Source organism: Schistocerca cancellata, chromosome 6, assembly GCF_023864275.1.
Source record: "Schistocerca cancellata isolate TAMUIC-IGC-003103 chromosome 6, iqSchCanc2.1, whole genome shotgun sequence".
Lineage (NCBI taxonomy): Eukaryota > Metazoa > Arthropoda > Insecta > Orthoptera > Acrididae > Schistocerca > Schistocerca cancellata.
Window position 1 is genome coordinate 673,648,216 of NC_064631.1, and position 72,089 is coordinate 673,720,304.

General features: G+C 40.5%; 1 protein-coding gene across 1 annotated transcript; it reads right to left on the reverse strand.

The window, feature by feature from the left end:
- Nucleotides 1-3,710: 3,710 nt before the first annotated feature.
- LOC126191325 (putative ribosome-binding factor A, mitochondrial) lies at nucleotides 3,711-59,607 on the reverse strand. Its single transcript, XM_049932155.1, has 6 exons — nucleotides 59,182-59,607; nucleotides 47,916-48,102; nucleotides 37,798-37,966; nucleotides 21,088-21,227; nucleotides 9,495-9,614; nucleotides 3,711-4,421 (listed from the first exon to the last, which is right to left on the reverse strand). Exons 1-6 carry the CDS (start codon nucleotides 59,337-59,339, stop codon nucleotides 4,104-4,106), a joined length of 1,092 nt encoding a protein of 363 aa, XP_049788112.1. The 5' UTR covers nucleotides 59,340-59,607; the 3' UTR covers nucleotides 3,711-4,103.
- Between the last annotated feature and the right edge of the window lie 12,482 nt (nucleotides 59,608-72,089).

The following is a 72,089-nucleotide window of genomic DNA, read 5'->3' on the forward strand; positions in this document are numbered from 1 at the left end:
GTTCCTTTCCTGAGTTATGTCAATCCAATTTTTTTACAAGAGATCCCATTTTCAGCAGCTCACACCAAATTTGGTATCCGTGTATAACTGCACGAATACAGAAGCATGAATTTGAACTCACATGCTTAGTAATACTGGTTTAAAAACTTCTGAAATAATGGCAGAAATTTGATTATAGCATTTAGTTTAGCTGCACCTCTTCAATTTGTTCAAAAGAAACTCACTGCTTACTCACAATGACATACCCTCTAGACCTATGCTACATGTTGTTCGCTGTTACCCATCAATGTAAATATTCTAGGAGAACAGAGCATGAGTGTTCTTTCTGGGTTAATAGAGTTTGGAAAGAAAGAAAAAAAAGGACACTTCATAATTGTTTTCTTTATGAACAGTATCATAAAGTGCCACAAATATTTACTAATTCACCATGCTCAAAATGCTTAGTAGACACATATGATAAGCAAGTAGCTGGAATCATAACCAGCTAATAACAATATAATGTGCAATAATTAGCCCTGCAGATAAAAATAACACAGGAAAACTGAAATAATAAAAAGCAATAACTAAGGTTTTGGATTCCCAGAGCTACCAATCATATAAATTACTCAAAAAAGTTTTGCACCACTTGTATATTTACAAACAGGTGTAGGATTAGATTCGAGGGGACCAGGGAATGAAACAATAAGCCTTGTGTTGTCTTTATTTTTTTTTTTACTCAGCTCTGAACAAGGACTCTGTCCAAAAGCTCAGATACCTTGCCTTTTTTTGTGTGCGCGCGCTTGTTGACTATCTTTTCCTGTTCTTTTTATTAAACCTATGATTTTTAGTTACTATTAAAGAATGAAAATAACTTTACTATGAAACAATAACAAAACAATAATCATAATAAAGGTACTCTGTTTGAAAACCAAATCTTTGCAAATGTGTGAAATCAAAATCCACTTTTGGGTAAATTCAGCACTGTGTACTGTGTTGCTCCATGCTGTGCATTGTAACGCACTCGGATCCTCCTTGACATGCTGTCCACTATAGGAGGTTGACATAATGCTGCTGAATCTTCTACAGCAGCCCTCCTGAGATCATATGCTACACGAGGGGAGTGCCCACTATGAAGCATAGCTCGTTTCAAATGGTTCCAAACAAGCTAAGCTCAGTCAGGTTCACATCAGCACAGATAATGTCCACCATTCCATTTGCTAGATTCCTGCCTCCCAGAAGAAAGGAAAATTAGGATTTGACATCCTGTTGACAATGAGTACAGTGTCCATGAGACAGGTGAAGAGTGCTTATGCTTTATAATCTTGAAAGAGGAAATCTTTACCAAAACGTTGATTGTAGGGTAGGAGGATTCTGTTCTGATACTATACAGCTCTCACATTATCCTCCAATAGCTATGAGGCATGAACTAAATGCAGAAAAATCTAAATTAATGCAGATGAGTAGGGAGAACAACCCAGTAATGTTCAAATACAGCATTAGCAGTGTGCTGTTTAACACAGTCACATTGATAAAATATCTAGGTGTAATGCTGCAAAGTGATATGAAATGGAACAAGCATGTAATGATTGTATTGGGAAGAGGAATGTCAACTTTGGTTTTCTGGGAGAATTTAAGGGAAGTTCAGTTTATTTGTAAAAGAGACTGCATATAGAACACAAGTACGACCCATTCTTGAGTAGTGCTTGAGTGTTTGGATCCCCATCAGGTCAGATTAAAGGATGACATTGAAGAAATTCACGAGGATGCTGTTAGATTTGTTATCAGCAGGCTCACTCGACACACATTGTAGACATGCTTTGCGAACCCAAATGGGAATCCCTGGAGGGAAGGCGACATTCTTTTGAAGGAATGTTACTGAGAAAATTTAGAGAAATGGCATTTGAAGCTGACTGCTGAATGGTTCTACTGTTGCCAACATACATTTTGTGTAAGGACCATGAAAATAAGATACACGAGATTCAGGCCCATACAGAGGGTTACAGACAGTATTTTTCCCTTGCTCCATTTGCGAGTGGAACAGGAAAGCAAAAGACTAGTAGTGGTACAAAGTACCTCCCACCACACACCATACAGTGGCTTGCATAGTATGTATGTTGGTGTAGCTGCAGATGTAGAAGTTTCTGACATTCACACATCATATAAGCACAAAGCATGACTAACCCATCTCTCTGTTGCTCTCATGGAAATGCATGCCTGAGGTGTGCACTGGTATCTGGCCACCTCTACAGTCATTACGGCAATCATCAGATATCAGGCAAATAACGCTTCCTTTGGTGAAGAGAAATTGATGCCATTAATCCACATTCCAGTTCAGATGTTCCCTTGCCCACTTCTTCGTATACCACAGTACACACAGTACTGTTGTTCATAAGGGATGCCTGGAGGCCTAAATCGATCAAGTGAAGATGGTTGTATAGTGTCTGTGGAGACACAGTCCTCCCAACTGCCCCTGCTGAACTGCACTGAAAATGTAGGTTATGCAGGTACCTGTTCACAGTGATTTTCTAAGGTTCAAGGTGTACAAAGAAAGATGTTTCCCATAAAAAACACAAATTGTCCCAGCCATGAGAGAAGTGCAAAACATTCTTGATGCTCTTGTAGACTAATATAAATCTGCAAAGAGAATCAATGTCTGATCAAATTATCAACTCTTGGTACTACTACATAGAAAAGAAAATTACACCTGTTGTTTTCACTATTACTGTAACTGTGTCAATACGTAAAATGGCACTCTATGTGACAACATACACTTTCCCAATGTATTAATTCACTATATTCTTGTTGAGTCTACAACTGGATCATACAGTCACTTCAACACAATATTACTGTGGCCCACCTTGTCACAATCTTCAGTATAAAAATGCCACAGTTCACAGCAGGAATCAATTAATTATCTTGACACAGTATTTTAGCAGTCCATCTAGTCACCATGTTCAAGTGAGAATGATGTTTGCTAAATCTCACCGCACCTGATTCCTGCCGTTCACAGCAGGATTCAGCTCCATTAAGATTTACCAAACTGTGTTCTCACCTGGAGATAGCAACCAGATGCACTGCTGAAGTAAGCAGGATTCAGTTCTATTAAGATTTACCAAACTGTGTTCTCACCTGGAGATAGCAACCAGATGCGCTGCTGAAGTATTGTGTCAGAGTGACTGTACGAGCCTGCTACAAACCTGACAAGAATACAATAAAATGACAATTTGCCCGTGCGATTCTATAGTGCAATTCCTTCGATAGTTTCATCCAGTGTCTTCTTTGGTATAACACCATTAACTGTGGAATTCCTCATGGTTGTGAAAGTAATTGTTCTGCAATTCATTCTTTTTTTTTTTTTTTTTTTTTTTCTTTTTCCAGCACATTCCTTGTTTCGGAAAGTAGACCATCAGTTCTGAAAGATCAAGGATTTATTTTCTACACTACTGATCTATATCTACTTGAATACTATTTTATGAAGTGAAACTAAATAAAGTAAGTGTTCCATTTATTGCAATACTATTATTTCAGATTATGGAATACCTTATTTATTTCTTTTGAGACAATGATGCACTTACTGACTGATGTGGCCCAACGAGGACAGCTTTCTTCAGTTCCTGTTTGATGTTATGTCAGAAACCTGTATACTCCCAATCATTGAATTCTGCACTCCATTTCACTTAATCAGTAACGCCAATTTTTCTCTTCTTTACAACTGAATGATATATGATGCATTTATCAAGGAACAGTTTTAATTTCAAATAAGGACTGACGCTTCTGATACATGGATTACAGTGGAAATGACTGTTTTATGCTTTCACTAAAGGCAACATTGTTACAATATTTGTTAAGTATAACATCTGTTGGTTATACACACAATTCATCGACCACATATTAAACATTGCCAAGAACCTGCTGCCATATGCACCACTTACTAAGCTACATCACGCCAATAACTGCTAGGTATACAACACAGAAGTCAAATACAGCATTCACTGTAAGCTCACTATTACAGCACCACACTGAAAATATCAATTTTCAACAGCCCAATAATAACGTTTAAGACATTAATTTTATTTGATTATTATTCCTTGTACATTGAGCAACATACTTTGAGCACTTGCAATTCAGTGTCTTCTTAAGTAAGAATCATCATACTCAATAAAATCTTGTTCCTCTTTATCATCATCCAAAAACTGACTGAAGGAACTATTGTGAGTGATGTTATTCTCATCCAACATGTCCAAATCCACATTGGACCTTGTGCGAATCTTGTTTTTAAGATTCTTCCGTTGTGTTAGAAATTTACTTAATTCCAGTCTTTGTTGTTTTGGAGTTAGATATGCAATATTCTGATCGGTATCACTTTCTGAAAGAGTGCCCAATGGCTTTTCAGGACCCTCAAATCTATGAGATGCTTTTGCTTTTTTCATTGACCTCACTATCTGTAAAATCAAACAACATTCAAAAGACTCAAAATAACACAAATACTTTTAGAAGTTGTTATAACAGTATAAAAACAGTAAAAAATCACTAATGACACTATTTTTATCATTTCAAATAATTAGTCTCATTTGTGCCATTCATGAATCTTAACTGATACACTCATATTAAGAGAAATTTGTAATAAATATTGGGCATTTTTATTACTAACTGAAATCTTTATCAGGCTGTACAGTAAATATTTCCTTAGGATAAAAATTATATTTATAAACCGTTAAATCTCTTAAAGCAAAAATTACCTCAGAATGTTAGTGAATTCTGTATAAACACAATAAAAATATTTTGAGCTTAGAATATTAGCTGCATGTTGGAAAGTGAGAAGTTGTCTACAACAGAGCCACATGATCTTCATCCATATGACAATCAAGTCCTGAAATGCACAGTACATAAATTAATATTTTGTGTGCTGCTTCAGTTCTTAAGATCCTCATGACTGTTCATGAGACAAACTATCTATTAGCTTCAGGCACCACAAAAGGTATAACTCACGCTGCAACACAACAAAGACATTACTCTGGATGAAGATTATGATGCTGCTGCTGATGATGATGATGATTATCAGGAGCAAGTTATAGTGATAGTGGTGAGCAAATGAAGCAAACTCAGTTACTAATGAGATCATCAGAGTCAACTGAAAATCTGAGAGAAACTGCTAGAATAATGACTTCAGATGGAAAACTGACACACCGCCAAAATTACTCCATACAAAAGCAGAAAAACGATTAAGTGAAGTAGAAATGGTAATATGAACAGTTTAATGAAACAATGGAAACTCCAGCTTGGAATATCCCGAATACTAGAAAAAGGATAGATTTCTAATTACTGTAAAGTTAGATTGCTAACTACTGTAAAGATGATCCACTGAGTTGCAGTCTGAACAAAGCAAACCATTACACACACAAATCTGTGCTGATTTACTGATGGACACTTATTTTCCTCCACAAAATTTCCTACCAGTTGTGCCCTATGTCTCTGCAACATATCAGTGATCTTGGTCTGTAATTCAGTGCACCCTATCTTTTACCCTTTTTCTAAAAAGGAATTACCTGCACACTGTTCAGGTCACATGGGACCGGTGCTTTTTTTCTAAAAAAAATGTTTGACGGTACTCCGACATTGGATATCATGCAGCGAAAATTACTTATAACTGAAGCATTGGATACCACCCGTCTGCTTTTAGCCATGACGTCAACAACATACCGGACAAAAAAAAAAAGGAATAAGAAGAAGAAGAGAGAGAGTATCAGACTCTTCAGTTGACTCCATTTCGAAGATGCGGCAACTGTTCTCAACAACTGAATCGCTGGCAGCCAGTTTGACAAGCATGTAGTACCCTCGTCCATTAATAGTGGGTGATGGTAGTGCTAAACAGATATGCGATATGATATAGGTTAAAATATGTATTCGGTAATATTTCCTTGTATTGTTTTGTATGTCAAAGGGTTGATTGGATTCACCTGTTTCATTTGAGGTGTATTATAGGTCAATTAAAGTGTACGATACCATTTTCTTTTACTGTTCAGGTGTTGATGGGAATCGCATGCTTCAGCTGAGGGGATGTAAACTGAAGTGTTCAATACCACATTCTCTTGTATGTTTGGGTGTTTCTCGGTATCACCTACTTCATATGAACTTCGAAATGCTTGAAACAATCAATGACATCACTTTTCCCACCAAAAACTGCACTGGTATTGTTTGTATTGCATTTACCAACACAAAATTTACGTCCGTGAAATAAATCTTTGGCATTCTTCCAAGTTCTCTATGTCGTAAAAAAATTACTTTGACGACAAAAAAGTTTAGGGGTACTCATCCCCCAGCGTTCCCTCAGAAAAACAGCACTGCATGGGACTATGAGTATTTAGTAATCTGCATTTACCTAGACTGCAGGTGCGCACATAAATATCCCCCCCCCACATAACTGTTGAGAAAAATTGACTTCTTAAAAAGAAAATCAACAAGTTTGTGATAGTTGTGATTTTAGCTGTGGCTAAATACATGAAGAAATACAATAACCAGGTGCTGTCAATTGGTTGCTGTATTTATTCACGGAATCGACAAATCACGCACAACGATGGATCTGAAATAACGCCACAATAGGAATGAGAAGTTCCTCTTATGTCTGTCCTGGATCTATTTTTATATGAAACTGCATAAGAAATTTTCCTATCTTATGTTACTAAGTACATATTTTATATTTAAAAACAAAGATGATGTGACTTACCAAATGAAAGTGCTGGCAGGTCGACAGACACACAAACAAACACAAACATACACACAAAATTCAAGCTTTCGCAACCAACGGTTGCCTCGTCAGGAAAGAGGGAAGGAGAAGGAAAGACAAAAGGATATGGGTTTTAAGGGAGAGGGTAAGGAGTCATTCCAATCCCGGGAGCGGAAAGACTTACCTTAGGGGGAAAAAAGGACAGGTATACACTCGCACACACACACACATATCCATCCACACATACACAGACACAAGCAGACATTTGTAAAGGCAAAGAGTTTGGGCAGAGATGTCAGTCGGGACGGAAGTACAGAGGCAAAGATGATGTTGAAAGACAGGTGAGGTATGAGCGGCGGCAAATTGAAATTAGAAATTAGCGGAGATTGAGGCCTGGCGGATAGCGAGAAGAGAGGATATGCTGAAGGGCAAGTTCCCATCTCCGGAGTTCTGACAGGTTGGTGTTAGTGGGAAGTATCCAGATAACCCGGACGGTGTAACACTGTGCCAAGATGTGCTGGCCGTGCACCAAGGCATGTTTAGCCACAGGGTGATCCTCATTACCAACAAACACTGTCTGCCTGTGTCCATTCATGCGAATGGACAGTTTGTTGCTGGTCATTCCCACATAGAATGCATCACAGTGTAGGCAGGTCAGTTGGTAGATCACGTGGGTGCTTTCACACGTGGCTCTGCCTTTGATTGTGTACACCTTCCGGGTTACAGGACTGGAGTAGGTGGTGGTGGGAGGGTGCATGGGACAGGTTTTACACCGGGGGCGGTTACAAGGGTAGGAGCCAGAGGGTAGGGAAGGTGGTTTGGGGATTTCATAGGGATGAACCAAGAGGTTACGAAGGTTAGGTGGACGGCGGAAAGACACTCTTGGTGGAGTGGGGAGGATTTCATGAAGGATGGATCTCATTTCAGGGCAGGATTTGAGGAAGTCGTATCCCTGCTGGAGAGCCACATTCAGAATCTGATCCAGTCCCGGAAAGTATCCTGTCACAAGTGGGGCACTTTTGTGGTTCTTCTGTGGGAGGTTCTGGGTTTGAGAGGATGAGGAAGTGGCTCTGGTTATTTGCTTCTGTACCAGGTCGGGAGGGTAGTTGCGGGATGCGAAAGCTGTTGTCAGGTTGTTGGTGTAATGCCTCAGGGATTCCGGACTGGAGCAGATTCGTTTGCCACGAAGACCTAGGCTGTAGGGAAGGGACCGTTTGATGTGGAATGGGTGGCAGCTGTCGTAATGGAGGTACTGTTGCTTGTTGGTGGGTTTGATGTGGACGGACGTGTGAAGCTGCCCATTGGACAGGTGAAGGTCAACATCAAGGAAAGTGGCATGGGATTTGGAGTAGGACCAGGTGAATCTGATGGAACCAAAGGAGTTGAGGTTGGAGAGGAAATTCTGGAGTTCTTCTTCACTGTGAGTCCAGATCATGAAGATGTCATCAATAAATCTGTACCAAACTTTGGGTTGGCAGGCCTGGGTAACCAAGAAGGCTTCCTCTAAGCGACCCATGAATAGGTTGGCGTACGAGGGGGCCATCCTGGTACCCATGGCTATTCCCTTTAATTGTTGGTATGTCTGGTTTTCAAAAGTGAAGAAGTTGTGGGTCAGGATGAAGCTGGCTAAGGTAATGAGGGAAGAGGTTTTAGGTAGGGTGGCAGGTGATCGGCGTGAAAGGAAGTGCTCCATCGCAGCGAGGCCCTGGACGTGCGGGATATTTGTGTATAAGGAAGTGGCATCAATGGTTACAAGGATGGTTTCTGGGGGTAACGGACTGGGTAAGGATTCCAGGCGTTCGAGAAAGTGGTTGGTGTCTTTGATGAAGGATGGGAGACTGCATGTAATGGGTTGAAGGTGTTGATCCACGTAGGCAGAGATACGTTCTGTGGGGGCTTGGTAACCAGCTACAATGGGGCGGCCGGGATGATTGGGTTTGTGAATTTTAGGGAGAAGGTAGAAGGTAGGGGTGCGGGGTGTCGGTGGGGTCAGGAGGTTGATGGAGTCAGGTGAAAGGTTTTGTAGGGGGCCTAAGGTTCTGAGGATTCCTTGAAGCTCTGCCTGGACATCAGGAATGGGATTACCTTGGCAAACTTTGTATGTGGTGTTGTCTGAAAGCTGACGCAGTCCCTCAGCCACGTACTCCCGACGATCAAGTACCACGGTCGTGGAACCCTTGTCCGCCGGAAGAATGACGATGGACCGGTCAGCCTTCAGATCACGGATAGCCTGGGCTTCAGCAGTGGTGATGTTGGGAGTAGGATTAAGGTTTTTTAAGAAGGATTGAGAGGCAAGGCTGGAAGTCAGAAATTCCTGGAAGGTTTGGAGAGGGTGATTTTGAGGAAGAGGAGGTGGGTCCCGCTGTGACGGAGGACGGAACTGTTCCAGGCAGGGTTCAATTTGGATAGTGTCTCGGGGAGTTGGATCATTAGGGGTAGGATTAGGATCATTTTTCTTCGTGGCAAAGTGATACTTCCAGCAGAGAGTACGAGTGTAGGACATATTTTTACATAATTCTACATTCTACACTTTTCAATTACTGTAATAGAGCAAGCATCAACTCAAACACTCATTATTAACCACTTTAAGTTTTTGTTTTTATCCTCAGCTGCATCTAATTTTATGGACATTAAGTATAACATGTCATGTATTATGTCGATGTCACCTGCAGCTTCATTTTTTATATTATTGTGCAGATTATGTAGTATGAAATGAGCTTAACAATATCAGAATTTTTTTTGAAAATGAGTAACTCTTTAGAAACAAATGACAAATTTGTTTTAAAATTACCTTTTTCATTATTGCACTATGATCAACACCCAACACATCCATTCTCATGACTGGTAAGTCCAGGTCATCATCATTATATTCCTCTTCATTTAACAAATCATCTGTACAATCCTTTTTCTCCTAAAAGCAGAAAAAAAAATTTATAAATTCAACAACAATAATGGTGAAATCTAAGGGAAATAATCCAGTTTACTTTACCAACATTCTTCGTATATCTTACAGTTACGAAGTAAATATATAAAAAGCAGCAATATCACTAATCTTCAACAGGATTTCTTTTCTTTTCCTTTTGCAGTAGTGTTGCTGACATGGTTTTTTGGGTGCATGACAATTATGACTGTAACTCCCATACATTACATTGTATCAGAAAGCAACTTTTAAGATAAGAAGAGATTTTTGAGCTGTTGCTTTGAAAGTAAACTTACATATTTACTCCACAAGCCAGCTTACAGTATGTGACAGAGGGTAACTTGTGTACAACTGTCACTTTTCACTAATGACTCAATATGTTCATTTCACAGCAATGTTTCAAGTTTCTTACATGTCATTTTTTGGCAAAGTCTCCAGCTCCTGCCGAATTCCATTACTTATCCATTCTGGAATATGTCTTCCACCTCCTCGAGTTGCACTAAGCAAGTCAATCATGCATGCTTATGTAGATGTCTGCTGTTATGAGCACAATTTATTTGTCTTTTTACACTGATACAGTAGAAACAAAATGCAAAGACAAAAACGTACAAGTCTGACATCACACAAACAGAAGATAGCTGGGCAATATTAAAGTCCATACAGAGTCCAAGATTACAGCTAAATTTGTCAGCAGATAGCAGCTGGTAAAGAGAACATTCAACTGAGCTGCAGCACAAGAGAATGAGAGTTCCGCACAGCATGTGCAAGATTATATCTGATCGGAGGTCATGGGGTCCTGCCAGGTGACATAATGTGAGCTCTGGGTGTGTGGCTTCTCCCCAGAGTACAGAGTACTTCTTGCGGAGACAGCTTGTAGATTGCAGCACCACTGGCAGCGAGGGCTGGAGGTAGGGATCAATCTCCAACAACTGTGACAGCTCCATGTCACTGTCAGAGTCCATTACTACGGCTTGGAAGTGAGTGTCAGTGTGTTAGTGTGCCTAGCCCTGGGCAGCAATGTGTCCCATCTATTACTGTCCGAGCACTAATCAGTGAACACCAGTGCCCAATTTTTTATACTACATCATCCTAAGTTCAGCTGAGATGGAAGCTGTTCTGTCTGTTCACTGGGTTTTCATGCTCTCTTATTTTTATTGGTTCCTTGATTACAGAAACTCTGAAGTCCCTGGCATGACATAACATCTTTGTGTCTTCAAAACTGAATGTGTGTCCCTCAACACTAATGTGCTCCACCACTGCTGACTTGTGTGTGCAGCTGAGGTGGAAGTTCCTGGCATGTTCTACTCATCTCTCTAACATGAGCTGCGTGAGGCCAATGTATTGGTGGTCTCGCTCACACGTCATGCAAGACACACTTTGTGTTCACAGTCCTAAGGGATATTTTATGGAGCCCAAGATGTGTGTAATTTTGCAGACAGGGTGAAAATCACCTTCTCTTCCCTGGGTGGTACAAGTGTACATTAAAGAAATGACAGGCACTTGCTTTCATCTTTTCCTTTTTCTTCTTGTCCAGGCACTTGCTTTCATCTTTTTCTTATCTTCTTGTCACCTGTCCTGAGAGCGCATTTTATTTGTCCCTCAGAAAAAACATGACAGTGCGATTCCTCCACCTGGTGATGTTCCACAAGATGAAAGACATGATCCTGAGTGGATAAATAACAGTATCTGATAAGACCCAGACACTCCATCAGAAGATGACTAGTAAGTAATGATTTTGAAAGTAAGACATTGTCAACCGACCTGAGTAAAAACCCTGAGATTTTGGTTATATGTAAAATCAGTAAGTGGGTCAAAATCATCTATTCATTTCTCTGTGACCACACTGGCACTGAAACTGAAGATAACAGAGAGAAGGCTGAAATACTAGATTCCGTTTTCTGAAATTGTTTCCCTGTGGAAGATCGTAACACTGTCCCTCTTCTCAATCATCATATGAACGTCAAAATGGTAGATACTGAGATAACCGATCGCAGAACTGAAAAGCAGCTACAATTGCTTAGTAGTGGAAAGGTGTCAGGACCAGATGAGATACCTATAACATTCTATGAAGATTATGCGAAAGAACTTGCTCCCCTTCTAGCAGGAATTTATCACAGATTGCTTGAGCAATGAAAAGTACCAAATGACTGGAAAAATGTGCAGGTTATTCCTGTTTTTAAGAAAGGCGGTAAGACAGATGCAGACAGTTACAGAACTATATTGTTGACGCCAATCTGTTGTAGAATTATAGATCATGTTTTATGCTCAAGAATTTTGATCTTTTTGGAAAATGAACATCGCTAAAAATTCAACATGGAGTCTGCAAACAGAGACCCTGCGAAACTTAGTTCGCTCTGTTCCTCCATGAGATCCACAACACATTGGACAATGGCACTCAGGTTGATGTTGTTTTCCTTGATTTCAGTAACGTGTTTGACACCATCCCACATAGCCGTTTAGTGAAAAAAATTGAGCTTATAGAGTATCGAAGCAGACTTGTGATTGGATTCAAAACTTTCTTGTGGACAGAATTCAACACGTCACTCTTAACGGAACAAAATCGACAGATGTAAAGGTAATATCCGGAGTACCACAGGAAAGTGTGATAGGACTGTTGCTGTTTACAGTTATATAAATGATCTAATAGAAAGCATCGGATGCTCTTGAAGGCTATTCAGAGATGATGCGGTTATCTATACCAAAGTAGCAACGCCAGAAGATAGTAAGAATTTGCAGAATGACCTGCAGAGAATTGATGAATGGTGCAGGCTCGGACAGTTGACCCTGAACGTAAATAAATCTATCATACGGCGCATACACAGAAAAAGAAATCCACTACTGTACAGATACACTATTGATTACAAACAGCTGGAGACAGCATCTGCTGTAATACCTAGAGCGACCGTAAGTGGAATGAGCCAATAAAATAGATGGTGGGAAAAGCAGATACCAGACTCACACTCATCAGAAGAATCTTAAGGAACTGTAACGCATCCACGAAAAAAGTGGCTTATAAGGCACTTGTTCGCCCAATTCTTGAGTATTGTTCATGTATCTGGGATCCCTATCAGGTAGGACTTATAGAGGAGATAGAGAAGCTCCAACGAAGAGCAGCACATTTCATCACGGGATCATTCAGCTGGCAAGAGCTATGATGCTAAACAAACTCCACTGGCAGACGTTAGAAGAGAGGCGTTGTGCATCACGGAGAGAGTTACTATTGAAATTTCGGGACAGCACTTTTCAGGAGGAGTTGGACAACATATTACCTCCCTCCACATACATCTCGCATATTGACCACGAGGAGAAAATTCGAGAAATTAGAACCAATACGTAGGCTTACCGACAATTGTTCTTCCCATGCACTATTCCCAAGTGGAATGGGGTTGGAGGGATCACGTAATGCTACTGAATGCACCCTCTGCCACACACCATTATGTGATTGACAAAGTGTGCTGTAGGCAGCAGAATGTTTTGGTAGCCATGTCAGGCACAAGCCGAGGTGATGCTTGTATTTGGCCAAGCAGATGGAAATGGTTGATAGGCAGCACGGTTATAGCACAACGAGCTCCCTCACACACACACACACACCAATCGCATCATACAACATTTCAAGCCCTCATCACCTACAATCCCATGGAGGCCATTCTGAAAGTCTGTTGCAACACAGATGCAATGCAGCTCTGTACTGTGTTCTGGGACAAATTGTTGTTGTTGCACATACATTGTCCTTTCTGGACACATGTTTATAGAGCCTTTTTTTCGTCCATTTCTTGTCAGGAATCCATTCCTGCAGTATGTCAGTTTTATTAATGTTCACCCCATATAAAGCAAGGTGGTAGTTTAACGTTTTTGACAGAAAGCTCAAAAAGTTTTGTGACGAAGCAAGCTGGGATATTTTTACTTCCCCTCTTGTTTTGCCATCTGCCTCCATAAAATTATTTTTTTTCATTTTTGAATTAATTACCATTAACATACGTGAATATAATCTGAATTTTAATAAAAGAGAAAGATTGGCCCTCAGTTTTAAAAACACCAGATCTAATTTTGTGCTTAACTGATTTTCTAATTTATTTCAACTATTCCTAGTTAGTACCTTTTGTTATAGGGTGAAATCAGTAATTGTTTCATAACTTAAATTCTATTGTTGACATATAAACAAATATAAATTCTGTACTAATTATAAACATTTGGGAGACAAAACAATAGCATTCTTAAAGGATCTATTTGGCTCTATTCGAAAACATGTTAGCAAAACCAGCCCTTCATTAATTCCAAAGTAATTAACAGTTTTGTCAAAAGTATTGTTTACATAACTATATATGTTAATTTCATCATTTACACAAATAATTCGTCCTAAACCTTCTAGTAGAAGAAACTATTAAAAAGACTGAATTTTTTGATGCATTCAGTTCATTTAATGAATTAAGTTTTAATTTGAATTTCTGTAAATTTAACTTCAAACAATCAGTGGCGTCAATAGTCCATATCGACCACAAAACTAGTGCTCTGTCAAGTCTCCATCTTAACTTTACTTTAGTCAGTTCTTTGTTATACTTCATACTGTATGGACGCAGTGTCAAGTGTAAATACCGGGTGATCAAAAAGTCAGTATAAATTTGAAAACTGAATAAATCATGGAATAATGTAGATAGAAAGGTACAAATTAACACACATGCTTGGAATGACATGAGGTTTTATTAGAACCAAAAAAATACAAAAGTTCAAAAAAAATGTCCGACAGATGGCGCTTCATCTGATCAGAATAGCAAGAGTTAGCATAACAAAGTAAGACTTAGCAAAGATGATGTTCTTTGCAGAAAATGCTCAATATGTTCACCATCATTCCTCAACAATAACTGTAGTTGAGGAATAATGTTGTGAACAGCACTGTAAAACATGTCCAGAATAATGCTGAGGCATTGGCGTCAGATGTTGTCTTTCAGCATCCCTAGAGATGTCGGTCGATCATGATACACTTGCGACTTCAGGTAACCCCAAAGCCAATAATCGAACGGACTGAGGTCTGGGGACCTGGGAGGCCAAGCACGACGAAAGTGGCGGCTGAGCACACGATCATCACCACCCTCCTCCCCATCAATTGCGGGGGTCCCCATTTCTGGTCGCTCAACTGCCTGCCACTCCTACAACACCGCCTGTGTCTGCCGCGCCGGTCTCTTGCCCTGTTCCGGAAGTGAGTCGTTTCCATCCAGCACTCGTCACTCACGGTCAAGTTTCTGAGCCCCACTCATGTGCCATCCATCCGCCCGTTTCCATGGTGCCATCCGTTCCTGCTGCGCCATGTTTTCATGACACACAGTCAACTAAGTCAGCTGCCGCTACTACAGATTCACTCACCTGGTTTAAATCCGGGCCTACCGCGCTGGCCTCTGACTTAACCTCAGTCCAGTCGCTACCCCGGGAGACACAAAAGCCACAGCTGTCATGCCCTCCTGGCCGCCTGCCGAAGCTACTGCCCTTATACAAGGACAACCTGGCATTGTGGTTCACACTTGTCGAGCATCTGTTCGAGTTACATCATGTGTCTGGCAACAACTCAAAGTTTCTCTGTCTCAGCACACTCATCTACGACCACTCGGATTTGATTTGTCACCTGCTCCTTTCGCCGCCGCCTGCTCCAAAATGCGAGTTTGTAAGGAAGACTATAATGGAATGACTTGCCTGCTCACCACAAGAGTTAATAATCAAGATTCTCTACGAGGAGCACCTGGGGGAACATACCCCTCACAACACTGGCGCCGCCTTCTATTGCTCGTGAACAAGCATACCACGCCTGACACCACGCTACGAGCTATGTGGTCTGCCAAACTACCTGCTGATCTACAGATCCATCTGTTACCACATTCATTCGAATCCATCGGCTCCCGCCTAAGCATTGCTGACCAGTTGTATTCGCTGCTTTGGCAACATCAGCCAGTTCATTCCACACCGTTCATCGGCACAGCCGATCCTGCATACTGACCTTCGGCCGGTAGAGGCGGGGCTCACTCCGCTGTCACCTTGTCTACTTCTCCTGGCAGCGTCGGCTCACACTCTCCACAGTCTGGGAACTCCAGGATCGCCCACGCACCTTATATACCGGTCTATTTACTAGAATAAATCAACGAGGACAAGCCGTCACCCAAAGGCCGACCAAAGGAACTAAGAGACGTCGAGTCCTGCTGGGAACCTAACAGGCGTCCTCTTACATTACACTCTGTTCACTCGTCCACCCGGCCGAGTGGTCGTCTCTATGTTACTGACATTGTGTCACATCTAGTTTTTCTGGTCGACACTGGTGCTGACGTGTTGATCGTGGCTCGTACCTCACTTCTGCAACTGCAGTCCACGGCGCCACCACCTAAACAAGATTGCTCAGCCGAGCCTAGCTCAAACTCTCACCAGGTTAGTCCAGAAACTTTACTTGCATGTGACGTCCCCCCCACCCCCCCACCCCCCACATCGTCACACTCGCCTCATCCAGTGCCGTGTGTTTCAAACAGTGCTGCTAATGACAGTCACGAGCACGTTGCGACCACGCCCACCTCTTGGACAGCTACCGCACATGTTGATAAGCATTCCCCCTCTCTCACTCACTGACCACAAGACCCAGCGGCCATTGTGGCCCTACGTGCGATGCCTGCACTGCTCTTGTCCGCGCTGGTTGTCCAGTGCAAGGTTAACAGCAGACAGTCGCCCCCCGTTCCCCTTCGCTCGGCACTGCGCGCGCACCCACCCCCTCCATACAAGCGCACAGAGCACTCCTGTAAGAGACGTGACTTTGGTGCTACCTTTCCTCACTCGCGCTAATGGCTATGCCTCGTTGCACCCTACTTGTCCGAAGACTCGGCACCAGGATGTTAACCAATCTCACGTGCAGTTCTCAGTTTCTTCCATCACTGATGGAACGACACACAAGATAGTTACCACTGCCGGCCCTCCTATTAGGCATAAGGTCCGACACCTCAACCCTATCAAGTTGCGCGCGGCCCAGCACCCAATTAATGAACTTTTGGCGGCAGGTGTTTTGTAAGCTTCAGACAGCAACTGGTCTTCACCAATCCACCTTGTCCCCAAATACGACGGATCTTTTCGAATGTGTGGCGATTACAGGTGCTTAAACACTCATACCGTCATGGAGAATTACCCAGTGCCGAACATCAATGACTTCACTCATATGTTATTGGGTGCCACAAATTTCCGTGTTATTGACTGTAAATGCGCCTACCACCAGATTCCCGTGGTGCTGAAAGACATTCCTAAGACAGCTATTATCACGTTGCTCATTTTATTACAATACCACTTCATGCCGTTCGGCCTAAAGAATGAGGTGCAAACATAGCAATGTTTCACTGACTCCATCTTGTGACAGTTCGAGTTTTGCTTTGCTTATCTGGATGACAACTCTCGTTTTCAGCAGCTCAGCCTCCCAAATCTCGTGTGCAGGCTATCACGTCTCTACCGCCCCCAGCTACTTACAAAGAGCTACACTGTTTCCTCAGCACCATCAATTACTATCATTGCCACCTGCCCTCCGCCACTGCTGTTCAGGCACCCCTGATGTTCGCGCTATCAGGCAAACAAATTTCCGGTATCAAACCCGTCTCTTACACTGCTCCGATCAGGGTCGACAGTTCAATCCTCCCTTTTCACCATCCTCTGCAACATCTGCGGTATTAAAAAAATACACACTACCGCCTATCACCCACAAAGCAATGGGTTGGTGAAGAGATGGCATCGCACCCTCAAGAGGGCCCTTCGATGTCATGATTGTCTCTGGTTGGAAGCTCTCCTATGGGTGCTACTTGGTCTATGCTCGACCTATAAACCTGATCTACAGGGGACTATACCCAAATTTGTTTTCAGTGAGAACCCGGTCCTACCGGGGGAACTTATTCTTCCCCAGGTTAGTGAGGATCTTCCCCCCTCGCCGGATTTCATTAGCGGGATGCGCATGCATTTGCAACAAATGTGTTTGCACCCACCCATCAGTCACTCACTTCCCGAGACTTATGTTCCCAACACACTCTCCGATTGCTCCCACGTCGTGCTGCATGATGATGCAGTTAGGCAGCCTCTTCAACACAACTTTTGATATCATAATTAAAGACCACACACAGAAAGTTTCTCTGCATCACCTGAAACCGGTTTTCGTCGACCCTGATAGTCTCACATCGCCACAGCCAGACTCTGCAGACGATCCATCCTTGATCGGGAACGAAGAGACGAAGAGGTGCTCCCATCTAGCTCACCGCACACCTCTCCTAACGAAGACTGTTTGCCACCGTTCACTGATTTCCCAACCTCGCCTCCTGTTTCACCCTGCGTAGGTTTCACACACACACACACACACACACACACACACACACACACCTACTATCAGTTTGACCTGCAGCATGCCGCTGCACTGAGTGAACAATGTTTCTACAGTATGTTCGACAGCCGAGTGTAAATTCTTTTGACAGATACCAAGGTCCCGCCTTCGGACGGTCCCTTACACGTCAACATTGCACACAACCTCACACTCCCATGCGAGTGTGACCAAGCATCTCTACATGCTTTCATTTCTATGGACGGCTCAATCCACTTAAGGGCCACACACGCCTCCACCACCCTGCCCACTTACTCCCAGGCCGGCTGCCGTCTCATCCGGCCACGGTGGCTGACTGACTAGAAAGTGGACCTGCCTCTTGCCGCTCCATCGGCACAACCCACCTCGTTCGAGATGGAAGTACCTGTGGTGCACCTGCCTACGCACACGATTTCCACCGACGCCGACGCCTGCACACCTTCACCCTTGGACATCTGTTGTACTCCGCAATGCGGGGGGCGGGGAGGAGGGGGGGGGGGGGCTGTGTGCGAGCCTCCATCTTTACTTTAGTCAGTTCTTTGTTATACTTCATTCTGTAAGGACACGGTGTCAAGTGCAAATATATACAAGCTACGACATATATGGGAATTAAGTTTCCTATATCCCGATTACCGATCTCGTTCCCATAAATGTGCAGTTTCAGTACTTATTATTGTGATGACATATAAGGGCCTGATTTCTGGTCCCGAGTCAGTCAGTCCACGGCTGTGTTTCAGACGAGAAACCTGTGTTGGTTAGAAAAACAACAATGCTTCAACTTAACTGTGGAATAAGTGTTAAACAATTAGGCCTTGTGTAAAAACAACAACAGTGTCTGTTCCATGCGTACCTTTCTATTCTTCACGAACTGTGAATGTTGCTGATGTTGTTGTTAAGTTTTTACTGCTCATAGATGTTCAATAGTAAACTATTGTAGCAGTATGTGGAGGTTTGCCTGCACACTATTAATGAGGCTTATCAAAAGTTAAACAATAGTGCACTGGCCATATAACTGCATATTATTTGGGGGTTGTGATCAGTGAAATTAAAGTACTGTGAAACGCAACTGTGTACCTGTCACCTACATTATTTACAGTAGTCAGTGTCGGAATCCACAACCAATTTTTCAGCCAGTGTAGCAATGCAGTATGTCGACACCGAGGACAACAAACAAAGAAACAAAGTAGGCGAACTGCTACAAGTTTTTGACAAATTTACTTCAAATGTTTATATGATACTGCACTAAACATTCAGAGGGCATGGGATAGATATTTTTTAAATAACAATGTACAGGTTTTCTGTTAAAACTGGCTGCAAGAAAGGAAATGCTGTGCTGTGAAAACGTGTGGTTTAGTTTTCTTTCTCACAGTCAGCTGTGACTATGATAGTGGCGCATTTAAACCATTAGACAAACTGCTTCTTTAATTTATATAATTATAATACTTAGCAGAGATCGTATACACAACAATGTGCTGTTTCGTTTTCTTCCTCACAGGTGGTTTCAACAGAAACCAGAAAAGCTGTGTTCACACCTCATTCGCTTGTAATAAGAATACTCCTAAGGAATCTGAATAATATAACACTTTCTAAGGCTACCTGTTCGCAGGTTAAAAGTATGTGACACAATGTCACTGAAGCTACTATCCTCGTATATCCAGCAGCTGGGGAGGTCTCCTGCATACCAGTGATCTCAACTGATTTACCCATTTGTTTTAAGCAACTTCAATTCCCAATCAAGGTTTGTTTGCAACTACAATGTACAAGGCTGAGTTCCGAAAGAAGGGGAAGGATATGACACACAGAGAGGGGGTGATGAGGAGGAGGATATGGACACAGAGCAGGGAGGAGAAGCTGGAGGAAGATAGAGGGAGGGAGGGAGAGGCCAATGCCATTACCCTGAGCTTTCGGGATAGAACTTTAAAAAATTTAAGCGTATACTACAAACTTATTCTGCAACATAACAGAACAAAATAGGGTGCACAACTTAATGGAACAGGAAACTATCTACTAACTCACTCTTATAGGAACATACACTCTCATAATTTTTATAGTAAACCACAATGATGCACAAAACCTTTTGTGGCATTTAGCACTAAAGACGTATCATCATCAAAGTGACACTTTTGCACTAACTAAACAAATAAGTTATGAAACATACTACTCCTACTTGGGTCTTCTGTATTTCCTCCATTAATCCCATCTGGTGACAGTTCCACACTTATGAGCAATACTCAAATATTGGTCAAACGAGGTTTCTGTAAGCTATCTCCATCACGGGTGGTTTTCACTTTCTAAGAATTCTCTCAATGAATCTCAGGCAGGCATTTGCCTTTCCCATGATTAATTTCATGAGGTAGTTCCACTTTAAACTGCCATGTAAAAATACTCTCCGATATTTAACAATAATGACTGTTTCCAGTAATTGCTCAGCCGTCACGTAAACAATGATGGATCTCTCTGCCTATTTATCCATAATAATTTTGTTGATGCTGTGAATTAATTACCAGTTTCTGCACCAAGGATCAATCCTCTATGGGCCTTCTTGAATTTTTCTAAGAGTTTCTGGCTGCATGACCTCTCCACATACAACAGCATCATCTGCAAACAGCATTATGGGCCTTCCAATATTATCATAATAGTCCTGTAACACTCCCATGGTGTATGCTCAAAGCTCCTTTTCAATCTGAATACTTCTTCAATTAATGAAAACACACTGGTGTTCTCTCAGTTACAAAATTTTCAATCCAATCACAAAGCTGACTCAGTATTTAATATACTCTTATGTTGTTCATTACGCAACACTACAGAATTGTATCAAATGCCTTCTGGAAGTCAAAGAACAAGGCACCAAGCTGTTTGACGGTATCTACAACTTTCTGGGTCCCATAGAGTGAGTCAAGTCTTTTACTATTTTGTCATTTGTGGTACCCATATTAATTCCTACAGCGGAGATTTTGGTCTTGAAAAACATAATAACATCTGAGAACAAAAATGTGTCACATATTTCTTCAGCAATATAGCCCTATAATTGTGTGCATTAGTGTGACTTCTTGGAAGTGGGACTGAACTGCACATTTTCCAGTCACTTGCAACACAGTTAAAAATACTATTTACCTCTTTCCTTTGATTTAGTGTGTATTCTTCTGTAAATTCTGATCGGATCGAAGAACCATCGGCAGAAGGAACATAATCTTCACCAAAATCTGCAGTTTGCAACAGACGTTCAACTTCAGCTGTTTTTGAGTAATGTTTATCTGGAATAACAATAATAATATTTTTTTAAAAAACATACTTTTCAGAAGTTAGAAAGAAAGATGTACAGAGAGATGTATTCAATCACAATGAACGAAAGATATTTTTTTAAAAGCTTTCACCTTCGAGGGACTGTTACTGACTTGACGGGGGTTCTACCCAATGCTATTTCTTTTCTCATGTCTCAAGATTAATTCAAAGCATTTAACTGCCTTAGGAAGTAAATTAGACATTATTACTCCAACACTAATCATATTCATGCAACAAACCACTGCCACTGATTGTCAACCATTGAGGATTGTTGTCTATTGTCTACTCATGATTGCCAGTGGTTTGCAGCTTCAGTTGGTATATATTGGCTTGTTTAGATAAAGAATCATTCATTGTGATCTCAACTTTTCAAATTTCCAAGTACCTGGCCTTGGCAGCAAGAGACAGTCGTCACGTGTGTATGAGTTGCATTTGTGTGAAGGTTGTCTAATTCAGAAGGCCTTTAGCCTGAAAGCTTACTTGTTTATCTGTCTTTTTGTTGTGCCTGCCTGTGACTCGGCATCTCATTATATGGTGATTAGCAATCTATCCTTTACATTATATCATTTAGTAACATATAAGGCAGTATTATTTATGTTACTCTGACAGATGACTTAGGCTACAGTTTAAATAAGGCAAATTTAAACTCAAACACATTTATCAAATAAATAAGTACTGTGATGTACAATACCGTGATTCTGACAAATGTGTTATAAGAGAAATTCAAGCAAGCTACTTGTTTTCTTTAATATATTTTTCACTTTACTGGAGACAACATGCAGAATGTTCAATACCGCTGTGAAATTCCTTTGCAGGGACACAAAGACACTCACTGTTCAAGTAAGTAGTGTTTTGTGACATATATACCAGTTTCCTTCTGTACACCATAAATCAGTGAGAAAAAATTCTCAAATGTCCTCCTATCAACAACCATCACAACTATGAAAGTTGCAAGTTTGTCTATTTTGCTGTTTCCACTACATTTTCTCCACAGTACCAAATGAGATATATACATGGAACAAAATGTTATCTACAACTTGTGTAGAAACCAATCTGATGTTCTGTGAATTGAGAAACATGAAAGGCAGGTAGTAGCTGAGAAGAGACTGAGATACGATTGAAAGCAACCTCCTAACAATCAAGGAGAAACTTGGGAAGGGAATTAAAGTACAGGGAGAAGAAATAAAAATTCGGAGGTTTTTCGACAACACTGTTATTCTGTCAGAACGCGTAAAGAACTCGGAAGAGCAGTGGAACAGAATGGACAACATCTCGAACAGAAGTTATACGATGAACAGCAACATGTAATGTTGTGAGTATGTAGGTCAGCAATTTGGCTGCCTAGAGTTGGCAGGAGGTATGGTGAATTTGCGTGTGCAGGCCTGGGGCTCAGGGAACAACGTGGTCACTCAGTCAAATGGCTGTGGATGGTGAACCGAACCACAGTAACTGGTACAGACCAGCCAGGTGCAGAGTTGAGCAGCACGGCCAGATGTGGGTTAAATCCCAGTACAGGGAATTTTGATGTGTTGATAGCTTTAGAGGACAGACAGTGCTCCAATAATTGGCGGGGTGTCAGACAAACTGAAAGATCATTTCTTACAGCTCTTTGAGAGTCTTAGAATAGTTTGCAATCAAATATTAATGCAAATCTGAATACATCGGCAATCCCAGAAAAATGACAGGCCACCAATATTACAACAACAATTTCAATATCTGTAAAACAACAAAAGTTAATAATTTACAATGAACCTCTGAATTAACATCTTTTAAACACTTCATTTGATTTCAAAGAATGATATCTCAGATAGCTGTCATCCCTGAAAGTCACTCATCTGCATCTGTTTTATTTCGTGACTTATGATATCTTTTTATTATCCAAATTTTTGACAGACTGTTGTACCCTCTACAATCAAACAGCAAATGAAAACTTACAGTAAATTAATTTAAATAATAATTACACTTGATAATACATAATCATGCTAATTTAAGAAGCGGTCAACTGTATGTATTAGTTTGCACCATCTTTGTAGAACAGTGCCAAAAGGAGTTTCTGACAAGCATGCCTAAATAACATCTACACCTACATTTACATGATTACTCTGCAATTCACACTTAAGTGCCTGGCAGAGGGTTCATCGAACCATTTTCATACTACTTCTCTACCATTCCACTCTCGAATGACGCGTGGGAAAAAGGAACACCCAAATCTTTCCGTTCGAGCTCTGATTTCTCTTATTTTATTATGATGATCATTTCTCCCTACGTAGGTGGACGTCAACAAAATATTTTCGCATTCGGAAGAGCAAGTTGGTGATTGAAATTTCATCAATAGATCTCGCCGCAAAGAAAACCTCCTTTGTTTCAGAGACTGCCACCCCAACTCGCGTATCATATCAGTGAAACACTCACCCCTATTGTGCGATAACACGAAACGGGCTGCTCTTAGCACTTTTTCAATGTCCTCTGTCAATCCTATCTGGTGAGGATCCCACACCTCGCAGCAGTATTCCAGCAGAGGACAGACAGGCGTAATGTAGGCTGTTTCTTTAGTGGGTTTGTCCCATCTTCTAAGTGTTCTGCCAACAAAGCGCAGTCTTTGTTTCGCCTTCCCCACAATATTATCTATGTGGTCTTTTCAATTTAAGTTACTCGTAATTGTAATTGCTAGGTATTTAGTTGAATTGACAGCCCTTAGATTTGTGTGATTTACTGTATACCCAAAATTTGTTGGATTTCTTTTAGTACCCAAGTGGATGAGCTTACACTTTTCTTTGTTTAGTGCCAATTGCCACTTTTCGCACCATACAGAAATTCTCTCTAGATCATTTTGTAATTGGAATTGATCGTCTGATGATTTTACTAGACAGTAAATTACAGCATTATCTGCAATCAATCTAAGGGGGCTGTTCAGATTATCACCTAGATCATTTATGTAAATCAGGAACAGCAGAGGGCCTATGACACTACCTTGCGGAATGCCAGATATCACTTCTGTTATACTCAATGATTTACTGTTTAATGACAATCTGTCAACATTTATCGTGAGTGCACTTGTGGAAGAATACTTCCTTATTTATTTATAGACAAACCTTTATTTATACTTGTTGTGAATGGTCTGAGAGGCCAAAAGTTTATAACATTTATTTAGTTGAATATTGTCATAATGTATTAGTTCAGTCTGGGAAGTGGTCAAGTTGAGTCAAATTATGTCTCTAAAACATAAGAATTATGTACTTTTGGTGGGGAGGCCCTTCAACCAATGGAAAAGCAGACAGTAGCGAAACATTACGGAATTAAGAGGAGACTGGGACTTCTTGAGTGAAGAGCGCAAGGGAGTGAGTCTGGCGATTTTTACGTGAGTTCTGGAAGAAGTCAGACCTGCCCATGCTAACGAGTGGTATCTAATCATGGAGGTGTTTGATTTAGGGCACTGAACAGCCGCTACCATACTTCAACTTCAGAATGGAATTTATGTTTAGAGAGGTCTGAATATATACCAGTGTAGGATTTTTTCCACTTGTATTATAGAAATGAGGCTAGGCAGAGTATGAGTTACTGTTCTTCGTATTGCATATGTTAATTAGTGAATCGTCATGTTGAACTCTGAACTGTTTTGAGCTGGTGAATATTTCATGTGTTGTGGTTATGAAGCAGATTTACTTTTCACATATCTTTGATCAAAATTTAGTCTGGGGATTTTGCTACTATTCTCGTAACACTCTCAACCTAACTTTACTGCATTTGATAAGGGTATTTTCTTTCTGTATTTTAACTGAACATTGTAGGACCACTTCCCATTTATTTGAGATATCCTTTCTTGAATAAACATTATTCAATATAATTCTCTATCATCTACATCAATTACAGACGTTAGAATAGAACACTGTTATTAAATCATTCATTTCACTCTTATTTTGTATTTTGGCGTATTTTATTAACTCACAATTCTAGCCAATGCACAGACTATTTGACTGCAGAATCACCGTTACAGATTATTATTTGGAATGAATTAGCTGTGGGGCTTGAACACAGATGTGTGCAGTTTGATCCTATGACTACATTGAGCTATTATTTTTAATCAGAGATGCAAACAGCCCAAGTACCTAAAGTACGAGTAACCGCTGGTAAAGACATAACTGGTATGCTCTTATGGGATACTGTTAGGAAGAGCAACTACGTTAACTGTAGCCATCAGGAATGGTTGTAATTGGGGTTTTCTCATCCGGGATATGAGTCAAATCACCTTAGAATTGCAGACGTAATTCTAACGCTCCAATCATAAGGTTTTGCAGCAGTTACGTGCATGAGAATCAGGAGCAGAAGTCAGGTGTTGGGGAGTTGGAACTTCAAGGAAGAAGAAAAAGGCTAGGCAGTCATGGTGAGTTCATGTCTGTAGCAGCCAATAGCAGTGGAGATTTCAATGACATGCAAGCAGCAATGGCGGCTCAGGCCACCAGCAGCGACTTCGAGTTCATCAGCATTGACACTTCGGGCAGCAAAGGTACAGCATCAGCAGCTAGTATGACTGATAAGTTAAGTACATGAACCGTTAGCATTAATATGTGTGGTTCAGACAATGTGAGAGGGCCAGTTAGTCTAATTCCCTCAGCATCACCTGATTTAATTCGACTAAATTCCATTATCCTCGTTTTGCTTCGGTTAATGTTCATCTTATATCTTCTTTTCAAGACACAGTCCATTCCATTCAACTGTTCTTCTAAGTCCTTTGGTGTCACCTTTCCTTTTCATAATATTGTTACATTCTATCCTGGATTTTCCACTGAAGAATTCATGTTAGTATTCTGCAACTGTGGCTTATTAAACCGATAGTTTGGTAATTTTCACACCTGCTTTCCTTGGAACTGGTATTATTTTATTCTTCCTGAAGTCTGAGGGTATTTCATCTGTCTCACCAGATGGAAGAGTTTTGTCATGGCTGACTCTCTCAAGGCTATCAGTAGTTCTAACCGAATGTTGTCTATCCCGAGGTGTTGATTCAACCTTGGACTTTCAGTGCTCTGTCAAATTCTTTACACAGTATCGTATCACTCACCTCATCTTCATTAATGTTCTCTTCCATTTCCATAATACTTCCCTGAAGTACATCTCCCTTGTATAGACCCTCTACATACTCCTTCCACCTTTCTGCTTTCCATTCTTTGCTTAGAACTAGTTATCCATCTCAGCTCTTGATATTCAAACAGGTGGTTCTCTTTTCTCCAAAGGCCTCTTTAACTGTCTTGTAGGCAACATGTATCTTACCCCAGGTGATACATGCTTCTACATCCGTACATTTGTCCTCTAGCCAATCCTGCTTATTCATTTCACATTTCCTGGCAACCTCATTTTTGAGACATTTTTATTTCCTTTCACCTGCTTCATTTATTGCATTTTTATACTCCTCCTTTCAATTAAATTCAACATCTCTTTTGTTAACCATGGATTTTTACTAGCACTCATGTTTTTACCTACTTGATCCTCTGTTGCCGTCAGTATTTCACCTCTCAATGCTACCCATTCTTCTCCTACTGTATTCCTTTCCCCCATTCTTGCCAAAACGCTCTCTCTGAAACTCTACAACCTATGGTTCTTTTAGTTTATCCACGTCCCATCTCCTTAAATTCCTACCTTTTTTGCAGTTTTTTTCAGCTTTATTCTACAGTTCATAATATAAATTGTAGTCAGAGTCCACATTTACCCCTGGAAATGTCTTACAATTTAAAACCTGATCCCTAAATCTCTGTCTAACCATTATATAACCTTCCAGTGTTTCCAGGTATCTTTCACGTATACAGCCTTTTTTCACGATTCTTAAACCAAGCATTAGTTATGATTAAATTATACTCTGTGCAAAATTCTATCAGGTGGCTTCCTCTTTCATTACTTTCCACCAGCCCGTATTCACCTATGACTTTTCCTTCTCTTCCTTTTCCTACAATCAAATTCCCCATGACTATTAAACTTTCGTCTCCCTTAACTATCTGAATAATTTCTTTTATTGCATCACAGTTTTCTTGAATCTCTTTATCAGCAGCTGAGCCAGGTGGCATATAAACTTATCTTCTGTGGTGGGTGTGGTCTTTACGTCTTTCCTGGCTACAATAATGTGTTCACTATGCTGTTCGTAGTAACTTATTCATGTTCCTATTTTTTTATTTGTTATTAAACCTACTCCTGCACTACCCCTATGGGAGTTATAACAAGAATAAAATGGGGAACAATTTTAAGCAGTCCAATCATAAAGAGGGCACAAGAAAGGTTGTAAAATATGTAGAGAAATTTGATAATGAGGATTCTTTCTCTTCTTCTGTGGCTCTACAACTCATTATGAGACTTGGCCCCTTCAACTACCTCCTTTCATTTATCCTGGTCCCTTGCTAGCATTTCCCAATTCCTCTAGCCCATTTTCCCTAGGTCTTCTATGACTCCATCCTACCCCCTAGTTTTCAGTTGACCTTGTCCTCTCTGTTGTGGGCTTTCAAATAATAAAATGCAATGATGTGAGGTGGTGGCCCTCAACTACATACCCTTCTACTCAGAGTTGCAATATTAAAAGTTTCAGCTGGTTTCATTGTCTAGGGGCTGCGATACGTAGTTTCTGCATTAGAGGCCAAATACTGCTAAGTCTACAGTATACGATAAGAATAGACATATGAATCAAATGGTCCAAGGTTTCTATCAGTCAGCAATTGCAAATTATGAAAGTAACATATAAATTCATAAATGAAAGATCTCAATTAAATAAAATCTGCAGGTAACGCCTTTAAATGATGAGTACGATAGTAGAAGCACTTTTGAGAATGCAGTATATTTCTGCAAAACACTTATTTGATGGCAATGGTCCAGCAATTAAATAAAATATAAGTTAAATAACAGGGAGACAATAGATTCCTACTTCACATAATTGGTTATGAACAACGACATAGCTCACGAGATATTCACTTCTGAATGCATACTACAACTCCACTGCAGAAGCCACGGAAATCACACAAGAGCGAAGGCCAGCACTCCCAAACATTTCTATCCTCCGCGACCTCGCGCAAATTGCTCCACTGTCCAAGTCTTTCCTCCGACTCCGCGTCTGTCGCGCCATTACGTCCAGCGCTTCCCGTGTCCTGTGCCCTACACTCCACAACTCCCTGTCCTCTCTCGAAACGATCCTTCTCACCCACTTCCATATAGTCTCACCATTAATGAGCACTGTGATTGGCTAAAGCGTTCCCTCCATGTCTCCAAGTCAACGTACACTCACAAACATATTTCAACTCATACAAAATACTGGAGTTACATTTAAATAACTTGAAATTAAATAAATATTCCTACAGCTGGACCATAAACACATTATTAAATACATAAACAAATTAACACCCCCTCCCCCCCATGAACCACGGACCTTGCAGTTGGTGGGGAGGCTTGTGTGCCTCAGCGATACAGATAGCCATACCGTAGGTGCAACCACAACGGAGGGGTATCTGTTGAGAGGCCAGACAAATGTGTGGTTCCTGAAGAGGGCAGCAGCCTTTTCAGTAGTTGCAAGGGTAACAGTCTGGATGACTGACTGACCTGGCCTTGTAACACTAACCAAAACGGCCTTGTTGTGCTGGTACTGCAAACAGCTGAAAGCAAGGGGAAACTACAGCCGTAATTTTTCCCGAGGGCATGCAGCTTTACTGTATGGTTAAATGATGGTGGTGTCCTCTTGGGTAAAATATTCCGGAGGTAAAATAGTCCCCCATCCGGATCTCCGGGCGGGGACTACTCAAGAAGACGTCGTTATCAGGAGAAAGAAAACTGGCGTTCTACGGATCGAAGTGTGGAAGGTCAGATCCCTTAATTGGGCAGGTAGGTTAGAAAATTTAAAAAGGGAAATGGATAGGTTAAAGTTAGATATAGTGGGAATTAGTGAAGTTCGGTGGCAGGAGGAACAAGACTTTTGGTCAGGCGAATACAGGGTTATAAATACAATATCAAATAGGGGTAACGCAGGAGTAGGTTTAATAATGAATAAAACAAAATAGGAGTGCGGGTAAGCTACTGCAAACAGCATAGTGAACACATTATTGTGGCCAAGATAGACACATTGCCCACGCCTACTACAGTTGTACAAGTTTATATGCCAACTAGCTCCGCACATGATGAAGAAATTGATGAAATGTATGATGAGATAAAAGAAATTATTCAGGTAGTGAAGGGAGACGAAAATTTAATAGTCATGGGTGACTGGAATTCGCCAGTAGGAAAGGGGAGAGAAGGAAACATAGTAGGTGAATATGGATTGGGGGTAATAAACGAAAGAGGAAGCCGCCTGGTAGAATTTTGCACAGAGCACAACTCAATCATAGCTAACACTCGGTTCAAGAATCATAAAAGAAGGTTGTACACAAGGAAGAAGCCTGGAGATACTGACAGGTTTCAGATAGATTATATAATGGTAAGACAGAGATTTAGGAACCAGGTTTTAAATTGTAAGACATTTCCAGGGGCAGATGTGGACTCTGACCACAATCTATTGGTTATGAACTGTAGATTAAAATTGAAGAAACTGCAAAAAGGTGGGAATTTAAGGAGATGGGACCTGGATAAACTGAAAGAACGAGAGGTTGTACAGAGTTTCAGGGAGAGCATAATGGAACAATCAACAGGAATAGGGGAAAGAAATACAGTAGAAGAAGAATGGGTAGCTCTGAGGGATGAAGTAGTGAAGGCAGCAGAGGATCAAGTAGGTAAAAAGACTAGGGCTAGTAGAAATCCTTGGGTAACAGAAGAAATATTGAATTTAATTGATGAAAGAAGAAAATATAAAAATGCAGTAAATGAAGCAGGCAAAAAGGAATACAAACATCTCAAAAATGAGTTCAACAGGAAGTGCAAAATGGCTAAGCAGGGATGGCTAGAGGACAAATGTAAGGATGTAGTGGCTTATCTCGTTAGGGGTAAGATAGATACTACCTACAGGAAAATTAAAGAGACCTTTGGAGATAAGAGAACCACTTGTATGAACATCAAGAGCTCAGATGGAAACCCAGTTCTAAGCAAAGAAGGGAAAGCAGAAAGATGGAAGGAGTATATAGAAGGTCTATACAAGGGCAATGTACTTGATGACAATATTATGGAAGTGGAAGAGGATTTAGATGAAGATGAAATGGGAGATATGATACTGCGTGAAGAGTTTGACAGAGCACTGAAAGACCTGAGTCAAAACAAAGCCCCGGGAGTAGATAACATTCCATTAGAACTACTGACAGCCTTGCTAGAGCCAGTCCTGACAAAACTCTACCATCTGGTGAGCTAGACGTATGAGACATGCAAAATACCCTCAGACTTCAAGAAGAATATTAGAATTCTAATCCCAAAGAAAGCAGGTGTTGACAGATGTGAAAATTACCGAACTATCAGTTTAATAAGTCACGGCTGCAAAATACTAACGCAAATTCTTTACAGACGAATGGAAAAACTAGTAGAAGCCGACCTCAGGGAAGATCAGTTTGGATTCCGTAGCAATATTGGAACACGTGTGTCAATACTGACCCTACGACCTATCTTAGAAGATAGATTAAGGAAAGGCAAACCTACGTTTCTAGCATTTGTAGACTTAAGAGAAAGCTTTTGACGATGTTGACTGGAATACTCTCTTTCAAATTCTAAAGGTGGCAGGGGTAAAATACAGGGAGCGAAAGGCTATTTACAATTCGTACAGGAACCATATGGCAGTTATAAGAGTCGAGGGGCATGAAAGGGAAGCAGTGGTAGGGAAGGGAGTGAGACAGGGTAGTAGCCTCAGCAAAGGAATTGGAAGAGCAGTTGAACGGAATGGATAGTGTCTTGAAAGGAGGATATAAGATGAACATCAACAAAAGGAAAATGAGAATAATGGAATGTAGTCGAATTAAGTGGGTGATGCTGAGGGAATTAGATTATGAAATGAGACACTTAAAGTAGTAAAGGAGTTTTGCTATTTTGGAAGCAAAATAACTGATGATGGTCGAAGTAGACAGGATATAAAATGCAGACTGTCAATGGCAAGGAAAGCGTTTCTGAAGAGGAGAAATTTGTTAACATCGAGTATGGATTTGAGTGTCAGGAAGTCGTTTCTGAAAGTATTTGTATGGAGTATAGCCATGTATGGAAGTGAAACATGGACGATAAATAGTTTAGACAAGAAGAGAATATAAGCTTTCAAAATGTGGTGCTACAGAAGAATGCTGAAGATTAGATGGGTAGATCACATAACTAATGATGAGGTATTGAATAGAACTGAGGAGGAGTTTGTGGCACAACTTGACTGGAAGAAGGGATCGGTTGGTAGGGCATGTTCTGAGGCATCAAGGGATCACCAATTTAGTATTGGAGGGCAGCGTGGAGGGTAAAAATCATAGAGGGAGACCAAGAGATGAATACACCAAGCAGATTCAGAAGAATGTAGGTTGCAGTAGGTACTGGGAGATGAAGAAGTTTGCACAGAATAGAGTACCATGGAGAGCTGCATCAAACCAGTCTCAGGACTGAAGACCACAACAACACAAAACAAATTAAATAAACACATATAAAAGGAATAGAACAAAATATAGGCCAGTAGCCTAATGTCTCTGTGATTTCTAAAACACAGTAAATATTTAACCAATTTCTTCATGAATAGTATATACAGGATATAAAAAAACACACAGATGAATAAATATATTTATAAGCATACTGCTACCATTTTTTCGTGTAAATGTGGAGTACTTATGGCCTGAAGCGATAGATAGTAATCGGCCACTTTGACCTCCAATAACTCATGCACTATTCAAGTTACATGCCTGTAATTCTTACCAATTTAGGTTTACACTAATAGCTTTTTAAAGACAAGGTGATCGACAAAATCGGATGAAGCGTTAGAAATTCGTTTCTAGGTGTTACTTGTATAAATTACTGTCAGATACTAAACTTTAAACAAATAAAGATATTGAAAATCTGATTACACCATCAGAATTGTTGTGTGAATAATAGTAATGTACATGTTTCTTTTTGAGGTATCATGATTCATCTGGCTACTATTAATTTCCATACAAACTGTGAAATGTCTGCCATTAAGGTTTCACAAAGTCCGCCATTTTTGGCACTCCTGGCGTGTCTCCTTCATCAACACAGCATCACCATGGAATTCCCAGCCATGTGGCTGGAACAACCATTGTGTGGCATCATGTGGTTACTAAGCTAACGTTCAGCACCACGTGGTCGCTGCCAGGCCAAGGCTTTGACGAGCGTCCTGTGCGGCCGTCCCAATTCCAAACATATAATATTTCCAGGGCACCTCAGCTCACCTGTTACTTCACACTGTGCACCTAGCTTTCCTTGTAAAATCCTTTTTGGTATTTCTGTATCATTCATCTGTGCCACTTGTCCAGCCCACCTCAGCCTGGATGACTTCACAATTCTTCTAACAGACTGGATTTTGTAGATAGCATTAAACTCATGGTTGTATCTCCTCCTCCATGTTTCCCTTTTGCACAGTGGGCTGATGATTCTCTTCTCTCAAATGAATCCAGAGATTCAGTATTCTGTGCTGTCAGCACCCAGGTTTCAAGAGGCCTAAGTAAGCACTGGTCTGATCAGTGTTTTACAGACGGTTAGTTTTGTGGTTATAGTCAGGAGTCTTGAAGATAGTAGCTTTGCTAAGGTGAAATAAGCTTTACTGGCTGCAATTAGTCTCAGTTTTGTTTCATGAGGTACCATTTAGATTGGTTACAATCGAACCCAGATACTTGAAATGATCGACCCTTTCAAAGGTATAACTACCCATTGTTATTTTGGCTGGTATGTTCTCCCTGAGCACTTTCCCAGCAACTATGTATTTTGTTTTCTGCTTGTTGATATTTAGTCCTATATTCCTGCTGGAATGTTCAACTGTGGTGAATATCTCTTCTATTGCCACCCGAGTCCTTGCTTCCACGTTGATGTCACCTGCACAGGCCAGTATCTTCACAGATTTATGAAATATCAACAAAGTTAATTAAAGAATGTGATTCTGAGCTAAGTAACATATTAAGCTATCTGTGTAACCAGTCATTTATCAGTGGAATATTTCCTGAATGGTTGAAGTATGCTGAAGTTACGCCACTGTTTAAGAAGGGAGATAAAGAAATAGCTTCAAATTTCCGTCCAATTTCACTGTTGCAAGCATTCTCAAAAATTTTAGAAAAAGAAATGTACAATCGGCTTTATAACCATCTTATTTCAAATAACACACTGTCAAAGTCACAGTTTGGGTTTTTAAAGGGTTCTGATATTGTGAAGGTTATCTGCACTTACAGTGAAAATGTGCTTAATTCATTAGACAAAAAATTGCAGGCAACTAGTATATTTTTTGACCTGTCAAAGACATTTGACTGTGTAAATCACAGTATCCTTTTAAGTAAATTAGAATATTATAGTGTAACAGGAAATGCTGCAAAATGGTTCAAATCTTATATCTCTGGCAGGAAACAAAGGGCGATATTAGGAAAGAGACATGTATCAAGCTATCAGGCATGACCCAACTGGGAACTAATTATATGTGGGGTCCCACAAGGTTCCATTTTGGGGCCCTTACTTTTTCTTGTGTATATCAATGACCTTTCATCAGTAACATTACCAGATGCCAAGTTCGTTTTGTTTGCCGATGATACAAACATTGCAATAAATAGCAAATCAAGTGTAGTCTTAGAAAGATTAGCTAATAAAATATTTGTGGACATTAATCACTGGTTCTTAGCCAATTCTTTGTCACTAAACTTCGAAAAAACACACTACGTGCAGTTCAGAACTTGTAAGGGGTGTCCCACGAGTATATGCCTAACATACGATGACAAGCAGATAGAAGAAGTGGAGAGTGTTAAATTCTTGGGATTACAGCTTGATGATAAATTTAACTGGGAGGAGCACACCACAGAACTGCTGAAGTGTCTTAACAAATCTCTATTTGCAAAGCAAATTCTGTCAGACATAGGGGATATAAAAATGAAAAATCTGGCATACTATGCTTACTTTCATTCCATAATGTCATATGGGATTATTTTTTGGGGTAATTCATCAAGCCAAGCTAAAGTTTTCCGGGCACAAAAATGTGCAGTAAGAGTTATATGTGGTGTGAACTCAAGAACATCCTGCAGAAGCCTGTTTAGGAAACTAGGGATACTAACTACTGCTTCCCAGTATATTTATTACTTAATGAAATTTATCATTAAAAAATATCACTTTTTCAAACCAACAGCTCAATTCATGGAATCAATACTAGAAATAAGAATAATCTTCACAAGGATTTAAAGTCACTTAGTCTTGCACAAAAAGGTGTGCATTATTCAGAAACACACATTTTCAATAACTTGCCAGCATCCATAAAAAGCTTAACAACAATGAAATCCAGTTTAAGAGAAGCCTAAAGGATTTATTGGTGGCCAACTCCTTCCACTCCGTACAATTTCAGTGCAGTGATGTGTTCATTGTATATAAAAAATAGAAAGAAACATTCCACATGGGAAAAATATATTAAAAACAAAGATTCCATGACTTACCAAACGGGAAAGCGCTGGTAGACAGGCACAATAAAAAAACACACAAACACACACACAAAATTTCGAGCTTTCACAACCCCCGGTTGCTTCGTCAGGAAAGAGGGAAGGAGAGGGAAAGATGAAAGGATGTGGGTTTTAAGGGAGAGGGTAAGGAGTCATTCCAATCCCGGGAGCGGAAAGACTTACCTTAGGGGGAAAAAAGGACAGGTATACACTCGCACACACACATATATCCATCCACACATATACAGACACAAGCAGGCATATTTAAAGGCCTTTAAATATGTCTGCTTGTGTCTGTATATGTGTGGATGGATATATGTGTGTGTGTGCGCGCGAGTGTATACCTGTCCTTTTTTCCCCCTAAGGTAAGTCTTTCCGCTCCCGGGATTGGAATGACTCCTTACCCTCTCCCTTAAAACCCACATCCTTTCGTCTTTCCCTCTCCTTCCCTCTTTCCTGACGAAGCAACCGTTGGTTGCGAAAGCTAGAATTTTGTGTGTATGTTTGTGTTTGTTTGTGTGTCTATCGACCTGCCAGTGCTTTCATTTGGTAAGTCACATCATCTTTGTTTTTAGATATATTTTTCCCACGTGGAATGTTTCCCTCTATTATATTCCTATCATACATTTCTTGACACTATGACTACATCAAGCTATTCTTGTTCAATAGAGCCATGCCTAGCCCAAGTACCTAAAGTATGAATAACTGCAGGTAAAGATATAACTGGTTTGCTTGTATGGGATAGTGTTAGGAAGAGCAACTACACCAGCATTAACTGTTAGGTACAGTCACAAACAAAACTAAAACAAATTACTTGGTACGAGGAACAATCATAGTTGTGATGACGCATTTAGCCTCATGAAAACTACAACAGCCGCATCAAACTGATTTATTAATCACAGTTAGTTTTATGACATTACAGTCATATCTTCATATAAAAACTGTTGACCTAAAAAGAAGACACAATAACTGTAATTAGAACTATCTTAAAACAATATGCTGAACTGATAAAATTCTGACTGATATGTGAGCTGTATGGACCTTTCAGTAATGTCCTTGAACCTCAATCAAGGTAGGTGATACAAATCCCCTATCTTCCAGCATGAAATTGGTGCCCCAAAGTACGCAGCCATCATGAATAAAATAACCAGAGAGAAATTCGGAAACAAGAAAAGGTGAATAAGAGCCAGAATCATAACCATGGAAACAACCCCCAAATCAAAACAAGATGACTGACTTCTTAACATAATTTTACCTGCCCATTATTACCAAATCATCTAAAATGTTAAGCATACGGCCCTTAGATTCATTATGCAACACTTTTAAATTTTTGGAACCATTAGAAATAGAGTGTCTCTCACCACATAAGTGTGTACTGGGTGTTGTTTTTTAGTTCTTCCTAGCTAATTGTTCTTTTAATCTAACCTTAAAACTTCTCCCCATCTCCAAAACATATTTCACTGGGCAACAGATTCAAAAAACCCTATACACACCTGTACCACTGAAGGGGTTAGAATCCAATGTCTCATGGAGACACCAACATTCTTGGGTATGAAAAAAATAAGAATAACCTTCTCTGCACACAATGCTTTGCCAGTTCCTTCAGATGTTCTACCAAGACAGAGGATACTATGGTACATCCTATGTCAAGGCTCCCAGTCCAGAGTTACAGTGATAAAGTGATCAGAGCTGGCCTCAGTGGTCCCATTACACTACTTTATGCCTTGCAATACTAAAACTGAGGAATGACATAGTGAACATCATAAAGGAACAGTTTGGGAATTATTAAGACACAAGAGAAAACAAATGAATGGTTCAGGCAGAACACTTGATAAAGAGATGTAATTATGAATGCTATGGAAGGGTGGGCAGAACATACAGTTAGGTGAATGTGCAATAGACAGACTAAGAAAATTTTAGCTGCATTCCAAGGGATACGACTGAGACTTCAGCATAATGGACAGTGGGTTGATGAAAGAAAACATGCAGGAGCCACCAGGATGAGTACAGCTGAAAATCGTAATGTATGCAAAAGACTGGAGGACATTCAGCAGGGGTTGTCAAATGGCGGATGACAATGTGATGGTTTGGGGGTATGTCTGAATACAATGTTGTGACCATGGGTACTATATATTATGATAAATCACAACAGCAGCTGCCATACAGAGAATTTTAAGGCCAAGGTACTGACTTCATCAGGCAATTTCACATCATAGTTCAACAGTTCAATGACAAGTCACATGAAGCGAGTATATATTAGCCGTCTTCAAAAAAGAATTGGTAGCCCTTTTCCCATGGCCTGCACTTTCAAAATTGATGAAGAATGCAAGCTTAGGCTTTATTGGTGTCAGTAACAAGGTGATTACAGGCAAAGCATAAGGACAGATAGGACAAATCTGAAGAACTAAACTGATGATATTTTAATTTTTGAAAGATACCACCCCAGCATTCACCTTAAGTAATTTAGGGAAAGCATGGAATTCCAAATCTGAACAGCCAAGCAGGTATCTGAACCATGCTCCTCCTGAAAGCTAGTCTAGCTCATGTACATATGACAAGTTGTTCATCGAAATTGGTTTGCAACTTGTATACTGAACCAACAACAGTTTATGCTTCATAAACTCATATTTGAACTGTATGGTATAAAATTCTCAACAAAAACTTCCACGTGGTCTTTAATTCCATGCCAAAACATTCAGAAGTCCTCAATCGAGCAAATACAGACTTCACAGTATAATTAATTTTGGAAATTGGTGAATGTGCACAGTTTTGTATTTATCATTTGCATACTGTAATGTAACTAAAGAGTGGTATAAAGGGAATTAAATTGCTTGTATTCTTCTTGGTATTGCAATGGAGTGGAGGGCAATTGTTACTGGACCCAATGTATCTGAAAGAGACGCCAGGAGGCTTCAAAAGGAAGTACAAAAATTTGCTGGCCTACTAGAATGACAGATAACATCCACTTCACATTGGAAACGCTTTTAACATAGTGTGCCTAGTATACCTTTAACAAACTGTATCCTGGGCACAACACCCATCACTCTAAGCTGAGAAAGTTCATGTCGAAGCTGTCCTGCAACTGACTGCAGTGTTTTTTCAATGTCTTCATCACCTCCATCTCCCTTTGCACACCAGTATACATTTACCAGATTAAAGTCAGATGCCACTTTCACCTGCAAGCAAGTAACTGACAATGTTCACCCAACCAAAATCTCTGGTTTACTTAACTGTAGCAGTAGGTATAATATTGTAGTTTAGATGTTATAGACATTAAACTGTGCAGAGTTATTAGTAAGTATCTCAGAGATTTCACAATAAGACAATGTGACAAATACAAGAAATACACAAATAAGGACACACAAATGTAGCACAAGTTTGAGACATATATTACAAGTGTTCAGAGTTATGCAAGGCTTTGACTAACAACACAATCAAAATTTCAGATATAAATGACTCATCGAAATCCAGTATTATAACATACATATAGATAATAAAAATTACAATTATTCACATGACATAATATACATTGACTTTTGCCAACTCTCAAACTGTCACCTTTCAACCCAGCCTAGACCTTGGGCCATGCTACAGATCAGTCCATTACCACAAACTACATTTCAAAAAATAATGTAAACAAAAAACAAATATTATGTGTGTCAATTCTCTTTCTGTTTATGTGCCTGTGACATGACTTGCTACAACACCATTACATCATAAGTCAAAGCCAATGTCTAGTATCGAGACGCTCAGTTGACCCCATATTTTCAGGTCTTTGTTACAGCCAACAAACAAGGCAATGCTGCAGAGGAATGAGAACACTCTTTGCTGGTGGAATAACTAATTATTGAACATTTCAACAGAGACAACGTGCTAGTTTTATAAGCTGTAAAAAATATGTGTAGATGGTATAAGCTCACATACACTGCAACCATTAAGTAGCTGCTACACAAATTTGTAACTCATAACTAGGATTATTTCTAAGTAAGAAAATGTGATTGTGCTCACAAAATGTGAAGTTTTACAGCAACATCTTATTCACTGTAGAATTGATAAAATAAGCAATGTGGCCAGTTTCTTGCATTTGTCATAATTGTGATAATACGACTAACCATAAAACAATGGAAATACTGAAACTGGCCATAGATAATTGATCACAAAATTACAATCTGATTCGTGCCTCATCAAAGTTGACACTACATGAAAAATAACTGTAAAAGCATTTACGTCATTCAAAACAAGAAACAACACTCTTTACAAAATTAAAGAATACACAACTGCACGATTTCTGCTTTGCTGTGGCATTGTAATCCTAGTTGATGTTTTTAATGACATTAGCTGCATTTGTGTACTGAAATGAACCAATGGTAACAGGTGAAAATTTATACCAGACATGGCATCAGGAACTGCAAGAAAGGGGTTTGTGGGCAAGTGAAAATACATCGGAACTGCTCAGATGGCTGAGGCAGTTAAGGTAACTGCTCGCATTAAGTGAGAAATCCAGGTTCCAGTTCCAGTCCAACAAAAATTTCACCTGTTGCCATTTTAATGCCAAAATGTGGCGATGTAACCAAAACCTTTGACACTATATTTGTATGGCTGCTGGATCAAATAAAGGTGTTTATTCTGTTGGACATGAGCAAAAGAACAGACACGACAAATACTATATAATTCTCCTCAAGCGAGCTGAACTTGGAATGAAATATAAGTCATCATGAAATGATTATACTGAAAGGTTAGATTCCTATTCACCACACATAGGAAGTGCTAGTGGCAAACAGGCGCACAGACCAAAAAAAACTGTACATGTTACATAAAAAAAAACCATTACCCCATGGACCTTGCCGTTGGTGGGGAGGCTTGCGTGCCTCAACGATACAGATAGCCGTAACGTAGGTGCAACCACGACGGAGGTGTATCTGTTGAGAGGTCAGACAAACGTGTGGTTCCTGAAGAGGGGCAGCAGCCTTTTCAGTAGTTGCACTGGCAAGAGTCTGGATGATTGACTGATCTGGCCTTGTAACACTAACCAAAACGGCCTTGCTGTTGTGGTACTGCAAACGGCTGAAAGCAAGGGGAAACTACAGCAGTCATTTTTCCCGAGGGCATGCAGCTTTACTGTATGATCAAATGATGATGGCGTCCTCTTGGGTAAAATATTCCGGAGGTAAAATAGTCCCCCATCCGGATCTCCAGGCGGGGCTACTCATAGGATGTCGTTATCAGGAGAAAGAAAACTGGCGTTCTACGGATTGGAGTGTGGAATGTCAGATCCCTTAATTGGACAGGTAGGTTAGAAAATTTAAAAAGGGAAATGGATAGGTTAAAGTTAGATATAGTGGGAATTAGTGAAGTTCGGTGGCAGGAGGAACAAGACTTTTGGTCAGGTGAATACAGGGTTATAAATACAATATCAAATAGGGGTAATGCAGGAGTAGCTTTAATAATGAATAGTAAAATAGGAGTGCAGGTAAACAACTACAAACAGCATAGTGAACACATTATTGTGGCCAAGATAGACACGAAGCCCACGCCTACTACAGTAGTACAAGTTTATATGCCAACTAGCTCTGCAGATGATGAAGAAATTGATGAAATGTATGATACAATAAAAGAAATTATTCAGGTAGTGAAGGGAGACGAAAATTTAATAGTCATGGGTGACTGGAATTTGACAGTAGGAAAAGGAAGCGAAGGAAACGTAGTAGGTGAATATGGATTAGGGGAAAGAAATGAAAGAGGAAGCCGCCTGGTAGAATTTTGCACAGAGCATAACTTAATCATAGCTAACACTTGGATCAAGAATCATAAAAGAAGGTTGTATACCTGGATGAAGCCTGGAGATACTGTCAGCTTACAGACATATTATATAATGGTAAGACAGAGATTTAGGAACCAGGTTTTAAATTGTAAGACATTTCCAGGGGCAGATGTGGACTCTGACCACAATCTATTGGTTAAGAACTGTGATTAAAATTGAAGAAACTGCAAAAAGGTGGGAATTTAAGGAGATGGGACCTGGATAAACTGAAAGAACAAGAGGTTGTACAGGGTTTCAGGGAGAGCATAATGGAACAATCGACAGGAATGGGGGAAAGAAATACAGTAGAAGAAGAATGGGTAGCTTTGATGGATGAAATAGTGAAGGCAGCAGAGGTCAGGTAGGTAAAAAGACGAGGGCTAGTAGAAATCCTTGGGTAACAGAAGAAATATCGAATTTAACTGATGAAAGGAGAAAATACAAAAATGCAGTAAATGAAGCAGGCAAAAAGGAATACAAACGTCTCAAAAATGAGATCAACAGGAAGCGCAAAATGGCTAAGCAGGGATGGCTAGAGGACAAATGTAAGGATGTAGAGGCTTATCTCATGAGGTGTAGGATAGATACTGCCTACAGGAAAATTAAAGAGACCTTTGGAGAAAAGAGAACCACTTGCATGAATATCAAGAGCTCAGATGGAAACCCAGTTCTAAGCAAAGAAGGGGAAGCAGAAAGATGGAAGGAGTATATAGAAGGTCTATACAAGGGCGATGTACTTGATGACAATATTATGGAAATGGAAGAGAACGTAGATGAAGATGAAATGGGAGATACGATACTGCGCGAAGAGTTCGACAGAGCACTGAAAGTCCTAAGTCAAAGCAAGGCCCCGGGAGTAGACAACATTCCATTAGAACTACTGATATCCTTGGGAGAGCCAGTCCTGACAAAACTCTACCATCTGGCGAGCAAGATGTATGAGACAGGCGAAATTCCCTGAGACTTCAAGAAGAATATAATAATGCCAATCCCAAACAAAGCAGGTGTTAACAGATGTGAAAATTACCGAACTATCAGTTTCATAAGTCACAGCTGCAAAATACTAACGCGAATTCTTTACAGACAATTGGAAAAACTGGTAGAAGCCGACCTCAGGAAGATCAGTTTGGATCAATCTGTACAACTTGTACAGAAAGCAGATGGCAGTTATAAGAGTCGAGGGACATGAAAGGGAAGCAGTGGTTGGGAAGGGAGTGAGACAGGGTTGTAGCCTCTCCCCGATGCTCTTCAATCTGTATATTGAGCAAACAGTAAAGGAAACAAAAGAAAAGTTCGGAGTAGGTATTAAACTAAAAACTTTGAGGTTCGCCGATGACATTGTAATTCTGTCAGAGACAGCAAAGGACTTGGAATAGCAGTTGAACGGAATGGACAGTGTCTTGAAAGGTGCGTATAAGATGAACATCAACAAAAGCAAAATGATGATAATGGAATGTAGTCGAATTAAGTCGGGTGATGCTGAGGGAATTAGATTAGGAAATGAGACACTTAAAGTAGTAAAGGAGTTTTGCTATTTGGGGAGCAAAATAACTGACGATGGTCGAAGTAGACAGGATATAAAATGTAGACTGGCAATGGCAAGGAAAGTATTTCTGAAGAAGAGATATTTGTTAACATCCAGTATTGATTTAAGTGTCAGGAAGTCGTTTCTGAAAGTATTTGTATGGAGTGTGGCCACGTATGGAAGTGAAACATGGACGATAAATAGTTTAGATAAGAAGAGAATAGAAGCTTCTGAAATGTGGTGCTACAGAAGAATGCTGAAGATTAGATGGGTAGATCACATAGCTAATGAGGAGGTATTGAATAGGATTGGGGAGAAGAGAAGTTTCTGGCACAAGTTGACTGGAAGAAGGGTTCGGTTGGTAGGACATGTTCTGATGCATCAAGGGATCACCAATTTAGTATTGGTGGGCAGTGTGGAGGGCAAAAATCATAGAGGGAGGCCAAGAGATGAATACACCTAGCAGATTCAGAAGAATGTAGGTTGCAGTAGGTACTGGGAGATGAAGAAGTTTGCACAGGATAGAGTAGCATGGAGAGCTGCATCAAACCAGTCGCAGGACTGAAGACCACAACAACAACATTACATAAAATAAGGGAAACACAACCACCCACTACAGCAGACTGATGTGTGGAGTGCAGAAACACATAAGAGAAAACAAGACCACCTTCATGAGTAAAACATACAACCACAGCAGCCATTTTGGTGTTGTCCCTTAGCACCGGCGGCAGTGTGTCAGCAAGTTTAAAGTTTTGTCGTAAGGTTGCCAAACTGGGGCAGCTAAGTAGGATGTGGGCCACCATCAGATGGACACCACACTGACAAGGGATGGATCCTCACTTTGTAGGATGCGGTCATGGGTCAGCAAAATGAGGTCAATGTGAAGCTGACACAGAATTGTGGATTCCCGGTGACAAGCATTAAGGAAGACTGCCACATGGCTCTGGCCTCTTCATTGCTCATAGTTTGGAGAAACCAGGGTGCACTATCCATGTCTTAAGCCTCCAACAACTGATAGTGTTGAGTTGATCGAAGGTCCAGTTCCAGTAACCCAGCTCCTAATTTAGCATCACTGTAGACAACATGGCCAACCAGTCAGCATCCTAATGTGACCTGGGGTTGAGACAAAGATGACCAGCTGTCCAGCTTGATGATGGTCAAAAAGGAGATCCTGGATAGCAAAAACCAAGAGGTGTTGAGGGTAGCACTGGTCGACAGCCTGAGGACTACGCAGGGAGTAACTGCTGATTAAGAACATCTCAGCAGTGCATGAACAAACATGATTGAGGGCTCGAGATATGGACACCAATTCTGCAGTGAATACACTGCATCCGCTAGGCAGAAAGCATAGTTCACTGCATCTTACACACCAGTAGGCAAAACCAGTTTACTCGTTGACTGTGCAGTCATCAGGGTATACCATGTCCCGACCCAGAGATGCATAAGGGTGTCAAGGAACAGACGGTGAAAAACCATGGGTCAATAGAGTCTTTCAGTAGAAAGGACAGGTCAACACAGATTCAAGGATGGGTCATGCACCATACTGGTGTATACAACTGTTATCTGGAAAGAGGCAACAGTGGGGGAAGTTGGATTTCAAAGCAGAGACACTGTATGCAAACTGTGATAATGACTCCGGACGTGGGCCACTGTTGTGCGAAGTGGATCTCCCTCCCAGGGAAAAGGACTCAGCCTTTTGAATGCTCAGGGGAGCAACGAATGTGTATCACGTAGTTGAGGAGTATTTGTTGGTCCCTGATCTATTGTGGAGGGACACCATCATCCGTGAGTAGGCTGTTCACAGGACTAGTTCAAAATGCGCCTGTCACAAGTTGGACGCAACAATGGCAAATAGGGTTCAGCATCTGCAAAGCTGAAAGTGATACCAAGCCATATGCCAGACTCCCATAATCAAGTAGGGACGGGATCTGTGCTTTGTACAGCCACAGAAGTTTAGAGAAATCTGTGCCCTTGCTGGTGTTACTGAAGCTGCAAAGAGTATTAAGGTGTGACCAGCACATTCGCTTAAGCTGGTGACGATGGCACAGTAGTAGGAGCACTCCCAACCACCTGGGGACTAGACGGACTCAGACATCCCTGACGGCCTGATGTAAAAGACATGAAGGGCAAGGGTACTTCTGCTACAGAGGAGGATCTCATTGTAGCCAAAGTAAATTTCATCATCATATATACAGGATGCTAACAATCATATTTCTTCTTGGCCTCCTGATACATGAGATGGTTCAAAATCTTGTATTCTTGGATTTTCTTTTTTCTTTGTAAGACAGGGCAGTCCAGTCAACAAGGGAAATGGTGCTTCCCACAGCTGACGCAGACGGGGCGAGAGCCACAAGGAGCGTTCATATGCAACTGACATCCACAAACCCTGCTGATGAGGCTGGCATTCAACTTGGAAATATGTGCCAGAATACTATGCATCTGAAGCACTGCATGGGAAGGGGAACATGCAGTTCAACATCACTTCGATACACCATTATGTGACCCTTCTCAGATAAGTCACCTTCAAAGGCCAAGACAATCAACCCTGCTGTCCTCTAGTCCCTGCTGGACATGACAGACAAAATGTACACCCCACCACTCCAAATTAGCATGCAACTCATCATCAGTCTGTAAAAGAAGGTCATGGTGCACCATAGTAAGACTGTTAAGTAGAGGGCGGCACGGGAGGAGGGGGTAACAGTTACAGGTAAGTCACCCAGCTTGTCACACAGACAACAGCACCCATGACTCAGCAGCGTATGCTGTTTTATCAGAACTGAACCATTTTTCATTTTCAAAATCACTGTCCTCAAGATGTTCAATGAAGACTAATGGCTTTGTTGCCAAAAAGAAATCCTTGTTGGTCCTAGAGTGAACTAAGTATTGTGGGGAGTATTTGTTCCCTTGACTCTCAGCCTTAATGCTCCTCCCACAGCACAGGCAGGGAAGGAAACATTGTGGTATCACCCCTCTCCACATTTTAGCAATTTTTTGCTTTGAAAGAGATTGCTGGGGCTATGAGGCCACTACTGGGAGAAAATTTATGCCGCTTCAGTTGCAATTCAGCCACCCACTCCAAATGGGATCTCTCCCCACAGGCACCATCCAGTCATAGCAACAGTAACCTGGCTGGTTTACCATTGCCCGGACTACATGTGCCAAGACGGGCACATACTCCTCGGCATAACCAGGGGGAACCATCGTGCAGATACAGGATAACCCTCCCACAATGGGATGGTTACCATGTTAGGTTTTGGCGGTAAATCTCCAGCCAGAAACGAATGTTGCAAAAACAGAAAAGCACAAAAGGTCGAATGTACACCATATTAGGTGATCTTCCCTGCATAGCCTACACTTCTGTAAAAATTGGATGAGGAATGGTAAGTCAAACCCAACCATAGAGACTGAGTAGTGAAAGATGAAAAGCTGTGTAAAGTGTTGGGGGAGAAGGGTGGAACTCTTGTGCCCAAAATTATAAACCAAATCAAAGCATGGTCCTACAACAAGAAGGCTGTCCAATGGAAAGGCAGAGGGGAAAAACAATATTAGAAGGATGGACTTGCAGTATGGAAAGCGAAGTAACACACAACATCCCGGGCACTGTGCTGTCCAAGCACATACTCATACAAGAGATGTGAGCTCTCTGTGGGGGGAGTAGTGGTGGTGGTGGTGGTGGTGGTGGGGGGGGAGACCTTTTGACTTTTTCTGCAGCTGCTGAGTCATCTGTCAAAATACCTGCCACATTTTATCCCATTACCCCCTCCTTGCCTTGTGTGTCCTTCCCTACCTTCTCCCCACCTCCATCATCCCAGGCAACCACCAAGCAAGAAAAACATTGGGTTACATTAGAAATTAGAATTAGTTAGCTCAATGGATTGAACTATGGCAACTATGGCTTAATGGTAAAAATGGGAGGATATAGAAATGGTTGTGTCAATAAGCACTGCCTTTTAGTATTGATGATGATTGCAAAACTTAATGCAGTTTTGCAATAACATAACCCTATCACCAGCCCCCATAATTTTTCTACTATTTTGCTTGGTACATATCATCTTCGTTTCCTCTTCATCCCATCCAGAAGTCTTTCCTGACTGGCATTCTGGGCGGCTTTCTCATAACTCTTCCCATTTCCCAAATGTCACCAGTCATTTTCCTTTATCCTTCTCCCTTTCCCTTCAACCCTTCTGCCAGAAGAATGAGCCACTGGCTCTGAAAGGTCATGTTTCCACATCTTTTGTGTGTCTTCACCTGCTTCTGCTCGGTGAGTAGATTTTTTATTTGCCCATATTATATTTTCAAACATAGACTATTTTTGTTGATATCTTTCTTTATTATGGTCACACTATACCACAATATATCGAACAGCCAAAAAAGTACCACATTTGGCATGTCAGAGGTCACCCATTTCTGCTACCCAAATCTGACAAGTTTTCATGCACCACCACTTGGGAAAAAATGTAAATAAGGGCATGTGTTTTCAAGTTTAACTCAAGATAAGATAACAGCCAGATTGTAATGGATATGCTCCTGCACTTAACCAACATAAATGACCTACTCAATAACTAAAACCATATACACCCATGTGACTGCTGGAAAGACTTACAAGCAGTCAACATTAACACTGTCCAATATCAAACAAACAAAACTAACTTGCTGGTACCATAAATAAACATTAAGGGTTGCATACTCTATTAAACAAAATATATATGAAATTTCTCACTGTGTTAACAAAGACCAGGATGCTAACTTATTTTGCATACATCCAGTTGCATTACTGAATTATCATATGAAATTAACCAGCTAACATGAAGTGGGCATTTATCAAGTGAGGAGTAGTAATAAAGTATATAGCAGATAGCTGTACATATTACAGACGCCTCTTCAAAGTTCATTAAATTCTTACACTCTCTTCCCACTGTACTTACTTCCTAATGATATGCCGACTAGTAACACATATTACTGCCTTTTGATATGTGCTTCACGAAACCGGAATACCGAATGACAAACATAGTGTTCACATGGACTGTGCCTCCTTAGTGAGAGTTCGGAGTGGGGTTCTGCATTCTGGAGCAAAGACTGAAGACACTGTTACCTCCACAACACTAATGTTCATTATAAACAGCCCTCTATTCTTACAGCAAACAGATAAATGATTATCTATGATAAATATCGATGCAGTCCTCCAAATATTAGGCTAGCAATGAGAGATAAGCAGTCACTAGTTAATGCAAATGACCAGTTAGAATCTTTTTAAAGCGGTAGATTTTGTGCTACAGCACGCCTACTTTTACTGTGTTGAATTCAGCTTGCAGAAGCAGAAATTGCTGGCAGCAGTTATCTATTATTTACACAATCTACAACATGTGATCGATTGGGATGGATGGATGGATGTATGGATGAATGGAAATTGTTATTCTATGCCAGTGATCAACTCTCCATTTAATAGAACATTCTTATTTTCTCCTGCACAGTAATCCATCTACATCTAGTTACAGAATGTGGTTCAGACATGGACTATTTTGGCAACAAACCTTACAAAAACAACAACTCTGACAAACAAACTATTTTCATATAAATTATTCCACATCTGCTAAAGGGTGTTTAATTATTTTTTCTATACTACCAATTACCATCTATTACCATTAAAACACTAGAAAAATAGCACAGCCTCCTAAAGTCTGTTAATTCCAGCAGGTTAAACAGTTGGAGAGCATTAATTTATTATTCATTTGATATTCACAACATTAAAATAAACCCTGAACTGACTACTAGTAAACCTCGATGTGTTACAAATATTTACCTTTGAGATTTCAATTCCTTTCCCAAGAATTTCTGCAGCTACTTCTCCTGTTGCCATCAAGCCTGTAATATTTTTCATAAATAATTTATTTAAAACAGCCACACGTTTTGCACTTTTCCCTCCAGTTGCACTTGCCATCTGTGTAGCAGAAGGGACAGAGTTGTCTTCAAAGGAACTCCAGTATTTCCTGCAAAATAAGTTTTTATACTGAATTACGACATACATCAATCAAATATTTTTAAGTAATGATTCACTAGCTCCAGTTTACTGTTATGTGCATTAAGTATTTTCAGCAGCAGGGTACTGTAATTTACTGACAAATTATAACAATGATGGTTATTAGTGCTCTGCTGTCATAACATCAGTAGCATCTCTCTCCACTAGTCCAGGATTCCAACCCTCATAACAATCAAATTTAAAATCTTATAACAGAAAAGTAATAAACATGTTCTACTAATATTAATTTATTACATAGCTCGCAACTGTTCAGGCACTGTATATAAATGGACTTGCATTTTCTGTAATGCATTAATTGTACACTTCTGTTCAAACAAACTTTGGGCTTGCAGCCAGTCATTGTTTAATTCATCCCTTGGTATTTAAGCTGGGCACCTGCCAGTCAAAATATTGTGGGATGACTTAGACAATGACCAGTTGCAAGCCCAAAATTTGTTTGGACATTCAATCTGTTAGGAAAATTATGAAATGTACATTTCTGTTTTGCATAACATATTTTAACCATTATGTTTTGAAGATCCCTCGAAAAGAAGGGTAGCAGATGTGGTCCACAACACTACAGTCCAGTATACTTGACATCCACTTTCTTGTAACAAGATTTGATGTCAAAAGTAACGACATATCGCGAACAGAAAGTCTGCCTACATATCAACGTCCTCCTACGTACCAGCCAGTATGCATTCTGAAAACATCAATCACACGAAACTCATTATTTTCTCACATGGCAGCCTAAAGCAATGAATAAAGATGGTCGGGTAGATACAGTATCTCTTGAATTTGGTAAAACATTTGACTGAGAACCATGTCTTTGTTTATTATTAAAAGCATGATCACATGGGGTACCAAGCAAAATTTTTGACTGGACTGAGGATTTCTTGATGGTAAGGACACAGCATGTTATCTCAGATGCAAAGAAACAGTAAAGGGTGTGGGATCGCTATCTGCCTCCATCATCATTACCAGATCTTGCCACTATTGTGCCAAAAGAATGGTATAAGATTCCCTTGAAAACCATATAGGACCTGTATTTACCTATTCTGAGATGACTGGAAGCTGTTTTGAATGCCAACAGGTTTCCCGGGCCCTATTAGGCATGGTAATGTGTTGTGTAGGGCCTATAGAACTAACCATATGGGGACAGTACTACAATTCTAGTGATTAACTGTCAAAGCATTCACAACAAAGTGCCAGAGTTTGAAACAGTCCTAAAAGGCTATGGAGCTCACATTATAATACCTACATAAAACTGATTAAAGCCTGAAATCGAAAGCAGTGAGATATTTGGGGAAAATGTAAGTACATATTGACAGGATAGGCTAATGGTAAATGGAGGTGGTGTATTTGTCATAGCTGATAAGAAACTTGGCTCCACCAGGATAGAAACTGAAACTGCATGTGAGATTGTCTGGATAAGACTCAGTATCAAGGGTGAGCATAAATTTATAGTCAGATCCTTCTATCAGCGACCACACTCACTTCCAGATGTAACCAAAAACCTTAGAGAAAACACAGTATGTAAGTTGCCCAATTGTACTGTCTTTGTTGGAGGAGGCTTTAGTAATCCCACAATCAACAGAGAAAATTATAGTTTAGTAAGTGATGCACATGACAACATTACTAAATGTGTTTTCTAACGACTACCTAGAACAGACTGTTCGGAAGGCCACCCATGATGAAAATGTGTTGGATTTAACAGAAGCAAATACACCAGACATCTTTAAGGATTCTGCAAAGAAACTTGTATCAGTGAGCAGGAGGGAGTTGAAGCAACAGTGATTGCCAAAATAGCAAGGGCAACTAAAACGTGTAGAAGGATCTATAGGTTCAGCAAAGTAGATGAAGAGGCAGCAGCGATGAGCTATCTCAATAAGGCACTCAAAACATTTTTAGGCTACAGAGGACATGTAGAAGAACTATGGCTCAGGTTGAGAGGAATAGCCACTGAATGAAACACATTGGGATGTAAACAGGGCAATGCAGTCTTGAAAGACTACCTTAGCAGAATATTATGAAAGGATCTCTCACAAGACCCAAAGAAATTCCGTTCATATGTAAAAGCTGTTAGTGGTGTCCAAGTTAGTGTCTTGACACTCATGGATGAGACAGCAATTGAAACTGATGGTAGCAAAGCGAAATCAGAAATGCTGAAGTCCATTTTCAAATGTTCCTTTAGAAATGAGAATCAAGGAGTATTGCTCCAATTAATTACCAGACCACTGCAAGGATGAGTGATACAAATATTAGTATCAGTAGTGTTGAGAAACAGTCGAAATCACTACAACTGAACAAAGCTCCAGGGCCTAACAGAACCTCTCAGAGTCTATACCAAATGTGAGAGTGAACTAGCCCCTCTGTTAGCCATAATCTACCATAGTCTCTTGAGCAAAAACCCATCTCCAGTTGTTGGGAGAAAGCACAGATCACACCCGCCTACAAGAAGGGAAGCAGATGTGATCCAAAAATATCCTTAACATCCATTTGCTGTAGAAAGTTAGAACATATTCTGAGTTCAAATGCAGTGATGTATCTCTAACAGAACGACCTCCTCCACACTAAGCAGCATGAATTCTGGAAACATCAGTCACACGAAACACAGCTCGTACTTTTCTCACAACATCTTGAAAGCCATGGATCATGGAAGCTGAGTAGAAGCAGTATTTTTCGGTTTCCAAGAGATGTAAAAGTGTGCATGTAACAAAATAACAAAAGTACTATCCCATGAATACGATATCAACAGGTCACAGTTGGAATCAGCTAACATAAATACAAATACTAGGTTGTCGCACTTTGCAGGGATATGAAATGGAATGCTCACATAGGCTCAGTTGTAGTTAAAGCAGGTGATAGGCTTTTGTTTATTGGTAAGTTACTAGGGAAACACAATCAGTACACAAAGGAGACTGCTTACAAATCACTTGTGTGGCTCATCCTAGAATACTGTTCAAGTGTGCGCGACATACAGGCCTAACAGAGGATAAATGTATACAGGGGAAGTCAGGATATATGGTCAAAGATTAGTTCGACTCATGGGAGGGCAATGCTGAAGAAACTGAACTGGCAGGGACTTGCAGATAGATGCAAACTATCCAGTAATTGCCTATTTAAAAAGTTTCATGAACCAGCCAGCCTTAAATGACGAATCTACAAATACATTACACCCCCTACATATTGTTCCCATGAGGGATTTTGAGGACAACATTAGGTTACTTACAGTAGGCACAGAAGCATTTAAATGCTCATTCTTACAGTGTTCCATACACAAATGGCATGTTTGTCATTTTGTGAAGTGGCGTGTGTTTATAGTTTGTCCCCACCCAAATTTCCTACACTTGTCCCATTAGATTGATTAGGTTTTTTGTGGAAGGTGTGCATGTTGGTTTTTCGATGTATTTTCGTGTTTGTTGTCATGTTTTACGTAATGATGTCATAGGCGTGATATTAGAGTCATACTGGATGGTTGTTTCCGCCATATTTGTGACGTCTTGGGTCAAAGCAGATGGGTGTAATTGGGCGCTTCCGTATTTCCGCGCGCGTGTGTGTGTGTGTGTGTGTGTGTGTGTGTGTGTGTGTGTGTGTGTCATTAGTTTCATTTTATTTTTGGAGCAAAACATCATCATGTCATTTTTATTTTTGTTCACATTTGTTGATATGTGTAAGGAGTGACATCACAATCACTGTATTGTATACATTGGAACTAGCCGTATTAATAATGTGGGTCAAAGCAGACAGGTGGAATCGGATGCTTCTGTAATGCCCATTTCTTTGTACTGAGTCTTGCAACAATTCAACCATAATCAAATTGCTTTGAACCATCTGTTTATGATTTTGAATGCTTCATTAGCTGTCTTTTCAGTGAGGAGGCTGGTACTATTTTATATTCCTATACTTGTACCATCTGCAAAAAGTACAAATTTTGCATCTACTGACACTGCATGTGGAAGATCATTTATGTATGTCTTTGCGTGTTTTTGGATACTTGCATTGTTTAATTCATAAATTTCGGGTGTATTATAGTATTTAAGAGATGTAGCATCGCGTTTTAGTACCTGAATAGTGTAAAATCGTGTAGTCTCCTCCTGCTGCCGAGCAGTGTGTCAGCAGTGCACAAGTAGCAGCATTACTGCATTTACTAGGCAATCTTGTATTTTAATAACCATTTAAATTTTGTGTTGAATGTTTGTGCTCTCTGAAGATTAGTTCAGACGTTCTTTGCACAACAGTATATAGCATGGATAGGGACGGTGACTGCTGTGTTTGGATGCAGGCTGAGTTGGCATCCCTTCGCTCCCAGCTTCAGGTAGTGTTGGCTTCGGCCACACAGCTTGAGGCTGTTGCCAATGGACATCACTGTGGGGGTCCAGACTGGGGTTTGTCGGGGATGGCCAGCTCATCCCAGGCATCCCCGATCGGACTACGGCTGTGGCTGGGATACTGCCCACATTGAAGCTGACCCCTCACCCGTGGTAGAGTGAGAGGTCATCTCGAGGTGTGGCAGGGGGCGAAAGACATTCTGGAGGGCTGAACGGAAGGCCTCTCCAGTTTGTCTGATGAACCGGTTTCAGGCTCTGTCTCCGGCTGATACTGATCTTCGGCCGGAGATGGCTGCTTGTCCTGTTCCGGAGGTTGCCCCTCAGTCTGCAAGATCTGGGCGGTCGCAGAGGGTGGGCTTGCTGGTAGTTGGGAGCTCCAATGTCAGGCACGAAATGGAGCCCCTTAGGGATATGGCTGCAAGGCTGGGGAAGAAAACCAATGTGCACTCCATGTGCATACCAGGGGGAGACATTCCAGATGTGGAAAGGGTTCTTCCGGATGCCATTAAGGGTACAGGGTGCACCCATCTGCAGGCGGTCGCTCATGTCGGCACCAATGGTGTGTGTTGCTATGGATCAGAGGAAATCCTCTCTGGCTTCTGGCGGCTATCTGATTTGGTGAAGACTGCCAGTCTCGATAGCGGGATGAAAGCAGAGCTCACCATCTGCAGCATCATCGACAGGACTGACTGCAGACCTTTGGTACAGAGCCGAGTGGAGGGTCTGAATCAGAGGCTGAGACAGTTCTGTGACCGCGTGGGCTGCAGATTCCTCGACTTGCGCCATAGGGTGGTGGGGTTTCGGGTTCCGCTGGATAGGTCAGGAGTCCACTACACCCAGCAGTCGGCTACACAGGTAGCAGGGGCTGTGTGGCGTGGACTGTGCAGTTTTTTAGGTTAAATGGCCTCGGGCAAGTACAGAAAGGACAACAGCCTCAAAGGGTGCAGGGCAAAGTCAGGACATGTGGGGACCAAGCAGCAATCGGTATTGTAATTGTAAACTGTTGAAGCTGCGTTGGTAAAGTACCGGAACTTCAAACGCTGATAGAAAGCACTGAAGCTGAAATCGTTATAGGTACGGAAAGCTGGCTGAAGCCAGAGATAAATTATGCCGAAATTTTTACAAAGGCACAGACGGTGTTTAGAAAGGATAGATTGTATGCAACCAGTGGTGGCGTGTTTGTCGCTGTTAGTAGTAGTTTATCCTGTAGTGAAATAGAAGTGGACTGTTCCTGTGAATTATTATGGGTGGAGGTTATACTCAACAACCGAGCTAGGTTAATAATTGGCTCCTTTTACCGACCTCCCGACTCAGCAGCATTAGTGGCAGCACTACTGAGAGAAAATCTGGAATAAATTTCACATAAATTTCCTCGGCATGTTATAGTCTTAGGTGGAGATTTCAATTTACCAGATATAGACTGGGACACTCAGATGTTTAGGACGGGTGGTAGGGACAGAGCATCGAGTGACATTATACTGAGTGCACTACCCGAAAATTACCTTGAGCAATTAAACAGAGACCCGACTCATGGAGATAACATCTTGGACCTACTGATAACAAACAGACCCGAACTTTTCGACTCTGTAAGCGCAGAACAGGGAATTAGTGATCATAAGGCCATTGCAGCATCCCTGAATATGGAACTAAATAGGAATATAAAAAAAGGGAGGAAGGTTTATCTATTTAGCAAGGGTAATAGGAGGCACATTTCACACTACCTAACAGATCAAAACGAAAATTTCTGTTCCGACACTGACAATGTTGAGTGTTTCTGGAAAAAGTTCAAGGCAATCTTAAATGCGTTTTAGACAAGTAAGTGCTCAGTAAAACTGTGAGGGATGGGAAAAACCCATTGTGGTTCAACAACAAAGTTAGGAAACTACTGCGAAAGCAAAGAGAGCTTCACTGCAAGTTTAAATGCAGCCAAAACCTCTCACACAAACAGAAGCTAAACGATGTCAAAGTTAACGTAAGGAGGGCTATGCGTGAAGCGTTCAGTGAATTCGAAAGTAAAATTCTATGTACCGACTTGACAGAAAATGCTAGGAAGTTCTGGTCTTACGTTAAATCAGTAAGTGGATCGAAACAGCATATCCAGACACTCCGGGATGATGAAGGCATTGAAACAGAGGATGACACGCGTAAAGCTGAAATACTAAACACCTTTTTCCAAAGCTGTTTCACAGAGGAAGACCGCACTGCAGTTCCTTCTCTAAATCCTCGCAGGAACAAAAAAATGGCTGACACTGAAATAAGTGTCCAAGGAATAGAAAAGCAACTGAAATCACTCAACAGAGGAAAGTCCACTGGACCTGATTGGATACCAATTCGATTCTACACAGACTATGCGAAAGAACTTGCCCCCCTTCTAAAAGCCGTGTACCACAAGTCTCTAGAGAAACGGAAGGTTCCAAATGATTGGAAAAGAGCACAGGTAGTCTCAGTTTTCAAGAAGAGTTGACGAGCATATGTGCAAAGCTATAGGCCTATATCTCTGATATTGATCTGTTGTAGAATTTTAGAACATGTTTTTTGCTCTCGTATCATGTCATTTCTGGAAACCCAGAATCTACTCTGTAGGAATCAACATGGATTCCAGAAACAGCGATCGTGTGAGACCCAACTCCCTTTATTTGTTCATGAAACCCAGAAAATATTAGATACAGGTTCCCAGGTAGACGCCATATTCCTCGACTTCCAGAACTATCAGTTTAATAAGTCACGGCTACAAAATACTAACGCGAATTCTTTACAGACGAATGGAAAAACTAGTAGAAGCCGACCTCGGGGAAGATCAGTTTGTATTCCGTAGAAATATCGGAGCACGTGAGGCAATACTGACCCTATGACTTATCTTAGAAGCTAGATTAAGGAAAGGCAAACCTATATTCCTGGCATTTGTAGACTTGGAGAAAGCTTTTGACAATGTTGACTGAAATACTCTCTTTCAAATTCTGAAGGTGGCAGGGTAAAATACAGGGAGCGAAAAGCTATTTACAATTTGTACAGAAACCAGATGGCAGTTATAAGAGTCGAGGGACATGAAAGGGAAGCAGTGGTTGGGAAGGGAGTGAGACAGGGTTGTAGCCTCTCCCTGATGTTATTCAATCTCTATATTGAGCAAGCAGTGAAGGAAACAGAAGAAAAATTTCGAGTAGGTATTAAAATCCATGGAGAAGAAATAAATCTTTGAGGTTCGCCGATGACATTGTAATTCTGTCAGAGACAGCAAAGGACTTGGAAGAGGAGTTGAGCGGAATGGATAGTGTCTTGAAAGGAGGATATAAGATGAACATCAACAAAAGCAAAACAAGGATAACGGAATGTAGTCAAATTAAGTCAGGTGATGCTGAGGGAATTAGATTAGGAAATGAGAGACTTAAAGTAGTAAAGGAGTTTTGCTATTTGGGGAGCAAAATAACTGATGATGGTTGAAGTAGAGAGGATATAAAATGCAGACTGGCAATGGCAAGGAAAGTGTTTCTGATGAAGAGAAATTTGTTAACATCGAGTATAGGTTTAAGTATTGTATGGAGTATTGTAAGTATTTGTATGGAGTGTAGCCATGTATGGAAATGAAACATGGATGATAAATAGTTTGGATAAGAAGAGAATAGAAGCTTTCGAAATGTGGTGCTACATAAGAATGTTGAAGATTAGATGGGTAGATCACATAACTAATGAGGAAGTATTGAATAGGATTGGGGAGAAGAGGAGTTTGTGGCACAACTTGACTAGAAGAAGGGATCGGTTGGTAGGACACGTTCTGAGGCATCAAGGGATCACCAGTTTAGTATTGGAGGGCAGCATGGAGGGTAAAAATTGGAGAGGGAGACCAAGAGATGAATACACTAAGCAGATTCAGAAGGATATAGGTTGCAGTAGGTACTGGGAGATGAAGAAGCTTGCACAGGATAGAGTAGCATGGAGAGCTGCATCAAACCAGTATCAGGACTGAAGACCACAACAACAACATATAAATGACCTAGTAGATAGTGTTGGAAGTTCCATGTGGCTTTTCGCGGATGATGCTGTAGTATACAGAGAAGTTGCAGCATTAGAAAATTGCAGCAAAATGCAGGAAGATCTGAAGCGGATCGGCACTTTGTGCAGGGAGTGGTAACTGACCCTTAACATATACAAATCTAATGTATTTCAAATACATAGAAAGAAGGATCCTTTATTGTATGATTATATGATAGCGGAACAAACACTGGTAGTAGTTACTTCTGTAAAATATCTGGGAGTATGCGTGCGGAACGATTTGAAGTGGAATGATCATATAAAATTAATTGTTGGTAAGGCGGGTGCCAGGTTGAGATTCACTGGGAGAGTCCTTAGAAAATGTAGTCCATCAACAAAGGAGGTGGCTTACAAAACACTCGTTTGACCTATACCTGAGTATTGCTCAACAGTGTGGGATCCGTACCAGGTCGGGTTGACAGAGGAGATAGAGAAGATCCAAAGAAGAGCGGCGCGTTTCGCGGTGTAGCCTGCAGTCCAAGTTTTGAGAGGGTGTGTTTCTGGATGAGATATCGAATATATTGCCTCCCCCTACTTATACCTCCCGAGGAGATCACGAATGTAAGATTAGAGAGATTTGAGCGCACACATAAAGTGCCCTCCCCCACACACCATTGGGTGGCTTGCGGAGTATAAATGTAGATTTAGAAACAACAGAGGACCCAAAGTTTACCTTGTGGCCCACCATGTCTCATTGCATCTAATTCTGAGAGCTTATTGTTATGTGACACATGGAATTGTAAGACATTTGCTTTATGTTATTCGCTTAAGATAAAAACCATGAAATTGTTGTGTCTCGTATCTCATAATATTTTCGGTTTTTCATTAGGATAGCATGGTTTGCAGAGTCAAATGCCTTCCCCAAGCCATAATATACTTCAAATGGTGACAATTTCTGGTTTACTGATTCTAGTTTATCACCTGTCAAGGTGCATATTGCCTGGTCAGTTGATAGGCCTTTACTAACTATGTATGAAGTTTATTGCACAGTACATTATTATCTCAAACATTTTTCAAAATGCATGCAGTAATGAAATTGTTCAGTAATTCTTTATTAACATTTTACCTTATTTTTTGTGAACTGATTTAACAACAACATGTTTAAGTCTCTCTGGGGAGGTACTGCTGTGAAAAGATTCAGCACAAATGTCAAATAATATAGGCCTATTACTATGTAGAGCAGAACATTTCAATTTTTTTATCACCGATTTCATCTTAGTCACTTGAACATGCTTTGAAGATAGTTGTTAACACTGAAACCTAACATGCTGGTTGTAGTAGAATTTTGTGAAACTTGTTTTGGAAAGCATTTCTTAGGAACTGTGGGCTAAATTATCTGCTACTGACATAGAAAAGTTGTCAACAGTTTTTGTAATTTTTGAAGCTATCTTTGGTCAGTTCATTATCTACCTTTACAGAAACTGCTACATTTTCCTGATTTGTATTTATTGTCACATATCTTACTCTGTTCCAAACAGTTTTTATATTCTTGCTGAAGAAGCTTATTTATGCTTTATTCTTGAAAGTACTTATATTTTGGTGATCTTCTGACTTTGCTTAGAATTTTGAATTACAGTTTGTAATGTAATTTAACCATGTTATAATCTGTGCCCCCTTGATGCCAAATGGAGTCTCTTCTTAGTTTCTTGTTGTTTTGATACTATTTGTAATCCAATAGTTATGCACATTTAATCTGCTTAAGAAAGCTCTCTGCAAAACAGCCTATGACTATGTTACATTTTATTTTTCATTTACACCAGATGTGTTGTGCACTTGTCAGTATTTCACAAATTCTTCTTAAATTCCTTAATTCCACTTTTAATTTATTATTCTTGTAGTTTTCCAATTATTTTAATATGAATCATGTAGGCTAATCTGATTTTAAACATTAACAGTGGTCTGAAAGACCATTAACTGTGAGTATTACATTATGACTCTTGTCTCAATGCATTTGTAAATGGGTCTCAACAGCAGTGCTAATGGTTTCCACAGCCCTCATTACAAATTGTGTGAGGGTCAACTAAAGCTACCAAACCTGTACTTCTTTAATGTTGGGCTTCTTCATCTTTCAGAGTAGCCAAAGTACAGAATGATCCTGATATTCCGTTGTTCTATAATCACATTCGAGTGTGTGGTACACATAGGATATGACATTTAATATTTCGTCATAGGTTAACTTCTGACACTTATGTTCACATGTTACTGAATTACAAAATTTAACTACTTGGCGAGCGCCAAATACTACTCGAATATGGCTACAGAGCAATGGGATATCTGGATCATTCTGTACTTCGGTTGTTCTATTCTTAAATTTTATGAGTATCAACATTAAACAAAAACAGGTTCAGTACAGTGGGTTTCGTTAGCAACGCTGCACCGCGCCAAATGAACGATGACACAATCATAAACAGCGAACATCATAGGCCGATAGTGATTTTACATGCATCTAATATACGTAACGTACCGCCTTCTGTATCACAATGCTTGTGTTGCAAAAACAAAAGTAAGGTCTCATATTTTCAACAGTGTGGAAACGTTTATCTTACCGGTGATACATCGTGGAACACGGTTTTCAGTGTTCATTTGTGCAAGCCAGTATTGACATTACAATAAATTGTACTAATGCAGTATTACCTCTGCAATATTAAGATTTATAATGAAGCAGTATACTCAGATGACAAAGGGAAACTCACTTCTTCTTAGGACCTGATTTCATGACCTTTGCCAAGAATCGTCCTTCCCGTGCCGCGTATTTGTTCATTGCCCCACAGGACAGACATAGGCTCCTTGCTGTTGATTGGTAAGCAAAAGTTCTCAGTTTGTTAGAACACACTTGGCGAACCACCTGCATCTTGAAAATGCTTAGGGATGGGGGCCCTCGTCTTCGCACTAAAAGATCACGTAAAAACCGGGGTAATGCTTGCCAAAAATTATTCTCTCATGCATCCTACATGGAGTCAAATGCGTGTACATTATTTCCACCGATACAAAACAATACTATTAACTTCAGCTAATAATGTACCACATGTTCCTAGATCCCTAACTCTATTCCCTACAAGTAAAGTAGTAAATAAACAAACATGCAATTCACAACATCGAAGTTCTCAAAGAACTTCATGCCGAAGATAAAAGTAACCACAGACGAGAATGTTTTTATGAGATCGGGGCATGGAGGTAGATTATTTTTACCTCCATGGATCGGAGGCTTTCCCGGCGTGTGTGTTGTTTCCAGGGCTCTCGTGTGCCCAGCCGGATGCTATCGTTGAACCCTTATCATATTTCGGCGAATACTCTCCAAAATATCGAGGGACTTCAACGATCGCATCCGGCTGGACACCCGAGAGCCCTGGAAACAACGAGAATGTTTCTGACGTATTTCAGCGCTCAACAAATGTGTGATCGAAAGTCTGATGCCGATACATTGCCAGTGAGCGTCATCGATTATGGTGAGATCGCAGCCAAAACCAATCAATATTGTGCTATGGAATTAAACAGACTAAACCTAGAAGTCTGATAAACCATTATATTCCCCAAAAATTCAGTACATACATAAAAGATCTTATGAGAACTCAAACTTACATTCTCGCTGACAAATATTGTTCAGCATTCCATAATAACTACATTAAGCAAGTGTAGGATGAACAAAGAACCAAGTCAACAACTGTAAATAACGAAAGTAACTATGCCGACGGCGGCAAAGATGTTTTTTATAGTCCACGATAATTTCGTTCTCTTACTGCAACGAAGCGTATTGTGGTTTCGCCTTATCAGCCACCCCCTGCCTCTTTCCTAAAAACAAAAATGGGTGCCTTCAGTATGTAAGGGAACTGGCACTTAATCTGTCTAGCACAGGCAAAGATTGCTCCTGGTCCGTGGTAAAACCTTCAGTGTCTTCTACTGGTGCCAAAGCTCCAGCCTCTTCATTGGAGTCAGATGTTGTGGTGTGAGAAGAGGACATACACTCGTCGGTATATGCAGGCTTGAATCGCTCTCTTCATACTGTCTCCTGTTTATGGTCTTTTTCAGTCTGGAAGTGTGGCTTCAGCTTGCAATTACTCTGTATGGTCCTGAATGTGGCGAAACAAAGCATAGATGCATGACATCATATCTGAGCCACATGTGGAGCAAACACCCACTGGTGTCTGACAGGAGCGGCATGTTGAATGGACTTCGTTGTGAGCCTGAGTTATTGTGCAAACTGTGTGTATAGCTCTGGTACAACATTGTGCAGATACTGACGAGATCAATTCTCCCAGAACCAATAGCTGCTCACTCTTGACCAATTGTGCTGGTGAGCACTAGAGGTCCTCCTCCTTCATTGCTGTTGTCAACCTGGGCAAAACTAGTGGCAATGATTCTGATCAGGATTATGAACTGCACATTAGGGCCGTTTTGAGTACATGGTAGAATCACTCTACAATGCCACTGCTCACTGGATGGTAGTTTGTAGTGTGGAGATGGCTGGAGCTGCACATAAGGAGAAATTCACTGAAAAGCTGGCTTTCAAACTGTTTCACACAATCTGTAGTTATGTCTTACAGTATGGCAAACCTGGAAAACCAAGTGTGCAGCAAAGGTCCCAAACCAGTTCAGCGGATGTATCTTGTATCGCGACGATCTCTGACCACATGGCAAAATGATCAATCATCCTTAGCAAATAACAGTGTTTGGCAGAGGATGGTAGTGGTCCTAAGACGTCCAAATATGTGTACGAAAATGTGGTATATGGCACCTGGAAGTACACAACAGGTGTGGAGAGATGCCTACCAATCTTATTACCGCAGCATGTCAGACACGTACATGCTAGTGCATGACAAATTTCCTGGCTACAAAACTTTAGTAGAGACTAACTTTGCTGTCGCTCAGACTCCTAGACATGCTAGTTTATGCAGTGTGTCGAAAACTTCCGGACAGTATTGTCCCTGTACGTAGGGTCACAGCTTCCCTCTTGCTATGTCACATGTAATACTGCCTGGCACACAAACGAGCTGCAGTGTAGTTCACTGTTCCTATATGAGACAGCACAAAAGAAGATTTTCCTGTTGCTTTAATGCTGTCTCTGCCTAACGAATATATAAGCTGGCACATTTTCGAGACAGTCAATCTGAAACCATGTTGTTTCCCCTGCTAAGTGCTGCATATTGCTTGAGAACTGTGCAGTACACTCGACATTCCTGCAGTGAGTTGAAATCACTGTTGCACTGAAAGTTGGATGGAAAAGATGGATGGAAATGCTTAAGTGACAAACACATAGCAAACAACTCATGATCAATTGCACTCATTTTTGCTGACACTGAGTCACGTTCTTAGGGAAAAAGACAAGTGGCTGCCTGTTGCCCTCGACTTTCTGTTGTGTCTGTTTGGCTCGCAACTACCACAAGTGTCATGGGGGTGTTCAATCATGGGTGTCCCAGGAAGATTGCCTATGCCTATGTTTCTTGAGGTCTTGTAAAGCTGCTTCAGTATCTGGAGTCGACAGTATTCTCGCTAGCGAGAAATGGTATTAGCGCCTATTGGATGGCAGTTAATTCAGGCACGTGCCATTGACAACAGTTCAACATGTCTAAGAATCTGCAAAGCCCCTTGTAAGTTGTGAGAAGAAGTACAAAAAAACGGCGCTGAGCACTATGGGACTTAACTGCTGAGGTCATCAATTCCCTAGAGCTTAGAACTACTTAAACCTAACTAACCTAAGGACATCACAGCAAAGGTGACTGTCCCACTGGGGAGAACAAGCATCACAAGAATTTCCCCAATACATACTTTGCTATGATAATAGTTATGTCATTTTCTTTTGTAAGGTATCCAGATTTTATGGACCTTACATGAACTTTATCCATAATGACAGGACAATACAGTATGAGATCCTCAGAAAATAATAATTATAATATATCAACAAAAGGCAATTGCAGTTAACCTCATGTACCGAAAACTAACAAAACAATATCTACCAATATATGGACTGGCTTTAACAAACAAGTTAAAGTGGAATGCATTTTAGGGAAAAACCGAACAGTTGGTTAATGATAATGTAAAACTTCCACTTAGCAAGAGAACGGCGAGCTTCAGCATAGAAAGGGATAAGGTCAGAACAATATGTTATTCATTTTAATGTACATAAGGCCAGGACCAAGAGTAAGTGGCTGCACATCAATAACAGGGCTGGGCTGCGACCCAGAAAGAAAAAGAAAAATGTATTCTCCTCTAGTGAGACAGTGATTGGCTGAATCCATATTTGGCGACGCAGACGCGACACGGTGGGGAGATCACCATTACATAAAAGCATTTTGAGAACTAAAATTAACACTCTATCTCTCTTTCTCTCTCATCTCACAGTGGACTGCACAAGTGTGTGGAAATAAGTGAGGGCATTGAGAGCTTTGCTTTCTGCAAAGTGAGGACGATAAGCTTCACGTATTGTGGCGACAGATAGCAAAGCAGTAGTTAATTATACCTGCAGGATTTTTTCAGACAAAGAAATTGTGCACATTGCTCCAACCCATAGCGAGTGTGCAATAGCCTTTATTTCGATTAGGGAAAGATTAATGTTCTACGGAACACAGGAAAGTTGGGACTGGGTGAATTCAGTCTAGGCCAGTGTAGGGAATTAGCGTTTCAGATCCAGTATGGAGAACGCCTTTGCAGGTGCTGCTTGGTAAAGTACCATCTCGCATTAGGCCACAGTAAATACTGAGTCTAAATTTTACTCACTCCAACTTGTGCATGCTTTGACCACTGAATATCAAAAGCTTAGATACTAACCTATCCTCACATTGTGTACATGAGAGTCTTTTTTCATTGGTTCAAAAAGTAAATTTACTCTCCATCATCTCAGTACATTGACCAGCTATGACAACATAGATTTAAATGAGTTGATGAGGATTTTTAATAATCATTCTTTCCTGTGAAAAAAATTTTTTGGTGTGTAGAGATAATGATTTTAATAATCGTCTTTTCAATATGTCCAAGAATTAAATATTTTTTTACTGAGTGTCAAAAGTACTTGAACATAATTGTTGTTTATCACTTGACCCTGAAAGCAACAGTTGATAAATTATAGGTAAATAAAAAGGGGAATAGCTATGTGGTCTTTCTAGAGTATACACTAAACTTTCACTTTTATTAATGTATGCATTCTAGGTATTACAGCAGCATTTCTAATGATTTTGTTATGATCTGCACCTGATATTAGCTGTCTTACAGGGCCAGGGTCATATTTATTTAGAATGTCTGTTTGTCACCCTGGGCTTGAGAAGACAGTTCAGATGTTTGAACCATTTGTGCACTAAGTGGTAAGCTAAGTTTGCACACATTAGTACACTCACTGTGCAGATACAAAGGTCAGACGTACGACAAAATGGCGACCCTGCCAGGTTGCGAAAGTATGCCATTCTGCTGAATTGAGGGTTTGCTTTTGATAGGTACAAAACACATAAGCCTCCCAAACAATAAGCCAAAGCAAATTGGAGCAAGAAAATGTAACTCAACTGTGTAGTAAGGATAGACAGTATTGTATTCATGTATTTCTTAGTTGCTGACGCACCACATCGTTGAATTGGGTTGTGCTGAGTTCTGACTCAACTCCAGTAACCAAAAGGCTATATAAAAGACGAGGAAGCGGGTTCAAATATTGAGTATAGGACTGTGGTTGATATTTTGGGGTAGAATCAAGTCTTATGATCAGATGTTAACGTGTAGTCAGGTTAGGAAACTTCTCGAACAGCAACGCTTAGTGCAACATTAAAAAATGACAGAAAATAATCGATTAAGACAGAGACAAGTCATGGAAGATCTTGATAGGATCGAGTTGGACACACAACAGGTACATCAGTGTGAACAGCACGAGACAGAACACGCAGAAATACCGAATGAGACCGAAAATGTAACACATGATGTTCAACATGGTCCAAAGAATGGACATGAGAACGACATTGCTAAGGAATCAGACGCTGAGTCTGTAGATAGTGATTTACAGCATATTGAACCAAACGTAATCATATTGAATCAGTCAGGCTTGCAATTGCATGGAAGAATGAGTGTTAGTGCTCCTGCTCTATGTTCGGTAGTGAAGGAAACGGCTCACCAGAAACGAGATAGGGAACGGTTGCATCTGATGGCAACTAGCGAAAATGGTGTAGATGAAAAAGCCAACATATTTGGAATGTTGCAGCGTTTATTACAACAATATCAGGAATCAGAAAAGTGTATAGAGGAGCGCATAACACATTAAACAACACAGTTCCAAGAATCAGAAAAGCATACAGAAGAGCGCATCCCAGCTAGCACTCAAGCTTATTTCAAGGTGGATATTGAGTTTAGGTTCAGTTGAAAATTCAAGATTGAAAAATCAACCTGTTACACAGCTTATTTCAGGGTGGATATTGAGTTTAGGTTCAGTTGAAAATTCAAGATTGAAAAATCAATCTGTTACACAGTTTACATCAAGCTGTAAAAATTTAGCTTGAATTAAAATAATTTTCCCAAGCTTGAAATAAACTGTAATTTCCCTGGAAGGATGTACAGCAGATGCGTGTGCAGCATAGCTTCCATAGATGCCCACGGGAAGTTTATAAGCCTTGCACTGACTCTGCTAGGTTTACGGCCATTTTACCTTTGTGACACGTGTTAATGATTGTTGGCTGTTGTGGAGTTTGTTTTATACTGGAAAATAGTTCGGTAAGTGTGTGGCATCTCGTGTCTTACTGCTACACTGGGTCTGAAGAGGATATATAATGTATTACAGGTTTGTTGGTGCACTTTTCTCTAGTGGTACGTTAATATTACAAATGTTAAATACTATTACATAACATAAAGAAAAATCATATTCTTTTATGTAGAAAAATTGAGCCTGGATGAAAGTGAAATGGATTATCAGCTAAGACTACATATTACAAGTTGTTCAGCCAAAAGAGATCATTTTAAACTAGCTCTCTAGTACGTGGCACCAATAAATTTAAACTTAATGTTATTTTTAAAATCTTGCCTTTTTGTATATATCGCCCTATTACATTTGTTTACTTGTAAGTACTCGCGTGTGTCACACCATGAATGAATAATCGTGAAGTGCGAAAAGTTTCTTTGTGAATACAAATAGTAATGACATGGTTAACGGGAAAAAGTACATCAAGAACCAGTCACCACATAGGTGGCAGTCTTCTATATTTACATAGCTTTGACTGCTCTTCAATTGCGGTAATATGAAATTTCTTTCCATTAGTATGACACTCTTGGACAAAGTAAACATGCTCAAAAAATTCAAGTCAAAGAAGTCTTAAAGTTGGGGCAACAGTAAAATCAGAGTTGCAGTCTGTTATTACACCATCAGTCTTGAGAGATTTTGTTGAAGCTTTCTGTGGTGATGGACACAAAATTTCTTGTGACTCATGCTTGGCAAAAGTTAAGCATATTCATAATAAGCATAACATTACTTTTCATATTTAGGTTGATCAGTTTTAACTTTTTACATTTGTTATGTTTAGGTGTGGCTAACATTTTCTTTTACCTGTTACAGGATCATTATACCAGCAGAAGTCAGCGAAATTTGATCCTGCTCTGGTCTGTGTGCTGGGCTGGAGGGGCGTCAGAATAATTAAATTTTGAAATAAAACAATTTTAAACACTTTGAAAATAAAAAATTTTAAACATAAATGTCTTGATAATTTTTTCACACCATTTCCATTCTGATATTTATTTAATTAATTAGGTTCAATAAATTCAGATTAATAATTATATAGCTTAAAACAAGCTGTAAATACCAGGCTGTATCCCACATGTGTAGATACAGCTGGAGCCAAACTTGATAAGTCAAGCTTGAAATATAGCTTGAACTCTGCCAACTTTGATGTTTGTTTCAAGCTTGAATCCAACTAAAAGGCCTGAATATTCCAGCTTTGATCAAGCTTATATACTTGAACTTTACATCTGGAAACAAGTTTGAAACCGGCTTACTGTGCTATCTGGGATAACACAAGGGCAAAAAGAATTAGAAGGGAGCATAACACTGAGGCTGAAAGAAACTCACAAGGAAATACAAAAACGCGTGATAATATTCAGAGCCAATCAGATTAAATGCGAACTGAAGCAAAGGAAGCGGGAAACATGCTTCAAACGTTCGTTATAGAGCACAAACAACTGAGAACATACATTGACACTGTCCAAAGAGACATGGTTACGTTGCGTGAAGATATGCAACGAAGTGTCAAAGCGACGACGAAAGCGAAACATGTTATTGCTGAGACGACATCTCGTAATAGAACGACAAAAGCAGCATTAAAGGAGTTTTCGAAGCTCATATTCTAAAAATACAAGAGAAAAACGAACGCCAATTTCAACGACCGAGATCGGAAGTTTTACGTTAGATCGAAAGTCGTGGTGACGTAGAAAGCGTTAGTGAGGAGTCGCAGACGACGACAGAATCCCCTTTAGTGTCGGTAGATACTACTATTAATACCGCAAAATTACAGTTGCCGATAATACGAGAGAAAGGGTACCCGAAATTACGTGTGACGTAAGACGGAAAGGCAAATGTCCACAGGCAAATCTGATAACGAGCTGAATCAGACACACTTAACGTAGAATCTGATGACTCCCCAGAATCTAAGAGTGAAGTACTGTCACGCTTAAAGAATACTTACCAGGCTCTAAAATCCAAATTAAACACGTTCACACAGATGCGTGACGAGGAGACAAACTTAAAGGAAGTAGCAAGGTGTGAAAATGAAGATTTAAAATCTAGATTGGTTACTTTAGAAGCTGATCTAGAAGCAGCGAGACCAAAGTTGGAAAATTTAAAAAAGGGAACTACTTCTCCCCAAACTCTCGATGAAGACCAAATTGGTATTATTACATAAGAGGAGTTCCTTTTGAAAACTACATGACAACAGCTTTCTCAAACATCTCAAACGAACAGAACAAAGTCCCAGAGGTGTTAAGGGTCAAACATAAGTGGAAGGACAAGAACTCGGTTGACATTCGTCAGCATTATTTGCTGAAGAATGACGCGCTGTTCTACAGACGAGACCCAAGTACAAGTTTATGGACAGTATGTGTTCCTGATGAAGTCGTGAACAAGTATATATGGTACACTCGCTTAAGTAATGGGCACTTTTGGGTGAAGAAATGTTTTATGAAACTTAAAGAGACCGCACATTTCCCCAACATGGAAAGACGTATTCGGCAAGTGCTCAAAAAAAATGTAAGGATTGCCAACGTGCTAACCACGTTACTTTTCAGACTAGACCACCATTGTCACCCATAATACCAAAAAAGCTAAAACATCTAGCAGGAACAGATTTGATGGGACCGTTACCAAGGACAAGGAATGGGAACACGTTTATAGAAATTCTTCCAATCCATCTGTGGCATGAATTAGCAAACCAGTGTTTGATAGTATTAGTTGAAAACAGTCTTGGTTACAATTTTAGTCTTTTTATTTATCAACTACGCGTTTCACCTTATTTAGGCATCCTCAGGCAGATTTTAATTTGGTATTTCTTAGGACGATCCTTTAGATAGTGTAGCTAAAGGGCATCGTCGTGTACATCAGGCCAATATCGCCTTCGTTAACCTCAGCAAATACTTTCTAGATGGACATGAGTGACTCCAAGAACTGCATAACGTGTAACTGCATAACTGCTAGTATTAGCACACGACGCTGAGGTGCATTATGCTAACTACTTAAGCCCCATCTCATTCTATTATTTGCTCCTGTGAACGTGTACACGTTATGCAGGTCTTGGAGTGACTCTTGTCCATCTAGAAAGTATTTGCTGAGGTTAACGAAGGCGATATTGGCCTGTTGTACACGACGTTAACCTCAGCAAATACTTTCTAGATGGACATGAGTGACTCCAAGAACTGCATAACGTGTAACTGCATAACTGCTAGTATTAGCACACGACGCTGAGGTGCATTATGCCAACTACTTAAGCCCCATCTCATTCTATTATTTGCTCCTGTGAACGTGTACACGTTATGCAGGTCTTGGAGTGACTCTCGTCCATCTAGAAAGTATTTACTGAGGTTACCGAAGGCGATTCTGGCCTGATGTACTCGACGATGCCCTTTAGCTACACTGTCTAAAGGATCGCCCTAAGAAATACCAAATTAAGATCCGCCTGAAGATGCCTAAATAAGGTGAAACGCGTAGTTGATAAATAAAAAAAAAGCTAAAACTGCAGCCAAGACTGTTTTCAACTAATACTACGAACACATTTATCTTTGTAGTTTTAGAATTGACATCCAAGTGTGTCACTTTGACCCCTTTGAAATGTGCAACTGGTGCTACGATCAGTAAGGCACTACTACTTGATTTCCTCAAGCAGGCAGGGCCTGTAGGAAGGTTAATTTCATATAAAGGTCCCAATATAGATCTAAACCTTGGTTGGCCACTTTAAAAAGTCATCAAATGAAACCCATCTTAATTTACAGGTACAAACCAAGTGCCAGTTATTAAAATATTGAAAACAAATCACCAAGGTCTTAAAGGTTAACTGCTAAAATACAATTGCCACATTAGAATTTTAAGACAAGTAGCGACAGTCACGGCTGAAGGCCTTTAACTCCAAGAACGGCAATTATTTAAAAAAAATTAACCAACATACTGTCAATCAGCAAGGCAACAGCAAAAGTTAATTTAAAAGACAGGCATCTGATCACCAAAAAGGTGAGACAAATAATGGTAACTTGGCAATACAATAACAAAATAATAACACAACGGCTAGTCACAGATGGTGCTGCTGGAATCGACCTCTGTGTACGTCCAGCCAAAAACACTTTCATGAGTGATGAGAAACGCAGCCAAGAGTTGCATTCACTTCATAAGGTGGTAACTCAGAATAGTGGCAGTCTAACGGATGACTAATGATAATCTGCTGAATCTACCTTACGTCCAATAACCAATGCAACGATGGAACGCCACGCCAAAGCCGGAAACGGCGGTCAGCACTACGTCCTCAGAATGCTGTGTTTAGAGCGCCCGAAAGGAGAAAGGAACCACTACTACCAGAGTAGAGGAAACACCAATCGACCTACAAATCACGGAAACTTTCAAAACTAAACGCCTTACCGGACAGCAGCGGCAAGGCGAGGAAATGTACACTGCCATTACATACACTAAACTCCAGGGCAGGTCACTGGGGCGTTAGTGGCCACGAGGCAGGAAAAATACCGCTGGTTGAACTTAACAAGTAGTAACACATAGAATGCACCAATTAGTAACAAGAGGTCGAGGACAGCTAATTAGGTCCGCCTTCACCAAGCATTCCACTCGCTGCTCTTCGTCTCGGCGACACTGCGAGCAGCAACACGAACCCAAGTCACTGGAGAATCGCGAGATCTCACAATGATTGAGGCTTCACTGCTAGGATTAAAATCCACTCAATTTAAAGCTTGATGGATCCGGTTGACGACTAGGTCGTGTACAGCCCTTCCATCCACCAATGCATGCGTGCAGCCAGCGGTCCCAGCATGTTCCTCGCACTGCCCTCTTGGCTCCTCCGGAGTCCCCAACCGAACTGGCACACTCACACGACCCGGAAGAACAACGACGTCACTCCAAAAATAGGGCCACAGTTACTACACATCGACAATGCTGCTGCTGCCACTAGTGGACAGGCAACGCTTGCGAAACCAAGTGGCGCCAGTCAGCACAAGAAGAATACAAACAACCGCAACCATGTCAACTAAACGATACAGTCTGACCTCCAACAGAGGACGAAAACCTACAACAGCACCAATGCGAGCCGCAGCACGGCTCACTGGCACCATTTTATGAAGTCGGCTGCTGTCGAAACCTCCTTCAGTAGTGGGGCTTGATACATGTGTTCAGCAACACCCTTCATGAGATGTGCAACTTTATCTCCCTCCTTCATTCTAGGGTCCAATTTTACACAGTTCCAAGACGTCTTGAATGTAGGTTGCTATAGTTTCTACTGGATGCTGTGACCTGCACTTTAATTTATCTTCAGCCTTGCTCTTCTGTCGTTGTCTGTCGCCGAAATACTTGAGCAGTTCCACCTGGAATACTACCCAGCTTGTGAACTTCTCCTCTTTGTTCTCATAACATTGCTTGGCAGTGCCCTCCAAGTAGAAAAATACGTTAGTCAAACACACAGTGTCTTTTTCATTGTTTTGCTTTGTTTTCGTACCATAATGCAAATGTTTCATGACGACTTAAACATGTTTTTAAATAGGATGTTCTTCTTCAAGAGAGGAGAATATTTTAAAAAAAAGCGAAAATGATTTAGTTTTTACAATAACTGAACAGAACAAAGGTCTACCATGTATATAAAAAATCACATAAACTGAAAAAGCGATTTTCACTAAATCACCTCTTTCAAGTGATAAATACCATAGTCTAGATTTTTCTATCTCATGAGCTCCATTTCGCCGTTTATATTAATCTAAGCAAAACGATATCATGTTGACTTTCCATCTAGTATGAATTAGCTAGTTTCATGTTCCATGGACCATTTTTATGATCATTTGTAATGATGAAGAATGTCATTTTACATTCACATTACACATTCATCTGGCAATATGGCTGCATGCTGACCATTTTCTTTTTTAACAAAGATGTGATTTAATAAGTCTATCCATTACCTTTTACACGTTTCTATCATAGAAATTCTTCTGCAGAATACCAAATGTTGTCACGAAGAAACTGTTTTGGTTTGTTTTCAGATTTAAATTTGCTGTCTATCAGACATTCAATACTAGTGCTATTCAGAAAGTCAGTTCCGATTGATCGCGAAATGGAAACCACTTTGAAAATCAGAAATATTTTATCTGCAGCAGTTAGCTACAGCTTCCAGCCATTGCTCTACATAGTCACCACTCCGACTTACACATTTGTCGTAGCGTTGTACCCACTTTCCAGTACCTTCGTTATAGAAGGCAGCCGCCTATGCTTCCCGCCAATTCTCTACTCTCATCCGTAGCTCGTTGTCTGTGCGAAAATGTTGTCTGCGTAGCCAGTAGTTAATGTGAGCAGAGATGAAACAGAGAGGGAGCCAATTACGGGCTGTAGTGCAGCTGATCAAAAACTTCCTTTCGAAAACGCTGCAGGAGCATTGTCATTGCCCCTGCATTTTGCGGCCGAGAGTTGTCACAAAGTAGGAACTGTCTGACAGTTCTGTAATGTGGGCTGCATAACATCAGGCGAAATCTCTCACCAGGACCTCATACTTGGCGGGAGACACTATTTTCTACGCATCTTAATGAGCTTACCAAGCGCTCAGAACTGAAAAGAGCGAAGTGATGTAACCGACAGGCATACTAGAGACGCTGTCGAACACATATGTGCAAAGCTTTATTAGATTTTCACAGTGGTTTCCATATCTTGACCGATCGGAACTTACTTTACGAATATCCCTTGTATCACTGGGCAAGTAATAAAATTTTTTTTGTTGCGACACTGTGCACCCGTTTTGGTGCTAAAGACAACATTAATGTGGGGTAATGAACGTCATTTTTCCATCTGGTATTGTAATTATACAATAACTGTTCCTTTTGAACTACAGTGGATTATACCGGATGAACATTAATAATACCAACAAACTGCAAGGACGAAAAGGAAACTGAGGAAAAAAGGTCCTATGAA

Excerpts from the sequence above, each read along its gene's own strand:
- LOC126191325 (XM_049932155.1), bottom strand. The coding sequence starts at position 59,339 with ATGCAGGTGGTTCGCCAAGTGTGTTCTAACAAACTGAGAACTTTTGCT. Across the intron at positions 48,103-59,181 it reads AAATCAGGTCCTAAGAAGAA|GAAATACTGGAGTTCCTTTG; the intron begins GTGAGTTTCCCT and ends CTTATTTTGCAG. Across the intron at positions 37,967-47,915 it reads AAGGAATTGAAATCTCAAAG|GTGAAAGTGGCATCTGACTT; the intron begins GTAAATATTTGT and ends ACTTGCTTGCAG.